The sequence below is a fragment of the Phodopus roborovskii genome, unplaced genomic scaffold (genome assembly GCF_943737965.1).
Source record: "Phodopus roborovskii unplaced genomic scaffold, PHOROB, whole genome shotgun sequence".
Lineage (NCBI taxonomy): Eukaryota > Metazoa > Chordata > Mammalia > Rodentia > Cricetidae > Phodopus > Phodopus roborovskii.
Window position 1 is genome coordinate 288,392 of NW_026126691.1, and position 72,089 is coordinate 360,480.

Here is a 72,089-nt window from a genome sequence, read left to right on the forward strand (position 1 = left end):
AAAATCCTGGGGAAATGGCTCAGTCAACAACATGGTTACACACAGGCTGGAGGACTGAGTTTGAAAATCAGCATCTCTAGGTTTGGTGATACATGCTTATAATCTCAATACTGAGAAGGTGAATGCAGGTGTGACTATGGGGTTCATTAACTAACCAGGCAAGCCAGATTGGTTCAGCCCTGGATAATGAATGACAATATCTCAAAAAATAAGGTAGAGAAAAAATAAGGAAGGACTTCCAAGGTTGATCTTTGACCACTATGCATGAAAGGCACACCCACAGGTACACACAAACACATGCACATGCATACATGCAGGCAGGGACCCATATACACAGCAATGCATAATGCAACCATGTAGTATAGTTCTTTTGCTCTCAAGAGGAACTTCAGGCTGAAGTTTCTATGGCTGTTTGCTTCCTCCTAACACAGCAAGTTCATTATGTTTATATGAGCCTTTCCTAACAAGCCTATACAGAAGTAGAGGAATTATGGAACCACAAATGTAGCTAAGATGTATACCAATGCCATGGTAAATGTAACTGAGTACCTGAGTTCATCTCCAAAAAAAAAAAAAAGTACACCAGGTGTGATCATAGCAGGCCTGTAGGACAGGGTGTCTGCAATTATTTCTACTCCTTCTATGATTTTTAAGAATGGTAATGGTATTTCACTGGAACTGAACTGCAATTCAGGTTTTATGTCTATTTGTAGTAGGTATATGTGGGTGCATAATCATGTGGGTCCCCTCCATTAATGTGGAGTCCAGAGGTCAAACTTTGATACTCTTCTTTATGAGCCATTGACTTTGCTTTCTCAAATGCTTTTATTAGTATATGTTAATTATACAAAACAAAAAATGTAAATGCATAACATGGATTTCATTATGAGCCCTCTATATATGCATATACTGATATACTTTGGTCATATTCACCTCCTCTTATTCTCACTTATGCAACTCCCACTTTGCCTCATCCCCTTCCTCTTCCTATCTAGACCTTCTATTTCGAAGTGTTATTTAAATGATACATATGAATGTCATTGGGGCAGCTTAAAAGGGCAGGTGTGATGGGAAAGTTATTTCTTGGACCAGAGCCATGTCACCAGGCTTTACACCACTGAAGAATATGTCTGTCCCTGTAACCCAACAATGACTACCAGGCTATAAATCCTTGGGTGTGGTTTTATGAATCTCACCCACATATGAGATGTTCACAGCGCAGATCCTATGTGGGTCTTTTATACATTTTCCATGTTTCCTTGATTGGAATTACATATACTGTTCCTAATATTGGCTTATTGATTATAGGAAAATAGAAACAACCACCTTTTTAAAATGTAGATTCCTAATTATGTGTGGCACAATGTCTGGGTACAATTGAAAGGCCTCAAACTTTGGGATCATCAATTGCCTCAGTGGCTATGAAGCTGACCTGAAAACCATCAGACCGTAGTGGTGCGTTGAACAGTTGCTTGGCTGTTCTTTTTGTTCTAGTGTTGCGATATTGTCTTCTGCTTTGTTTTTTAACATTATGATGTGGCCCCAGGTTAAGCAACAATGCTATTGTCTTAAGTTCTCACCATAGTGACACCTAGCTATCTGTTGGGAAGATAATATAGCTATCTTGATGTAGGGTCGAAACCCATGGATTATGTGCTGTAACTGTTCACTTAAAGTCACCTAAGACTTAGAAACACTGTTCTAAAACAGGAGAAAACACATTGCAATGTCCGGTGTGCCCAGATATTTGGAATAGACTACTCGTAACATAGAGAGCTTGATGGAGCATCTAGGACTGATGAGTGAACTCATAGGGCCAGGACAACCTCCATCTGAGCATCCAGAAACAGCTGACCCAGCGACAGGATAACAGTACTTAGATCCCTGTACTTAGGAGGCAGAATGTGGCATCCACACGCCTATGCCAGAGCAGGATACAACTTGAATTCACATGATCCTTGAGGTTTGTGTTCATCGGGTTATTTCCTTCTGTTTCTAGACCCTACCACAAGCCAAATCCATTCTATGAGAAACTGAAGTTGGAACATAAACAGGTTATGTGAGAACTTAGGAATTTTGAGAATGAGAACACCAAGGTATCAGAAAAGTTCAATGAGCTGAACAAGGAGACAATCTTCAATCTGTAAGTGCCTGTCTTGGCATGGAACCCATTGGCTACAGAATGGCATTCTCTCTGTGTTGTGATTTCCCTTGACTGGAAAGTCCAAAGCTCTGGTTCTAGGCTTTCTGCTCTTCAGGAAGAAGCCTTAGCAAGGTACTCTTGGACTTATGCAAATTAGTCTCAGATTGCTAAGTGTGACAGATATGTTTAGCCCCGCCACCACTGTGCTAGTATCACAGGAGCCTCGATATAGAAAAGAGACTTGTACTGTTAAAGGAATGTCAGTCAGCTCTGAGTTTCTTGAGCTCAGTCCCAGGCTTTACAGGCTGGGAGGCTGTGGAATACATAGATACTCACCTTGGGTCTCCTGTCTAAACTTGCTGATGTTTCCCATTACCATGGTCCATTAAGGGTAATTGGGGAATCTACTTTCTACTGAAAGGACATGAATCCCTTTTTGGTATAGTGGTGTTCCTTAATTGTTTGTTTCTTTTCAGAAATAGATCTTATCTCATTTTGACCTCCTGAGTCCAGCTGTCATGGCTGTATCAGAATCTGGCTATGTCTTCCTGGAAACATGAGCTCTTTCAGGTAGGTGGTTTCTGGAGGCAGGGTGTCAGCAGGATACTGGTTGGGTATTACAATGCAGAGTGTCTCTCCAGAGTCTGCACAGTCGACTCTAATGGAAGAGACTGAGCTGAACAAGAAGGTGGAGGGGCAGAGGCAGGAGAAAAAGAAACTGCAGGGGGATTGTGTCCTGCTGACACATCACTTGGAGGTCTTGAATTTTATGTGTAGAAACCAAGAAGAGACCAGTGACCTGAAAATCCAGCAAGGACAGGTAGAAGACAGAATGATGGTACAGAAGAACTCAGCACATTTTGGACATAATTCTGAGTGAGTTCTGGATCTTGGGGCTCATTTGCTTGGCAAGGCTATTGTTATATCACAGTGACAACCAGTTTGCAAGGAGGAGCATGTTGGCTGAGGAGGCAGATGGGACAGTTCCTGGATCTTTGCTGCATCCTGGGAAGGAAGCCTGGAAAAGCCCCTGAAGACTGAACAGTCTTCCCTCAGAGGAAAGCCTCAGCAGGAGACACTAAAGCAGGCAGCCTGAGAATGCTGATCCCAGGTGGCTGGGATCAGTGGCTGAGCCACCCACCCGGGGGTCCTGATCCTATGGAGGAGGGTCCCCCATCCTCTTCCAGCCCCAGTGACTTCTCCTCAGAATCCCAAACTGTCCTCAACTCCATCAACTATGTAGCCCTCTCACCATGAGTCTCCCTGGTCAGAGAAGGACACAGGTGGCCTCTCCCTGGGAGGCAGCTGAGGGGAGAAACAAGCATCCTAGTGTCAATGGTAATAAAAAAAAACTCAGCAGCTTCTCCTCGGATTTCCCTCTGGCCAGTACATATCCCTGTACACATGTGCATGTGCTGCCAGCCAACTGGTAGTATGCGGGGCAACAGGCCACGTCTAAGAATTATGACTGGACATCTCGGCTGTCCATCACCCATTGTGAGCCCAGTAGAAAGGCTTGGAATTGTTGGCTCAACTGTGGCCAGAGGCAAAGTGTTCAAGATTGGGTGGTTGGCAACAGCTGCTGGGGAAATGCCTACCCATGTTCCCCTACCCACACCATTTCCTGGAGCTGTCCTTTCTCAGTGCTTCTGGTGCTTAACTAAGTCCTTGCAAGTACTTACAACAAATTGACAAAATTTACCCCTATGTTTCTTGTACAACAGAGAAAAAGGTGGAGCATTGCTAGGCACTCAAATGCCTTGGATGTGTGAACGACCCATTGATAAGCTGAAGAGTATCTCAGTGTTTTTTGTGACTATGCCATTCGATCACTACAAAATCATTGTCTTTAAGTGGCCATGGCCTTCAGAAATCATCTACTGGCTTCAGAGAAACAAAGTATTCACATGTGGCCAATGGTGTCCCAAGAGGTTATATTAATTGGTATTAGAAGAAAGTTCTATCATTATCCACTGTAAAGTGTTATTAAGGGAAAACGTGCCTACCATGCCAAACCGTTTTGACAGAGGTCATTTCATCCATGAATAGAAAGTTGAAAAAAGCCTTGCGGTATACATATCAAGCAAGAAACCTGGGGTTTTCTGTGCTGCTCAAAATTAATTCATATTGATTGAAGAACGGCAGTTTCCTAGTTTAGAAATGGTATTGATTAGGAAAGAACAGTTCAGATTCTCTGGCTCTGTATTTTGATGTAGGTGATAAAAGCTTATGAATCCAAAATGTCATACAGCTATACCCCTAGACAAATGTCCCTTTGGACGCGGGGATTGTGAGGTTTATGAGGGCTTATGAGGAGATATTGACAGTTGATTGCTGTTGAGGAGTAGAGAATATCCTTTAAGGATAGAACCCCATTGATCTACAGGGCCTCAGTGTATTGCCCCTCACCTGTGCTTATATGGGCAGCATAAACTGAGCAAAGTGAATTATAATTTTTTAAAGAAAGAAGGGAATAAGAAGTTGAAGTGGAGAGGGATTAGGTGGATGAATAGGAAGAAAACATATTGTATGAATATGTGAAATTTCTAATTAATTACATGAAAAGATTAATCTCATTACTAAAGTCCGTTTTAATAAAATACTAAGACAATGCAAGGACCTGAAAAACACAGAGGAAAACCAGTGCCAGTTGGGAAGCTTTAATTCAGGTAAGCTCACTACCATACATCACCCATATACCTAACAGGATATTTTCAGTACTCAATGGTTGTACCAGGTATTTCTCTTGTTAAATGGAGCTTTCTCTTTTTAAACTCTTTTTTTAATTAAAAAAAAACTTCATACAATATATTTTAATCATGTTTTCCTCTCCACACTTCCTACTATATCTTCTCCACCTCCAACTCCACCAAACTTTATGATCCTCATTTTCTTTCAAAAAAAAAAAAAACCCAAAAGTAAAAAAAAAAAAAAAAAATTGGAAATCACATAATCAAAACAAAAAAAGGCTCCACCCCCCCAAAAAAAAGCTAAGTAATATGAAATAAAAAGTAAAAACAGATACCAGTGAGATCATTTTTTTGATGGCCTCCTCAGCATGGGGCTTGTCCTTAAGTGTGACTGACATATACATGGAGACTGCTTTAGAGAAAACTTGTGGGTTTTTTTTTTCCATTTTTTTTCTTCTCCTGTAGCCCAGGCTGGTCTCAAAGTGGCTTGTGCATATATCAGGGATGACATTGAACTTCTCAGCCTCCCACCATCATTTCCTGTGTACTGAGACTGCAGGTCTGCTTCACCGTACCCAAATCTTCTCTTTTATTTGTTTGTTTTGTTTTGCTTTGAGGCAGTGTCTCACCACATAGCCTTGCTATGCCTGGAACTCACCATGTAGACCAGGTTGGCCTAGAATTCATAGAGATCCTTCTGCCTTAGCCTCCCACATGCTGGGATTGCTGGCATGAGCCAGTAGCAAAGCTTCAAACTGCCCTTGAAACTCAAAGCCCTGACAGTAAATTTGATCACAAAGTGACTGTGGTGGCCAATGAGATGGTTCATGAGGTAATGATACAAACCTGGGGATTTGAATTGTATTCAGAGAAACCACAAAGTGGAAACAACTCTTGTAAAATGTCCTCCAAATTCCAAACACTCCACATAATCCCAATAATCTGACACCCCTAATAAATAAATGAAATGCCAATGATAAAAACAAATGTTCACAACTGTTATAGGGCATAAAGCAAGCTCACAAACTATTTCAGGCACTTCCGTAGATTTCTTAGATGAGCTAAGTTTATTTGAAAGAGAGAAACTAGCACCTTTAGTTATAGCCAGAAATAGAGGAAAAGGTCCAAACTGCTTCTGCTGATGTATTTCAGGGCCGTGCAATAGCTATTTTCCCTCTGGTGTCAGGGCCTTGTCTGGTAGCTGGGTTCTGCTGGAGGCCTAGGTCTCCCACCTGGCAGTGCCAAGACATTCCAGGGAATTGATGAGGCTAAGCCCCACTCTACACCCTCACTGATTTTCACCCCATTCCCATGGCAACCAGTCTGGCACATATTACATATTCTGTCTTACTTCTACACACCAAGATCTAAGCCAGCATCAACCCTCTGTGCCTTACTTTCTCCATCTGAGTCAGGACTGGAAGATGATGTCACCAAGAAGTGTAAGTGAGTGAGAATAAACAAGGACAATTGTGAAGTGCTGAGTCAAGTCCCTGTGTACACAGTTTGTGCTTAATAACCACTTCCCTGATCTCCTGGCCCTGAAGGGCCATTGGCACAGCAACCAGTGAGAGCAGGTGTTTGTAGCACTGGCCTCCAGAACCCCTGGCTGCACTCTGACAGTACCGACAAACTGTCTTAGAAGGCTGCAGCAAATGCTGTTGTGTTTGGCCCTTAGGAAACCAGGGTTCCTGTTCAGAAGCGGCTCATGACTTCTCCAGGGCTCATATCCACAGTTCTCTCAGAGATATGGAGCCTTGGAAAGAAAACCAGGCCATAGATATGTACCCCATGGAAAAGTAGGCCACATGTGTTGAGGCCCCAGCCATAGAGAAGCCACAAGCCAACACAGGAAAAGTGAGTGTGCCTAGAGCTCATGGGTGGAAAGAGAGCCTCAGCAGATAGCAAATGCCTAGTATCCTCCACATAACATGCTAGTTGTCTCCACCCCCTAAAGAGATCCAGGGGAGTTGTGTATCTGGTGTGCATGAGTTGGAGGCCCAGCCTCATGCTTAGGTAACTGAGGCTAGACTTCAGGAAACACACAGCCATTCCCAGCCTGTTTATCACTGTGAAATGATGTCCACAGGATCTGCAGGGCTGTGGCTTGGGCTCCATACACAGTATCAAGCTTCACCCAGGAAGAGTTGTGAGGCTCTTTAGAGGCAAAGAACACACTGCACATGCTGAACTGAAGGATTGAGGCCCAGAGAGGTGAAGAAACTTGCCTGGAGTCACAGGCCTTATTCCAGCAAGGATATAACCTCAGTCTGGGTTAGGACTCACCCCCACAGTCACATTGCTCCCCTTTGTTACCCCTGTATCTTCCTCAGAGTCTACTGGGACTCCTAGTTGCAGCTTCCCAGGCCAGTGCATTTCTGATGCTAAACACAGGCCATGTAAGAAAACTCCCAGGCCCCTACACCATCCAGACTCTAAAAGACCAGTACAAATCTGGTGCTGGATGTAGGCCAGTGAGAATTCAGATGTCCCTGAAGTCCTGGGAAGAGGAACCTCAGAGAGGCCAGGTACTTGAGAGATCAGCCCTTTCCTTGCATTTTGAGGTCACTGCTTTCTTGGGGGGATTGGTAGAGATGTACCTAAAGGATACCTTCGTCCTGACCCAGGATCCTGGGCTTTACCTGGCTGTGAGTGTAAGGCCCTACCATGTCTGTCTGCAGTTATGAGCTTCAGGAGCACTTCACTCCACACCTTGAGCCTTTCCTTGTTCCACCTGCAGCCCCAAGCTGCAAGGGCATAGCAGTCCATATCTATTAGTCTTGCCAGTGTCTGAATTAGCTAGCACTAGGCTCTTGCCACCCCATCCCAGTGTCACAGGTTAAATCCAGTTTCTTTTAAGCGTGCTAGGCAAATACTTTTCCCAACCCTTGCCCACCAGCATCTGATTGGCTACTTGGGAGTATAGTCAACTGGCAATAGGACCAGAAGTGAAGGAGAAAAAAGTGGTGATTTCAAAAGCAAAGGTCCTCCCGGAACCAGTTGTGCTGTGTGCAAACAGGGCCGGAACTTTGGCAGTCATGTATCATTTTATAGGGGGACACAGGAATAGCACAGATGGTAGACAGTGGACAACAGAGAAGTTATAAGGGGGAATATAAAGAGGAAAACTGACCTGAGGACATGACTCAGTCAATAGCATGCTTGCACACAAGTGACATAGAGTGATGCATGCTTATAATCTCAATACTGGGAAGGTGAACACAGCTGTGACCATGAGGTTCACTAGCCTGTAAGCCTAGCCATATTGGTTGAGTCCTAGCCAATGACTGACAATATCTCAAAAACAAGGTAGAGAGGAACTAAGGAAGGACTTCCAAGGTTGTTCTAGGACCACCATGCATGAAAGGCATACCCAAACCAACAGGCACAAACAAACAAATGCACATACATACATGCAGGCAGGCACCCTATACACAGTCATGCCTACATGCAACCATGTAGTAAACTTCCTTTGTTCTCAAGAGGTGCTTCAGGCTGAATTTCCTTCCTAATCACACAATAAATTTTATATGACCCTTTCCTAATAATCCTATACTGCAATAGATGAGTTATGGAACCAGACTTGTAACTCAGATGTATTGCAAAGTCATGGTAAATATAACTGAGCACCTGAGCTCACCTCCAACACCCAAAAAATAGACTACACCAGGTGTCATCCTGGCAGGCCTGTAGGACAGGGTGTCTGCAAGTATTTCTTCTTTTGTGATTTTTAAGAATGGTAATGGTATTTCACTGGATCTGCGACTCAGGTTTTTTGTCTATTTGTAGTATCTACATGTGGGTGCATAATCATGTGTGTCTTCTCCATTAATGTGGAGGACAGTGGTCAAACTTTGATGCTCTTCTTTTTGAGACATTGACTTTGTTTTCTCAATGCTTTTATTTGTCCATATTAATTATATACACAAACATTAAAATTGTTTAACATAGATGTTATTATGACCTCTTTATGAGTGCATATACTGATATAATTTGATCATATTCACCTCCTCTTTACCTCACTTGTACACTTCCCTCTCTGCCTCATCCCCTTCCTCCTCCTCTTTAGTCCTTCTGATTTTAAGTGTTTTTTAAATGACCCTTATGAATGCCATTAGGGCTGCTTACAAGGTCTTGAAATTGATGTGTAGTAACCAAGAAGATCCACTGACCTGAAAATGCAGCAACAACAGGTAGGGGATAAGGAGATGGTACAGATGATGGTCGGCACTATTTGGACATTTGACTGCCTGTCTGCCCATCCTCCAGTGTATGCTTTCACACACCATGTTACTCATCCAAGCTCCTAGCCAATCACCTACTCATGACATCCAGGTTTTCAATTCAGTGTCTATGTACAATTCATTCAGTAGATGCAGACTCTTAGTTATAAAACTGAATTATTGCAAAACCAATTCAGTTGCTCTATATGAAGCTGGAGTCCAGTGAAGGAGAAAGGTCAGTAACATATGAAACATGTACATGTCAGTATGATAGTTGATAGTTAGGATTCTTTTTGTTGTTGTTGTTCTTTGTTTTTGTTTTTTCTTTTTTTCAAGACTGGATTACTCTAACTGCTTTGAAACTCACTTTGAAAACCTGGCTGGCCTCAAATTCAAGACATCTTTCTGCCCCAGCCTCCAGATGTTAGCATTAAAGGCATGAGCCATCACTGTCTTAGGATAGTTAGGATTCTAAGCACAGAGTTCTGTGTGAGTGAGTTCTCGAACCTTGGGTTCATTTGCTTGGCAAGGCTATTGTGATATCACAGTGAGAACCAGTTTGCAAGGAGGAGAACCTCACATAAGTTCAAAATGTGTTCTTGTCATAGTAAATGATTTGGGTGGCATGTGATATTCTCCTCTCTTCCTACTTCCAAATGTTTTCTCTTCACTTTGCCCAGCTGTGGCTTCTGAGTGATGGAGTCCTCAGGAGCAGGTGTCAGCCCTGTGTTTTATAAGTGGTGCTGGACATTTCTCCCATCCAGGACAGTATAGGATTGATTGGGTGATCACCTGGGAACTTTAGACAAGCTGGTGGTAGAAGTGGGGATTTGGGCCTTTGGTGGAAAATTTCTCTCAGTAGCTACATGTAATCAAGCCAAGAAAATCACAATAGTTTTTCACAGAAGAATTTGGCCCCACTGGCCTATAGCTGAGTTGTGAGAATATTCTAAGATACTTGGTACTGTTTCTCTACACTCAACATGATTTTTCTTTCTGCTAGCTCCTTTTCTCCTATCTCTTTCTTGTTTACTTTCTTCCTTTTGTGTCTGTGCATGTTTCCCTCTCTCTCTCTCTCTCTGTGTGTGTGTATGTGTTAAAGATAAAAAGATAGGCAGACAGACATACAGACACAGTGAGTAAGAGAAACATTGGAGAGGGCAAAATGTGTATCTTTGTGTATTTAAGCATGTGGGCATAATGGTACTTCATGAATGTGTGCATTGTTCTTAGGACACCACTGGATTTCATGTCAGTCTCTCCATTGAATCAGGGTTTCTTACTTCTCTAGATCCTGACTCTTTTACTAGCCTTGCTAATCAGCAAGCTATTGAGCTATTGGGATCCTTTGTATGAATTTAATTTAGTATGATAGTGTGTAACCCTCCATAACAACAAAATCTTCTAATGAACAGGAGAGCAAGAAATTGGAGAAAAGACTTGAGATCCTACTGAAGGAGAAGGAGATGGTCATTCAAAGGATTATCAGAAAAGCTGCAACATCACTTTCATATCTCCTAGATGAGGTAAGAGCCCTGTCAGGGCCAAAAGTTAGAGCCAACAATGTCCCCTGTACCTGGGATCTGTATCATTTATGGGCTTCCTTTCACATGCATGGGTCTCAGCCACAACCAGGGAATGACAACCTCAGAGAAATGTGCTAGGGCATCCAACAGAAACATCCATCCAGAAAACAATATGTTTGATAACAGTGGGTCTGTAGAATTGAGTCTCCCTGCCTTTTGACCTATGATCTGTGCAAGAGTTTCTTAAAATGTCAGAGACTTGTCTTCCTCAGCCTCCGTGTTGTGGAATTTGAGGTTGTGCATCACAGGCCTGATTAAAATAGCAAATTTACTTATGAACTTCCCCTGTAGAGAATAGATTCCAATCTTTAAACACTGCTATCTGCAACATATACCCATTTCCTGTGCAAATTGTTCTCTTGATAGAGTCAGTTAAGGATGTTCCAGCTTGATATTAGCAGGTGAATCACCTGCAGGTGAGATCACAACCTTCTTGGGAGTGTTTATTCAAAGCTTCCCAAGCCAGTCTGGATGTAGATTCTCAGCTCTAGTCCTAAGACTATCACAGGACCATCACACGTTTATGTTTGGTCCCAGGCAGGGCCAGTGTTCCCAGGGACACATCTCAGGAAATGCTTCTCTATCATGACAGGCTCCATCTTGTGTGCTGTTCATGTTCAAGGTGCCTCATTGATATGAGAATTGAGCTGGTTTAATGACCTTGTTTAGATTCCCATGATGCAGAACTATATTATGTCTATGTATGAAATGATGTGGTCAATCTATTCTCATCATGGGTAACTTGAATATTGCTCATATGTATTGGCTATCTTATTAATATGCTGTTGCCATTTACAATATGATATGCCTGAAGTGTAGGAGAAGATCCCCTTCTTTTTAGTAGATAGTACATCTAGTGCTTAGTTTAAGTCAACGTGTGTTTACCCCTGAGAAAGTTTATATGTCCAGCTATTCCGTGATTCTTGTTCTTTGGGGATACCAACATGACATCAGTCAAAAGATCAATGTTGATCATTCTGCACAGCTAAGGTGGAGGGAAGGTGCAGCTTGACAGGTTACACAGCAGGTTCCCACCTGGTCTGTGTCTTAACTGCTTTCTTTTCCCAGGTCCACACCACTACAGCCTGAGCTGGAACAGAGAACAGCCCAGGATGAGTGTCAGCTGCAGGAAGAGCTGCTACAGTAAGGTCCACATGCTGAGTCCCATCCCCACCATGTACTGAACTCCTGAGATTCAAGGAAGGGATTATTGCACTCATCTTGAAAAACCTTTTAACAATGGGGATTTCCTTGCACATCAGCCACAGGCTGTACATCTTTGTCTTTCAAACTATAGTAAGAGAATAATGCTTGGATCCATTTTTCCTTTTTTTGGTTTACATTTTTCTTTTTGTTGTTTTGTTGTACTTTTGTTATTTTGATGGTGTTCTTTGTTCTTGCTTTTTTCATAATTTGATAAGGCTATTCACTGTTTGTATTGTTTACCATATTTATCTCTGTTTGTAAAAATAATGTGTTTTTATGAATAATAAAGCAATTTGCAACTTTTCACACTTAATACTATTTTTTTATTTTTTTGTGGTGTCAAGTCCCCTCAGCTAACATGTATAGGTCGATCTCTCCAAGTTCCATGCAGAATGTCCAGCCCGAATCGCACAGGTGTTTGGTGGCCTTGAGTGTGAATAGCATAACTTTGTGTGTGGATACAGACTTTAAGATGGAATGAGTATATATTATGTATCCACACTGCTAGGTGTTTAGCCAAAGCCTATCCTATGGTACTCTATAGACACACCTTTATGAATTGGTCATGAGGAAAAATTTAATAAGAAATATACCTATATGGTTCTACTGACTCTTGAGTAATATAATCATTCAAAAACTGAAACAATTTCATAAAAGAAATCAGGAAATCCAGGGCTATCTGCTTTCTTTTCCTTCAATACAGCGTCAGTGATAAGCACACAAGTGACTTTGGGAAAGAGCTTTTTATAACCATCTTTGCTCCTCATATTGCAAATGTCCCACATGCTTGCAGTTATCGCAGAAGCAAAAGATGTTGTTTGATTCCTTGTCATAAGTGGTTGTTAGGGGGCATTGAGAGAGCCTCAAATGCTTTTAACCTATGTGGCATTTGTTCAGCTTCTGCTCTTGGCTATTGTCCTTCAAGCCCAATGTACTGTGTTAGTTAGACTGAATCACCCCAAACTGCAGTTAAAATTTAAAAGTTAGTGTCTGCATGCTACTCAGATGTTTAAAGATTGCTCTGTGTGTGTGTGTGTGTTATCAGTAAGCAATTAATGTTTTTTACAAATTACATACTACTCAAAACTAGTTATGTTGGTCAGGTTCTCTAGATGTTCAGAGATGTACAGAACATAGATTTGATCTTCAAGCACTTCTGAGACTTACAGGATATGGCATTTAAATGTTTTAATACTTTAGATCACTGTTGGCATTAGACACAGTTGCTCCTGACAAAATGGATCTATTCCAGATAATAATGTGGGTACAAGAGATCTTCCATTTGGAGTTCATTTTCTTCTTGGCAGAAATGGCCTATTGGGCAACAAACTGCCCTTGCCTCCACTGCTGACAATGACATATTTTCCTAACACAACAAGCTGGATATATGCAAAAAGAGGCGACTAAATCTTGCCAAGAAAATGTAGGGTAGTCTTTCTAATTTTCCTGCTTGTGGTAATGACCTAATTTATATTATAGACCTTAGACAAAATTAATTGCCTAGACGTTACTATGAGATATTGTGTAACTGCACATGTAGCAGTACTTCTGGCATTTTTTTTTTAATTTTTTCCTTCCTTCCTTCCTTCCTTTCTTCCTTCTTCCCTTTCTTTCTTTCTTACTTTCTTTTCTGTTTTATACTTTTTTAAATTTAAGTTTGAAAGAGCCTGTTTTAAATGTCAATCCCAGTTTCCTCAGGCTCCTGCTGTCCCCTTAACCCCAACAACCCCCATTCCATTCCCTTTCTGTTCCACAGGGAGCCCAGGCCTTCCATGGGGAGTTCAATGTCTGTCACATCATTTGTAGGTGCGCATAGGCCCTCCCTCAAATGTCTAGGCTGAGGGAGTATATTTCTACACGGAATGGCCTCCCAAAGTCAATTTCTACACTAAGGATAAATACTGATCCACTACCAGAGGCTCCTAGAGTGCCTAGTCCTCCTAAATAACACCCACATTCAGGGGGTCTGGGTCAGTCCTATTCTGGTTTCCCAGCTATTGGTTTCTCCAGCCTGGTCTGTTTCTGGCATTACTTATACCTTTAGGAAGTCACTGCTTATATTTTGTTTACTCACATAATGTTTTTATTTTTAGGTCTGTGATGAGGTTATAGACTAAACAGACACAACTTATATCCTCTCATCTTATGTAGAACATATTATATACAAGACTTCCACTTTCTGGAATAGGAAAGCTATTGGAGAAATCTCTGAAATATGCCATTTACCCTTGTCCTGGATAACTCAGAATGTGTGTCTTGCTCAATGATGTTCGTGCAGGTTGTATGCCTATATTTGCATATGTTTTTATCTTTCTTTCTCCTAAACTAAATATAATATGTTATTATTGTATATAATGTTTGTTTCAGGGTTAAAGCCCTCTTATTTAGACAAAGGGTAGAATATAGGGGCAATATGTTCCACCAATAGATTTTTGGTAGCTGACTTTGGGTGTGGATCCTGTGTGCAGATATGACCCCATATAAGGAAGGGGGGTCTCACTCTCTCTCTCTTGTGTGGATGTCTGAGCATCCTGCCTCAGTATCCAGCACCTTATAGTCACGAGGTCATTACATCTATTTATTTATTTTAATGCCCCTAAATAACTATTTGTTATTATTTTATTGGGACTTTCTTGTTCTTCCTTAATCTGCCATCACTCCACCAAAATATGAAATCTCTGGTGAAATGCAGGGATATGTCCATGATGTAGGCATGTTAATAGTCTTAGGCTGCCAGGCATGTGTGCAGGGCTCTAATGTCCCAACTGTTATCTGAGGGTTCAGGATCATGCTGCAGCATCACTTATTGTAAGTGTTGGAGCAGATCTGTCACCACTCATGAAGGTGAGAATGTATATTAGGAACATCTGATGAAATGTAGGGTTGATATGACCCTCTATGCAACTGGGTGTGAGGTAAGCTATCCTGATGACAAGATCTCCAGCTACCAGTGTTGAGTGGAAGCTGCAGAGCAGCCACAGTGCATGGAGCCTGCAACAGAGGACACATGCTTCTGGTAGAGAGCCTGGCCATGCAAACCTGGGACATGTGAGCGACAGTTAAACCTGCTATTTCCCATTGCAGATCTCAGAGTAAATTAAGGAAGTGTTTCTTCCTGGTGATTGTTTGTAACAGTAGAGCTCCTGGGATTGGTTCGGAATTCTAAGATGGAGATGAGTCAGAATGATGAAATATCTTGTGGATCCCCAGACAGGTGCCTAGAAAGCAGGTCTGCTACAAGGTCGGCAGTGAGAGAAATGGCAGATAATTCGGTTATTCTCTGACTTAGTCCACATTCCCTTTCTGAGCTGACCCTGACTCAGAAGGGCCATCTATAGACACAAGGAATCTAGGTCAGGCTTGGTTTAGGCTACATTACCAAAGTTACTACTATCTATATTGAGTGAATGGCCTTATCCATCTTCTCAGTATCTGGAAGGAGCCTGGGTGAGCTATGCCTTACTCACATGTGGGTGCTCAGCACAGTGTTTGCCTGTTTGGTAAATGCTGCCAGACAGATAGATGAACCTTGTCTTTCACTTATATTTGAGCAAGTAGATAACATTTTCATATCAGCTTTTCCCAGGCTAAATTGTCCTTTGTGTCCACTGTGTACTAAACATTTCAGGAGGGTGTTTTGATTGTTTGTATTGATTTTCATTTTTTTTTAATATAGGGTTTCACTGAGTAAGAGTCCTGACTTTGATGGACAGAGCGCCCATTGTAGACCAGGATAGCCTTGAATTCAAAGATATCTGCCTGTGTCTGTCTCCTTAATGCTGGGATTAAAGGCCTCTGCCTCCACTGCCAAGATAAATTCCTGGAATTGAAAGCATTTTGTCGGACATTCTTTTATTAGTGTGATTATTATATTTCAATTAAAAACAATCTTATCTTATATATCAATCACAGTTCCCTCTTCCTCACATCCTCCATGACCACCCATCCCATCACCCATCTACTCCTCAGGAAGGGTAAGGCCTTCCATGAGGGATCATCAAAATATGTCAAGTCATTTGGAATAGGGTCGATGCCCTCCCCAGTGTCTCTAGGTTAAAGGAGTATCACTCCACGGGGATTGGGTTGCTAAAGTATGATCATGCACTAGGGTACTTCCTAGTTCCACTGCCAGAGGCCCTATAGACTGCCCAGAACTCCTAGCAGACACCCATGCCACGTGCAGGGGACTGAATTGGTCCTATGTTGGTTCCCCAGCTGTTAGACTGGTGTGCATGAGTTCCTGCTTGATTGGGTCAGTTGTTTCTGTGGGTTTTCCTAGCATGGCCTGGCCTACTGCTGGCTGCATCCTTGAGTCCATGGTCAGCTTCATGATATGCTGTCATGGAAACAGCCTCAACCTCCCACCTCCACAGATTGAGTTTCCACACCTGCCTACTGTGCTGTGATAGAATTAGCCCTAATAACTCTTCTTCCGTTAATTATTTCTGTCATGATGATACCTCTACAAAACAAGGACCTAATGTATTAATTGACCTCATTACCCTGAAAATTCCAGGCTCAGACTGCTTCACAGATAAAGTCTAGATTCTATTAAATTGTAGAGAAGAGATAATTTCCTCTTCAAAGAATTCACAGGCTGCTACATCGCTCTCACTGGCTTAGGAAAAACTATATAGGACTATACTGTCCTAGAATTTAAATTTTTGCCTGCCTCTATTCCTTAAGTGCTGTGATTAAAGGGGTGTGCTAATATGTCTTTCTCTGCATCAACTCTTTTTGAGTTGTTATAGTCCCACTTTAACTTATTTACAGATGTGGATAGTGCTCTCAAGAAAACAATATTAGGAAAAACAAAATTTACCAATGTGTATTATCACTTGTATGGATGGAATAAAAGAGAAGCATCATGATGATGAAAAAGTGTTGGTTCTTCAAGAAAATTAACAAGGTAGACAAACACCCAAACTAATCAAAAAGCAGAGAGAAAACATGCAAATTAGCAAAAGCAGAAATGAAAAGAAAGACATAACAAAGGACACTAAGGAAATCCAGAGAATTTTCAGGTCATACTTTGAAAATTTGTACTCCACAAAATTCAAAAATTCAAATGAAATGGACAAATTTCTGGTAAGCTATCACTTACCAAAGTTAAATCAAAAAGAGTTAAGCAACGTAAATGGAACTATAACCCCTAAAGAAATAGAAGCAGTCATCAAAAACCACACACACACACACACACACACACACACACACACACACACACACACACACACAAAGCCCAGGGCCTGAGCCAGATGGTTTCAGTGTAAAATCCTACCAGAAATTCAAGGAAAACCTAATACCAATTCTCCTCAAAGTGTTCCACACAATAGAAGGAAAAGGTCCATTAGCACTCTTATTTATGAGGCTACAATTACCACCAAGACATACAAAGACACAACTGAGAAAGAGAACTACAGACCAATATCCCCGATGAACATCGATGCAAATATACTCAATAAAATGCTGGCAGATAGAATCTAAGAACACATCAGAAAAATCATCCACCATGGCATAATAGACTTCAACCTAGGGATGAAGGGAGGGTTCAACATATGAAAAAAATCTATCAAACTAATATACCATTTAAACAAACTAAAAAAAGAAAATCCATGCTGAAAAAGCCTTTGACAAAAATCTAAGACCCCTTCATGATAAAGGTCTTGAGGAGATCAGAAATAACAGGAACATACCTAAACATAATAAAAGCAACATACAGTAAACCAACAGCCAACAACTGAATGGAGAGAAACCCAATGCAATTCCTCTAAAATCAGGAACAAGACAAGGTTGTCCACCCTCTCCATATCTCTTCAATATTGTACTTGAAGTTCTCGGTAGAACAATATGACAACAAAAGGAGATCAAGGGGATATAAATTGGAAAGGAACAAGTGAAACTTTCACTATTTACAGATGATATGATAAGTTTACATAAGCGACCCAAAAAAAAATCTCTACCAGGGAACTCCTACAGCTGATAAACACCTTCAGCAAAGTGGCAGAATACAAGATTAACTTAAAAAAAAATCACTAGCTCTACTATATAAAAATGTTAAATGGGCTGAAAAGAAATTAGAGAAATATCACCCTTTACAATAGCCACAAACAACATAAATTACTTGTGGTAATGCTAACCAAACAAGTGAAAGACCTATATAGCAAGAATCTTGAATTTTTAAAGAAAGAAATTTAAAAACATAACAGAAAAGGGAAATATCTCTTGTGCTCTTGGATAGGCAGGATCAACATAGTTGCCAAAGCAATGTACAGATTCAATGCAATCCTCATAAAAATACCAGCACAATTCTTCACAGACCTTGAGAGAACAATGTATGTAAAAGCAAAAGAGCCAGGATAGAAAAAAAAACCTGTAAAACCCTGTACACTAAAGGAACTTTAGGAGGCATCCCCATCCCTGACTTCAAGCTGTATTATAGAGCTATATTCCTGAAAATAGCTTAGTATTAGTGCAAAAATTGACAGGCAGAATGATGAAATAGAATTGAAAATATTGATATTAACCCACACACCTATGAACACCTGATTTTTGACAAAGAAGCTGAAATTATACAATGGAAGGAGGAAAGCATCTTCAACAAATGGTGCTGGCACAACTGGATGCTGTTGGGTAGAAGACAGCAGATAGATCCATATCAATCACCATGCACAAAACAAGTCCAAATGCATCAAAGACCTCAGCATAAATCCAGTAACACTGAACCACTTCGAATAGAAAGTAGGAGGTATCCTTGAATGAATTGGTACAGGAGACCGCTTCTGTAACAAAACACGAGTAAGCATAGTCACTGAGATCAATAATTTATAAATGGGACCTCCTGAAATTGAAAAGCTTCTGTAAGGCAAAGGACATAGTCAACAAGACAAAGCAGCAGCACACAGAATGGGAAAAGTTCTTTACCAACCCCACATCTGACAGAGAGCTGATCTCCAGAATATTCAAAGACCTGAAGAACCTAGTCACCAAAACACAAAATACTTCAATGAAAAAGTGGGGTACAGAACTGAATAGAGAATTCTCAAAAGAAGAATATAAAATGACTGAAAGATACTTACAGAAGTTCTCAACATATGTAGCCATCTGGGAAATGCAAATCAAATCAACCCTGAGATACCTTCATGCTATTTTCAGAATAGCTAAAATCAAGAACACCAATGACAGCTAAGCTGAAGAAAGGGGAACACTTCTCCACTGCTGCTGGGAGTGCAAATTTGTACACTCATTTTGGAGATCTGTATGCTGGTTCCTCAGGAAAGTGGGTATCAGTCTACAACAAGATCCAGCAATTTCACTCTTGTCATTTACCCAAAAGATGCACATTCACAGGACAAGGACATATGTTCAACTATGTTCATAACACCATAACTTATAATATCCATAACCTGGAAGCAACCTAAATGCTCCTCAACAGAAGTATGGTTGGAGAATATGTGGTAGATTTACACAGGGGAGTACTACACAGCAGGAAAAAATGGAATCTTGAAATTTGCAGGCAAATTGGTGGATAGAGGAAACCTTCCTGAGTGAGTTAACCCAGTCACACAATGTCAAACATGGTATGTACATGGATTTTCGACATAGAACAAAGGATTCCCAGCCTACAATCCACACTGCCAGTGAAGCTAGCAAAAAAGGGTGACCCTAAGTGAGACATACATAGTCAGCTGGTGAAGGGGAAAGGGACAAGATCTCCTGAGCAAACTGGGGGCATGGGCATGAGGGGAGAGAGAGTTAGTAGAAAGAGAAGGGAGAAGGGTAGAGGAGAACATGAGGAAGCAGGAATATTGAGTCAGGGGAAGAATAAGGGAGATCAAGAAAAGAGATACCATAATAGAAAGAGCCATTATTGCTTTTAAGTGAAATCTGGCACTAGGGAAATGTCTAGAGATCTACAAGGATGACCACAACTAACAATCTAAGTAATAGTGGAGAGGCTACCATAAAAGCCCTTCCCTGATAATGATATTGGTGACTACCTTAAATGTCATCCAAGAGCCTTCGTCTAGTAGCCAATGGAAGCAGAAACAGACACACAACTAAACACTGAGCCAAACTCCTGATATCCAGTTTCAGAGAGGGGAGGAGTGATGAACAAATGGGTCAAGGCCAGGCTTGGGAGAGCCACAGAGATAACTGATATGAACAACCAGGAGTTCATGGACCTTAATCTGATAGCTGGGAAACCAGTATAGGACTGACCCAGACTTCCTGAACATGGGTGTCAGTTAGGAGGACTGGGCAGGCTATAGGGCCTGTGATAGTGTTTCAGTATTTATCTCTAGTATACGAGTGGACTTTTCAAGCTCATTCCATATAGAGGGATACTGGGGGAGGGCCTAGGCACTGCTCCAAATGATAGGACAAACTTTGAAAATCCACCATGGAAGGCTTCACTTTTCACTGGGGACTTGAAAGAGGATGGGTATTGTGAGGGGGACAGGGGAAGATGGTGAGGTAACTGTGTTGAAATGTAAAACACTTTTGTTTCAAATTTAAATAAAAATATCATTAAAAATTAAAAAAAGTTGAAGAAAACATGGGCTTTTATTTTTTTTAAATCAAACATTCTCCATTTGTATTTTAATATTTATTCCTGGGTGTGTGGGGTGACTTTCATTGTCAACTTGACAAGGTTGGTAGAATAAATTTTATTGAAGAATTGCTCCCACAATATTGGCCTGAAGACATGACTATAGGGAATTATCTTGACTCATGACTGATACAGGAGTTCTCAGCCAACTCTGGGTGTGCTATCCCTATGCAAGTAAGCCTGGTCTGTTGTATAAGAAAGGGAGCTGAATAAGAACGAGGACACCAGTCTGTAAGCAGCACTCCTCCATGGCCCCTGTTTTAGTTCCTGCCATGTGTTCCTGCCCTGAATTCACCCAAGGACTGTGATCTGGGAATTGTAAGATGATATAAATCATTTCTATCCCAATATGCTTTTTACCAGAGTATTTAATCACAGCAACATAGCACATTGTATGTGATGGGGGAATGTGTGTGTGTGTGTGTGTGTGTGTGTGTGTGTGTGTGTGTGTACACATACCACAGTTTACTTCTTGTGCTTGCTAATTTTATGTTGACACAAGTTAGAATCACCAAAGTGAAGAGAGCCTCAACTGAAAAAAAAATAAATCTCCAATCACAACCCATTGAAGGTGGGACCAACCCTGGGATGAGGGTAAGGGTTCTATAAGAGAAGAGCTGAGCAATATGTGAGAAGTGAGCCAGTAAGAAACACCCTCCATGGGCTCTAAATGAGCTCCTGACTCCAGGATCCTGCCCTATTAAAGTTTCTATCCTGCCTTCCTTCACTGATGAACAGATATGGAAGTACAAACCAAATAAACCCTGTCATCCTCAACTTGATTTCAGTCATGGTGTTTCAATGCAGCAATACAACACTAACCAGGATACCTGGGGATGTCACAGGACATCTTTCAGGGGTTGGCTTTCCCTTTCTATCATGCCAAGGCAGGTTTCTGAGATGTATTGTGTATTCTAGTCAAGCTAGCATTTCAGCTTCCAGGCAGTTTCCAGTGTTTGCCACACATTTCTCTGCTGGGATTGAAAGGATCCCAGTTGTATGCCAGTGTTCTGAATTTTTAGGTGATGTTTGGAGTTTGAATTTGATGGGCTTGCATAGTCAGTGTCTTTCTCCAGTAAGGCATATCTCCTCAGCTCTTACTGTTTTTTTTAAGCATATAGCTAAAATACCCCCCAAAATGCAGAATTTTGTGAGTCAGGATAAATAATGTCTCACAGTCAACAGGCAGACTGAATTCTCAGAAGCCCCCCCAGGTACTCCATTCAATGGAAGTGTTCACTCTCCCACCATTGGCAACAGCACCAAGTCATTTAATCTTTTATATGTCTTTATTGTTACCCAGCAATACATCCCAAGTTACTTTCTTATTCTTGAAGATTATTGTTTTTAATGTCACTAATCCTCCAGAACCCACAGATTTCTCATCTCTCTCCTTTGTCCTTGACAGTTTATCTGCGGTGTGGGAGAACTTTTTGGGATGTCGTATTTCATGGTTTGCATTTTGTGACTGCATGCTCATGATGAAGTCCAACACATCCATCATATGTCTTGAGCACTGGCAGCTGATTGTGACACGGATATGACATTATTGTCATAACTCAAGTCCATACCTCCAGCAAGGGTACAACTTAGACTTTTGTAGTTTTATTAGAAGTTATTGCATTAGAAGTTAATGCCTGTTATTGCATTTGTTGAACTTATTCAAAATTCAAAAGACTCAGTGTGAAATAATTTAAATATTTAAACCTTTAACTGACGTGCAATTGTTGCTTGGCAATATTAAGGGCTTATAATGTTTTCACTTTTGGGGATATCAAATGTGATATCAAAAAAATATGCTATGTATTCATATTGATACTTGGAGTTCAAAGTCAGGGCTTTGAATTGTAAAATTCTGGTTCTCAGGGACACAAGTGATAATAGAATCAAAAGTAGTCAAAACATGCTCATATAGTAGCAGAGGCAATTCAAAATATACAAATCTGTGTGATATATTTAATGAAATTAGTATTGTGTTATTAAAATGATATAACACTGTGTATTAGGATAACCACGTTTTATTCATTCTTAATTAAAATCAGAATCAGCATCAGAGAGTAGGCTACACTGTTTCAAACAGAACTTCCAGGGGAAGTTAGGAAGTTGTTGGTCCAAGTGCTTTGTGAACTGAGAGGGTGGGTGAGAAAGATGTTGAGCGTCATTTCACAGACATTGTAAGATAAATCCATTACTTTAAATCTTGTCATAGTCTTGAATCTGAGCCATCCAAGTCTGTTTACTAAGGTGAACAGAGTGCTTCCTCTAATATGTGAAGTTGATAACAGTTTCAGGATTAGTCAACAGTGGATATTTGACGACAGCGTTTGAAATGATTGTTATAGGGAAGTGGGCTTGATCATAGAAAACTGTAAACTATGTTTGACATGTGATGATGTTCTTGCTGTGGATGAATTTTCCCAAAGCAATACAGTATCAAGTGGAGAAAAACTCAAAGTATTTCCAAAAAAAAAAAAATGGATGCCTACTATCTCCATTTGTATTTAATATAGTACTTGAACTCTCAGCTGGAGCAATAAGACAACTGAAGGAGACAAAGGGAATACGAATCAAAAGGGAGAAGTAAAAGTTTCCTTATTATAGGTGATATGATTCTAAACAAGTAAAACTAAAAATGTTAGAAGTTCCATAAAGCTTATTAATACAGTCATAATAGTGGAAGGATAGAAAACTAACACACAAAAGTCAGTAGCCTTCCTGTATATCAATGACAAACATATTGAAAAAGACATCAGGGAAACAATTCCAATCACAATTGATGGGAGATGTCATTCTATAAATGTTTCTTATGCTGGTTAATGAATAAAGCACTGTTGGCCAATAGGAAAGGAAGGTAGGAGGGACTAGGAGACAAGGAGGAAAGAGGAAGTAGGAAGGAGGAGCCAAGATGAAGAGTCTGGAGAAAGCAGTATGCAGGCCGGCTCCCCCGTAAGAGAAATACATAGATCAGCCCGGCTCCCCCGTAAGAGAAATACATAGATCAGCAGAAATGTGTTAATACTTAAGACAGAGCTAGCCAATAAGATAATAGTAACTGGTCAATAGTATAATATCAAATACAGAGTCTCTGTGTGTTAATTGGGGCTGGCGCAGCAGCAGGACAAGACTGGCAGCGGAAGGAAAAACCGTACTTGTACACACAATAGCCTTAAAATATATAATAAGGCATTGTTGAAGTAACATACTTTATTTTTTATTTTTTTTATATATAATTTTTTTATTTGATTTTATATAACAAAGTCCAATTAAATGAAAACAAACATTTATACACAATATTTGGGAATTTGGGCGTCGTTCTTTCCAAAATACTTCCTGCTGATAAGGGGCGCTGTCTTGGGGGATTCGAAGAAGATTCAGATATCCTGGCTGTAGTCTGTAGGGCTGTTTTGTCCAGCTGTTTGGAATGTAGGATCAGCTTGTACTCTGTTTCAGGCGGTCTGGCGTGATCAAACCACATTAGTCTGGAAGGAATCCACATCTTTTCATTTTCTGTGGAAACAAAAATAGAAATCCTTTTCCCCAGTAACTTGTTCTTCAACTTAAATTTTGGAGTCAGAGCATTTTTTTTTTAATTTATTATTTTACATGTCGATCCCAGTTCCCTCTTCCTCCCTCCCTCCCTCCCCTCTAGGCCTCCCTCCCTCCTTCCCTTCCTTTTACCCTCTCTGCCCTCTCACATGCACTCTAAACACCCTCCCCTCCCAACCCCCCACCACAATACCATATGTAGGGGAATGCCATCCAGTTGGGGTCATGTAGATCTGACAGGTCCTGTGAAGTAGGGACTAGGGCTTCTCTCCTATCTCTAGAATAAGGCAGTTATCCCTCCATGGGGGATATGTTTGCAAAGTCCTTTTGTGCACCAGGGATACATCCTGGCTCCACTGTCTGAGGTCTCTTAGCCTGCTCAGACCTTCTGGCTGAGACCCATATTCAGGGGGGTCTGAGTCAGTCCCCTGCTGGCTTCCCAGCTATCAGTCTAGTGGCCCTTAGCTCCACCTTGTTCAGGTAAGCTGTCTCTATGTACTTCTACCGCATGGTCTTGTCCTCTCCATCTGCTTCTGGGTTCTAGTTTGACTCAGTGTTTATGTATGGGTGTTTGCTCCTATTTTCAACAGGCATTAGTTGAGGGCTCCATGGAGAAGTTAGTTGTTGATCTCACTCTCCAGGAAGGGCATTTATGATAGCCTTTCCACGGAAGCTGAGATTGTTAGTTGGGATCAGTCTTGTAGTTCCCTCGACCTTTCTTTGTGTTCAACTTTATCTTCAAACCAATATTGGCTCCCTCTTTTATGTTCTCTCTCTCTGTCTCTCTCTCTCTCTCTCTCTCTCTCTCTCTCTCTCTGTCTCTCTCTCTCTCTCTTTCCTATTTTCCATTCCTAACCAGGCTCAATCCTCCTGGTCACACAGGCCTTCCTCTCCTCCCCCTCATTTTCTCCTACTTCTCTCTCCATTAGCTGTCCTCCCCCACTTTACCTGAGCTCTGGGGGACTTGTCCCTTCCCAGTTCTGTGAGGGACTTTATATGAATCTCTTAGAATACAACTTGTATCCTAGTTCCTCTGGTGATGTGAATTATAGGCTGGTGATCATTTGATCTAGTTCTAAAATACACATATGAGTGAGTACATACTGTATTTCTCTTTTTGTGATTGGGTTACCTCATTCAGGATGGTTTCTTCAAGTGCCATCCACTTGCCTGCGAATTTCAAGATACCATTATTTTTTTCTGCAGAGTAGTATTCCATTGTGTAGATGTGCCACATCTTCATTAACCATTCTTCAATTGAGGGGCATCTAGGTTGCTTCCAGGTTCTTGCTATTACAAATAGTGCTGCTATGAACATAGTTGAACAGATGTCTTTGTTGCATTGATGTGAATCCTTTGGGTATATGCCTAAGAGGGGGATTGCCGGGTCCTGTGGTAAACTAATTCCCATTTTCCTGAGGAACCGCCATACTGATCTCCAAAATCGCTGTATGAGTTTGCACTCCCACCAGCAGTGGAGGAGTGTTCCACTTTCTCCACATCCTCTCCAACATAAGTCATCACTGGTGTTTCTAATTTTAGCCATTCTGGCAGGGGTAAGATGGTATCTCAAAGTTGTTTTGATTTGCATTTCCCTGATAGCTAAGGATGTGGAGCATTTTCTTAAGTGTCTTTCAGCCTTTTTGATTTCCTCCATTGAGAATTCTTTCTTCAGTTCTGTACCCCATTTTTTAATAGGGTTATTTGGTGTTTTGTTGACTAGTTTCTTGAGTTCTTTGTATATTTTGGAGATCAGCCCTTTGTCGGATATAGGATTAGTGAAAATCTTTTCCCAGTCAGTGGGCTGCTGTTTGGTCTTGTCAACTGTGTCCTTTGCCTTACAGAAGCTTCTAAGTTTGAAGAGGTGCCATTTATTAATTGTTTCTTTCAGTGTCTGTGCCCCTGGAGTTACGTTCAAGAAGCAGTCTCCTATACCAATTTGTTCAAGGGTACCTCCTACTTTCTCTTCTAAGAGGTTCAATGTGGCTGGATTGATGTTGAGGTCTTTGATCCATTTGTACTTGAGTTTTGTGCATGGCGACAGACATGGGTCTATCTGCAGTCTTCTACACACCCTCATCCAATTGTGCCAGCACCATTTGTTGAAGATGCTGTCCTCGCTCCATTGTATAATTTTAGTGGTTTTGTCAAAAATCAGGTGGTCATAGGTGAGTGGATTAATATCAGGATTTTCAATTCGATTCCATTGGTCTACCTGTCTATTTTTATGCCAATACCAGGCTGTTTTCAGAACTATAGCTCTGTAGTAGAGCTTAAAGTCAGGAATGGTGATGCCTCCTGAAGTTCTTTTATTGTATAGGGTTGTTTTGGTTATCCTGGGTCTTTTGTTTTTCCAAATAAAGTTGATTATTATCCTTTCAAGGTCGGTGAAGAATTGTGGTGGGATTTTAATGGGGATTGCATTGAATCTGTAGATTGCTTTTGGTAAGATTGCCATTTTTACTATGTTTATCCTACCTAAGCAAGAACATGGGAGATCTTTCCATTTTCTGGTATCTTCTTTAATTTCTTTCTTTAGAGCCACAAAGTTCTTATTATATAGGTCTTTTACTTGTTTGGTAAGCGTTACACCAAGATACTTTATGTTGCTTGTGACTATTGTAAAGGGTGATGTTTCTCTGATTTCTTTCTCTGTCTCTTCGTTGTCTGAAAAAAATAGGGCTACTGATTTTTTTGAGTTTATCTTGTATCCTGCTAGTTTGCTGAAGGTGTTTATCAGTTGTAGGAGTTCCCTGGTAGAGTTTATTGGGTCGCTTATGTAAACTATCATATCATCTGCAAATAGAGACAGTTTGACTTCTTCCTTTCCAATTTGGATGCCCTTGATCTCCTTTTGTTGTCTTATAGCATTAGCTGGAACTTCTAGTACGATATTGAAGAGATATGGAGAGAGAGGACAGCCTTGTCTTGTTCCTGATTTTAGAGGAATTGGCTTAAGTTTCTCTCCATTCAGTTTGATGTTGGCAGTTTGTTTGCTGTATATTGCTCTTATTATGTTTAGGTATGTTCCTGTTATCCCTGACCTCTCCAATACCTTTATCATGAAAGGGTGTTGAATTTTGTCGAAGGCTTTTTCTGCATCTAGGGAGATAATCATATGTTTTTTCTTTTTCAGTTTGTTTATATGGTGGATCACGTTGATAGATTTTCATATGTTAAACCATCCCTGCAATCCAGGTATGAAGCCTACTTGATCATGGTAGATGATTTCTCTGATGTATTCTTGAATTCGGTTTGCCAGTATTTTATTGAGTATTTTTGCATCGATGTTCATCAGGGATATTGGTCTGTAGTTTTTTTTCTTAGTTGTGTCTTTGTGAAGTTTGGGTACCAAAGTTATTGTGGCCTCATAAAAAGAGTTCGGCAATAAACCTTCTGTTTCTATCTTGTGGAACAGTTTGAGGAGTAGTGGTATTAGTTCTTCCTTGAATGTCTGGTAGAATTCTGCAATGAATCCATCTGGCCCTGGACTTTTTTTCGTTGGAAGGCTTTTGATGACTGCTTCTATTTCATTGCGGGTTATAGGTCTACTTAAGTTGTTTGTCTGTTCTTGATTTAATTTTGGTAAGTGATAGTTATCCAGAAACTTGTCCATTTCCTTTGAATTTTCATTTTTTGTGGAATACAGATTTTCAAAGTATGACCTGAAAATTGTCTGGATTTCCTCTGTGTCTGTTGTTATTTTCCCCATTTCGTTTCTGATTTTGTTAATTTGCATGTTGTGTCTCTGCTTTTTTGTTAATTTGGATAAAGGCTTGTCTATCTTGTTGATTTTCTCAAAAAACCAACTCTTTCTTGCATTGATTTTTTGTATTGTTTTCCTGGTTTCTATTTTGTTGATTTCAGCCCTCAAGTTGATTATTTCCTGGCGTCTACTCCTGCGGGGTGAATTCGCTTCTCTCTGTTCTAAGGTTTTCAGTTGGGCTGTTAATTCTCTTATGTGACTATCCTCTGTTTTCTTCATATGGGCACTTAGTGCAATGAACTTCCCTCATAGCATTGCTTTCAAGGTGTCCCATAAGTTCGGGTATGTTGTATCCTCATTCTCGTTGAATAATAGAAAGTCTTTAATTTCTTTCTTTATTTCTTCTTTGACCCAGGAATGGTGCAATTGCACATTGTTAAGTTTCCATGAGTTTGCAGGTTTTCTGTTATTTGTGTTGTTGTTGAATTTGAATTTTAAAGCATGGTGGTCCGATAAGATACAGGGGACTTTTCCTATTCTCTTGTATCTGTTGAGGTTTGTTATGTCACCTAGTATGTGGTCGATTTTAGAGAAGGTTCCATGTGGAGCAGAGAAGAAGGTATATTCTTTTGTCTTTGGATGGAATGTTCTATAGATGTCTGTTAGCCCCAGTTGAGACATAACTTCTGTTAATTCTTTTGTTTCTTTGTTGAGTTTCTGATTCGTGGTCCTGTCTAGTGTTGAGAGTGGTATATTGAAGTCTCCTACTATAAGTGTGTGAGGTTTTATATGAGCTTTGAATTTTAGTAGTGTTTCTTTTACGAATGTGGGTGACTTTGTATTAGGGGCATAAATGTTCAGAATTGAGACTTTGTGTTGATGGATTTCTCCTGAGATGAATATGAAATGACTGTCTTCATTTCTTTTCACCAATTTTGGTTTGAAGATATTAGTATAGCTACGCCTGCTTGCTTCTTATTTCCATTTGATTGGAAAATCTTTTCCCAACCCTTTACCCTGAGGTAATGTCTATCTTTGGAGGTAAGATGTGTTTCTTGTATGCAGCAGAAGGATGGATTCTGTCTTCGTATCCATTCTGTTAGCCTGTGTCTTTTTATAGGTGAGTTAAGACCATTAATGTTGAGGGTGAGTAAGGTCCATTGATTGTTGATGCTTGTTCAGTTTAGGTTTGTTGTTGGCACTGGTATTGTGAATATATTTGTTCTGCTTCACCCTAGGTTTCTGGTGTAGTTGGATTATCTGTTGCCTACATTTTTGAACAAATTGGTATAGGAGACCGCTTCTTGAACATAACTCCAGGGGCACAGACACTGAAAGAAACAATTAATAAATGGCACCTCTTCAAACTTAGAAGCTTCTGTTAGGCAAAGGACACAGTGGACAAGACCAAACGGCAGCCCACAGACTGGGACAAGATTTTCACCAATCCTATATGCGACAAAGGGCTGATCTCCAAAATATACAAAGAACTCAAGAAACTAGTCAACAAAACACCAAATAACCCTATTAAAAAATGTGGTACAGAACTGAAGAAAGAATTCTCAATGGAGGAAATCAAAAAGCCTGAAAGACACTTAAGAAAACGCTCCACATCCTTAGCTATCAGGGAAATGCAAATCAAAACAACTTTGAGATACCATCTTACCCCTGCCAGAATGGCTAAAATTAGAAACACCAATGATGACTTATGTTGGAGAGGATGTGGAGAAAGTGGAACACTCCTCCACTGCTGGTGGGAGTGCAAACTCATACAGCGATTTTGGAGATCTGTATGGCGGTTCCTCAGGAAAATGGGAATTAGTTTACCACAGGACCCGGCAATCCCCCTCTTAGGCATATACCCAAAGGATTCACATCAATGCAACAAAGACATCTGTTCAACTATGTTCATAGCAGCACTATTTGTAATAGCAAGAACCTGGAAGCAACCTAGATGCCCCTCAATTGAAGAATGGTTAATGAAGATGTGGCACATCTACACAATGGAATACTACTCTGCAGAAAAAAATAATGGTATCTTGAAATTCGCAGGCAAGTGGATGGCACTTAAAGAAACCATCCTGAATGAGGTAACCCAGTCACAAAAAGAGAAACACAGTATGTACTTGCTCATATATGGATTTTAGAACTAGATCAAATGATCACCAGCCTATAATTCACATCACCAGAGGAACTAGGATACAAGTTGTATTCTAAGAGATTCATATAAAGTCCCTCACAGAACTGGGAAGGGACAAGTCCCCCAGAGCTCAGGTAAAGTGGGGGAGGACAGCTAATGGAGAGAGAAGTAGGAGAAAATGAGAGGGAGGAGAGGAAGACATGTGCGACCAGGAGGATTGAGCCTGGTTAGGAATGGAAAATAGGTAAGAGAGAGAGAGAGAGAGAGAGAGAGAGAGAGAGAGAGAGAGAGAGAGAGAGAGAGAGAGACAGAGAGAGAGAACATAAAAGAGGGAGCCAATATTGGTTTGAAGATAAAGTTGAACACAAAGAAAGGTCGAGGGAACTACAAGACTGATCCCAACTAACAATCTCAGCTTCCGTGGAAAGGCTATCATAAATGCCCTTCCAGGAGAGTGAGATCAACAACTAACTTCTCCATGGAGCCCTCAACTAATGCCTGTTGAAAACAGGAGCAAACACCCATACATAAACACTGAGTCGTACTAGAACCCAGAAGCAGATGGAGAGGACAAGACCATGCGGTAGAAGTACATAGAGACAGCTTACATGAACAAGGAGGAGCTAAGGGCCACTAGACTGATAGTTGGGAAGCCAACAGGGGACTGACGCGGACCCCCCTGAATATGGGTCTCAGCCAGAAGGTCTGAGCAGTCTAAGAGACCTCAGACAGTGGAGCCAGGATGTATCCCTGGTACAAACATATCCCCCATGGAGGGATAACTGCCTTATTCTAGAGATATGAGAGTAGCCCTAGTCCCTACTTCACAGGACCTGTCAGATCTACATGACCCCAACTGGATGGCATTCCCCTACATATGGTATTGTGGTGGGGGGTTGGGAGGGGAGGGTGTTTAGAGTGCATGGGAGAGGGTAGAGAGGGCAAAAGGGAGGGAAGGAGGGAGGGAGGGCTGCAGGTGAGGGAGGGAGGGAGGGAGACGGAACTGGGATCGACATGTAAAATAATAAATTAAAAAAAAAAAAAAAAAAAACGCTTTGACTCCAAAATTTAAGTTGAAGAACAAGTTACTGGGGAAAAGTATTTCTATTTTTGTTTCTACAGAAAATGAATAGATGTGGATTCCTTCCAGACTAATGTGGTTTGATCACACCAGACTGCCTGAAACAGAGTACAAGCTGATCCTACATTCCAAAAAGCTGGACAAAACAGCCCTACAGACTACAGCTAGGATATCTGAATCTTCTTCGAATCCCCCAAGACAGCGCCCCTTACCAGCAGGAAGTATTTTGGAAAGAACGACGCCCAAATTCCCAAATATTGTGTATAAATGTTTGTTTTCATTTATTTGGACTTTGTTATATAAAATTAAATAAAAATAAATAAATAAATAAAGAGTTTCTGATGGTCTGTTTAGGAGAACATGAACTGTGTAGTCTGCAGCTGCATTACTGGCAGCTCTTCCATTTTATTCTGAGTGGCAAACAAGGGTCGGGAGGAACAACATATTGACCAATGAGATGTTTCTCTCTGGATAGGAAATTAATGCACTTCATCCTCAATGGATTCCTACAGTTTCCATGGTAATATGATGCCAATAGAAAGGGAGGGCAAATCCATTGGCCATTCACCAAGGCCTCAGGGATTCAGATGCCTTTGTCTTTGAAAAATGTGATCAGGAATTGGTTCTGCCAAGCTCTAGGGACAATAGGCATTATCTGCATCACATTAAATGTGAGCTGAAACTGTCTTCCAATGCTACATGGTTGGGCTAGCTTATGACTTCCAGGGCCAGGGAGACTGCAATTGAGAGAGAGATGCACATGATTATCCACAGTACCTGAGAACAGATACAGAGCTCAAGGATAGCTGTTCTATTGTTTGGAAACTTTATCATCAGTAGCATTTACTCTTCTTTGGGCTTCTTCTTGGGACTCAGCATGGACTGTCCTTGCCCTTTTTATTCAATAATATAAACAATTCATTTGTCTCTATCTATCTGCAGGGACTGCTGAGGAGGCATCATCCCAACTCTCCACCTTCACTGAACAGGAGCAACAGATGAAAAAGGTGGAGAAACTCACCATTCAGTGTACAGGAAATGAGCTGTGTGGAATCCTGGCCAATTATACAAAGATGGATTTGAACAACATGTAGTCATCATTCCCAGTGCTCTGGCACTATACTATCAATTCTGGGTTTCTTGAGGAACAGGATGCTGAAATTCTGGAGTAACTTGGTGCCTAAATTGATTTTCCTGAGTGCATTTGAGATGCAAACCTTGATGCCTGCATGGGAGTGAGATGGGAACACAAGCTTTTCTGCTTCTTCCAAATGAAATGCATATCCTGTGGCCTGAATCACTTTCTGGGGATAGGAACAGGAGTGTGAGCTCTCAACATGCACTTTAAGAGGTCTTGACAGGTGTTGGCCTATGGGAGAGGATAGGTGCTGTGATGTTGTGGTGAGTCTATGTGATTGACCAGATGATGATTGTGTGCTGAAAGCTCCTGGCAGTACCTGGAGGGTGCTGGTGCCATTTATACACAGTGAATAGATGGAAGGCCCATAGCTATTCACTGATTCCCTTTGGTCTTCTTCCTTATAAGACAATGACACCTCTTTGAATTTCTTGGGCCTCCTGATCGCATGGTGTGTGTGTGTGTGTGTGTGTGTGTGTGTGTGTGTGTGTGTGTGTATGTGTGTGTGTGTGTGTCTGTGTGTCTGTGTGTGTCTGTGTTCCTGTGTGTCTGGGGTCTGTGTCAGGGCCTGAGGATTTTTCATTCTCATAGGTTTCAAGTGATAACACTGCTGATGCCAAGAAAGTGAATTTCAGCAGCACACCTCCTTGACACTATGCTCACTTGGGGCAACATTGGAATCCCCTTTGTCATTTATAAAGCCATCCTGATATTGGGATTTCTCCCTAGAAATGCTGACTGTGTTCTGGGGTCCTCTGTGTAGCTAAATAGGCATATAAAAATTTGAATCATTGTTCGGAAGATAGGAGAAATGTTATCATAGCGTTCTAGTTGGCCTATATATGTGATGGGCCTCATGCAGTCCTGGCTTCCCCTCTTTATATCCCCTGACTCTTCTGGCCTGGGTACAGGACAGGAAGTTAAATAAGCATCAGGAGTTCCAAACATATAAGTGCCAGGCTGTGGCATCTATTGGGCTGGGATAATCCATGACATAGCCTCATTCATGTGACCAATGCTGCTTGTGTTCATGAGGATCTTTTCTCCTGGGGCCACACCCTACCACAGGCTGAATTTTGAGCTTGAGATGCCAAGTATGGAACACAATCAGGTGATGTTTGGCCTTCAGAAATTGCCTTGGAGATGAGTGATGCCTTGGATAAAAGCAAACTGCTGATTGAGGAGACAAAATACTTCAGGTAAGTGCATAATTTATCTTGGGAGGAACTGTTTCTGCAATTCTTTGACCTGAACCAAAGTGAAGGCTCTGTTCTAGCCAGATTGCCTCTTATAAGCACCCTGCCTTGTGTCCCTCGAAGTTGCGTCTCCTATATTCAGTTTTCCTAATTGTGAAAAAACACAGAAGTTCTCCCATTATTGTCCAGCCAGCCTCAGGAGTATTTGGATAGAAAAAAATGGTTTGAATCATGAAGGGGATGTCTGGCAGTCCAGGGATTCTAAGGCCTGACAAGGGGTACATAGAGCTGGTTTCCATAAGACCCTTAGATATGATTAATTCTGGTTGGGACTTCTGCTGTCCTTCAGATATTGTTTGCCCTCTAGCTGCAGATGCTTTCCCTATAGCATGAAGAGATAAGCACCGTGTTCCCAGAGGCAAATGATCCCTTTTAGTAAGAGGGCTTTCAAAATCTTTCTGAAAGGTGATGAGTGTCTGAATTATGCAATTTGATTATTCCCTGGATTTGGCATGCCTCTAAGTGATGCTGGCTTGTAATCTGAGAGTTCCAGTCTTGGGCTGTTTAAAGATGTACAACTTTGCAGCACTGGTGATATTGGAGGTAGGGAAATCAAACAGAAATTGGGTGGAACTCACCATTTTTTGTTGGTGGTTCAGTTACTACCATGGCCAGGTCCTACACGAATGGATTCAGCTGAAGAAAAATGTGCACATGTCAAGACTGAAGAACAGATGGCTGAGGAAGGAGCAGGTTGAACTGCAAGAGTCCTGTGAGGAGGTGAAGAGACTCTTTAAGGGCCATGAGAAGATCTGTGACCCCTGTGCTGAGCAACATCAGGTAGGCTGAGACAGCAGGGGCAGGCTGCCCACCTGTCAAGTATAAACATAGAGACCATGTGACCATCAACCCTCACATTCAGACTCCCACCCCATTCCATCCAGTTGTTCACTTCTGTGATCACTCACAAGTTTCTCGAGAGAGTTATCCTCTTGTAAGATACTGGATGATCTGCAAGCCAACTCTCCTGCTCTGCTAGAAGCTGCAGTCCATTGAGATATATGGATCCATCATATGTCACACACCTACATGTCATTATGTCAGGAGGCCTGATATGAAGGGAGCTATTAGGGAATGGCACAGAGATTTCAATGATTAGGTTATCTGCCTGTGGCTCATGTGATTTGCAGGGGTCATGTGAGGTCACAGGGAGGAAGCAGCTTTTAAGGAAGAGAGCCCAGTGCTAATGCCAAGTGAGCTGTTACCAATGTCTTCTATTTCCTTCTTCCTCTTCGTCTTCTTCTTCTTCTCCCCCTTCTCCTCATTTCCTTCTTCTCCTGCTTCTCCTTCTTCTTGGTAGCTGTGGAGCATCCTGTCCTGGAACTCATTCTGTAGATCAGGCTGGCCTGAAACTCACAGAGATCCATACTGAGAATAGTTGGTCTATATATGTGACACCGCCCCCCCCCCCCCAGCATGTTCTCTTATTTTTGACAAGCTCTTCTTTCATACTGACAGAAGCCTGAGTTGATAGTTAGCCCTTTTTGTGTGATTTTGGATGACATTTCTTACATTCTGGAGCTAACTGGAGGACCATAGACGTGGGGAGATTTTAACGTACAGAGGGTTGGGGTGACAAATTGAAGCTACAAGAGAACTCAATCACCTTACAGGAAGGAAGTATTTTTCTGAATCCTCTTTGTGGAGATTTTCTCATTTCCTGAGCTCATTGCTTTGGGTTCAAAGTGAGGCATCTTGTGGTAAAGAGAGTTCTTTTTGGAGGAAGTTGCTCAGCTTGGGGACAACTGGGAAGCTGTGAACAATACCAGTGAGCTCACCTGTTGTCCTGTGCTGAGGAATATTCCTACCATGCACTTCCTGGGGAACTTCCTAAGCAGGGTTGGCTAAAGTTCAAGACCCCAGAGGTCCACCTGCCTGTGCATTAAATTTACAATATAGGCACCTCAATGACTGAGCTTTCTGTCTCATGCCCACTGTGTTCTCCTACATTCTAAACAAATTTAATCTTCTCAATAGTATCCCTGGTGATTGCTCCCTATATTAGCATTAACTGGAAAACATGTTACTGCATTACAAAATGCTTTCATGTGTGCATACATGTGCTTGTGGATGTTCATGAGTTTATGGGTATGCAACCCTCCACTGAGAACACACTCTTCTCATGAACAGGAGGAAGACAACATGAAAGAAAACTGAAGAATCTGCTGAAGAAGAAAGAGCTGGTCTCCCAACAAAGGGATTTGGTAGAAAAGCTGCAGCATTACTTTAATAACTGTGAAATGAGGTAGGAGCACAAGCTGGGAGGACCAGAGTAGCTTAACTGCACCTGGATTTAGTCCTTCTGGGGATTCTTGCAATCTGGAAGGTTCTCAGCAACAGCTAGGGAAAGAACACCTCAGGGTATTGGGCTGGCTCCATCAACATGAACTTCATCAGGAAACACTATGTTTAATTTTAGTATTTCTGGGGATTGTGTACACCATATCCCATTCTGAGCTCTATCTTATCTTGTTAGTACCATGCCGGCTGTGTCTCCCCACAAATCTCCCTATGTGGTCTTAAACCAGGAAACAGGAGGGTTAGTTGTCGAGGACAGTGTGCACCTGATTCTTTATTTCCCTCCCAGAAGGTCACATTAGAGAGAAAGAAGTCCCTACCTGTGGGCAGACCTTCCTGCAGCTCACTCCTACTGACTACAGGCTCTCTGCAGTGTGCATCCCTATCCTATGAAAGGATTTTTCTGGCTATAACATTTAGTGGTTGAGGAGTTGAGCCAGGCAGGTTTCTATGTTGTGGGAATAATCAGAGTCTAAACTGCCATGCTGTGTAGGCTCCCCTAGAGGGTGTAAATTCAGTTTCCCAGGAGTATTGTTGACAACTGTGTCTGGGTCCAAGGCCCTGCTGAAGCCAGGGTCTGCACTGATGGCCCAGGTTCTAGCTGTCATCAAAGACATAGCAGATGTCTGTAATCTTAGCCACCACCTGGGCCTATCTAGGGACTACTGCATCTATGCTGATTGGAGTGACTTACATTGCCAACCAAGGCCATGCTGACATCCATGCCCAGGATTCAGCCTAGGACGATGTTGGCATCTATGTTGCAAACACAGCTGGAATCTGTGTATGTCTATGCCCTGTGTTGCCAACCAAGAGATACACAGAAATAGAGATCTTGGCCACCACCTAGGACCATGTTTGTCTTAAAGGGATGTGCTTCTGCGGGGTTGTACAGATCTGAGATCCCCTGGGCCGGATCTGACTACAGAGACAGACAGGGAGTCCAAGAGTTAATGTATGGGTAGGAAGTAATTCCATGGGTCCCCAATTGGTGCTGTCAAAGCAGGGGAAAAGAATCTACCCTTTATGAATAAAGTATATATATATATATATATATATATATATATATATATACACACACACACACACACACACACACACACACACACACACACACACAGGACATCAATACAGATAAAAGCTTATTCAATTCCATGGATGATGTGATCAGAAGGAGTGATGGCTCAGAGAGTAAAAATACTTGCTGCCATGCTTAAACATCTGAGTTCCTTCCCTGGTACTCACATGATTGATGGAGAGGACTGTCCTCTGATTTCATGTGGGTAGGGGTGCCCAGTCATGGACCAGAAAGCCTAAGACATCTTTCTTTTCCTCACTCAACCTCGAATATCTCCATCTGATGCACTCATTGAATTATATTAGAGTGCGTTCCATTTGAGAGATTTGGGACTTTTGCTATTTTACTTTTGTTCCTGAGACTTTATAGGGACCAAGAAGGCCAATACCAAAGCATCACCTGAAGAGCAGGTTAAGAGAAGGGGGCCAATGGGATTTGTCACATATCTTAGACCAAACTGTTCAAGAAGGGCTTCTCAACATTCCTGGTGCATTATTCCAACACTCAAGAGTAACATAAGTTATAAAATGAATGTCAACATGTATACAAAGGGAATTTATTAGAATGGCCTATAGGCTGTGGTCCAGCTAATAATGCCTGGCTATGAAGGGAAAGTTCAAGAATCAAGTAACTGCTCAGTCCAGAGGGATGGATGTCTTAGCTGAGCCTTAGTATACGTTAGAAGTATACTAAAGAAGTTCAAATGCCAGTGAAGGGATTCACCCTCAAAAGTCCTGATTAGAAGTGGATCATCTTCAGATTAAACAGGAATCGCCCACTGGTGTGTCCTCTATTTTGAGTCTTAGTTAGATTAGATGTAGTCACCTTAACAACAAAGAATATCCATTAGAGTAGCTTACCCCTCTTTACTAATTGTCTCAAGCAAATGGCTCCCTTAGAGAGCTAAAGGAGATAGTGATAACAAACAAAAGGTACACGTGACTCAGCTACAGATCTTATGGTCATTATGACATTTAGTAGCCTCTTTATGTCCATGGATGGCTCTAATAGAATGAATACCATTCTCTAGTTACTTGGGTAGGAGAGAATCAACTAGAGACCCAGGTACAATCAAAACAAAACAAAAAACAAACAAACAAAAAACCTGGCCGTTCTATATTATTTGAGATTTGAACTTCCAGTAAGTATGATGTGTCTGGTAGCAATGGTGCTGGAAAGTGGCCCAAGAGGGAGAAATAGGTACTCTTAATAGAACTAGGAAGAAAGTCTTAGCACAGCAAACACACTGGACCTGTCAGAAAGGGTAGGGTTTATCTGGCCACATGAATTTGGACTTGAACTCCTCCTGACTACTTACTCCTCATTACATTCATCCTAAAAATGAAAAACAAACACAAAAACCCAAAAAGCCAAAACTCCCTTGTAAAACAGGAGTGGCCAGGGAAGACTGCTACAGGGTCTCCATTGTGAACAACAGCTAGGAGTATCCCATTGATTTTAAAGCTACAACAGTTATTAGGCTATGGAGTTTCTTTGAGTGTCAGAGAAGCAGGATTTGCAGTTGGCAACACCTGGAAACAAATGATACTCCAGAGCCAAGTGACTGTCCATAGCTCACCACTGACACTCCCATGATGAGCACAGGCACTGCAGTGTGTGTCCCCAAGAATACTAGTACTGCACAATGTGCCTGGTGATCTTTAGAAACTTGCAGCATCTATGGCTCTAAAAATGGGATACAGCCTTCCACAAATTATGGTAGACTGGACTCCTGCATTTCTTTAGAACATAAGCCCTTGCATGCAGTGGATGATTCAGGCTTGTATTTGGGACCTAGTCTGTAGTAAAGGGTGGGCTTCTCATAGCAACTCCTCCACAAAAACACTGCAGGGTCGGTCAAAGGTGCTGACAGACAGCAGCCACTTCATATCCATCCTACAGACTCCAAAAGGGCCTGAAAAATTCAACTTTACCAACTTTTCCTTTGAGGCTTGGGCTTTTTGTCACTCATTATTATAATAGTTTTATTTTTCAACATACATCCTTTTAAATTCTTATTCCTACAACTGAATGTTTGCTAGGGATATCATGATATCAAGTTCTATTCTTGAAGGGCCAATTTTATATATGGTAAGTTGAGTTTCATATTTCCCTCTTTACACCCTCAATCTAGCATCCTGGTATGGGTTTTTGGCATTTTCTTGACTGCTAATTGATGGATGAGGACTCAGACATTTGTGGGCAGTGCCATCCCTACCCAAGTGAGCCTGGGCCATTGAGTAAAGGTAGCTGAGCAGAACGGTGAGCTATGATTTCATGCCCCTGCCTTGGGTTCTTCGTTAGCTTCTCTTGATCAGGAACTGCAACCTGTGAGGTGAATAAACCCTTCACTTCCCCAATTTTGCTTTTTTGACCTTTATCACAACAGAAACTGAACTAGAACACTTGCCATGTTCATAGGACATGCTCTGATGGTCCATCCTCCTTCTGCCAGCCTGTAGCCTAGCTTTCATCACTGTACAAATTTCTGGACACTGTAATCTCTTACAATATTTACTCTGACAACCACACCCAACTGTTTACTTAGCTCTAGTACAATACATTTAAAAATCTGATATGACTTGTTTCTCTCCAATATAGCATGCTTCCCTACTTTCCTCTCTTTAAAATTTTCTCAGATGTTCCTGCTTTTTTCAACTTTAGATATTATCCTTTGCTTCATAATAATAGGAAATTTTTATTCTGATATTGATCTCCAGAAATTGGGTGATTCATTGTATTGAGATTTTATAATTCAAAATTTAGAAAAATGAATTAGAACATTATATGTGATGGGTAAATGAAAGTGTGTGAGAAAATGAAAAGATGTGGATTCCTTCCAGACTAATGTGGTTTGATCACACCAGACCGCCTGAAACAGAGTACAAGCTGATCCTACATTCCAAACAGCTGGACAAAGCAGCCTTACAGACTACAGCCAGGATTTCTGAATCTTCTTCGAATCCCCCATGACAGCGCCCCTTACCAGCAGGAAGTATTTTGGAAAGAACGACGCCCAAATTCCCAAATATTGTGTATAAATGTTTGTTTTCATTTAATTGGACTTTGTTATATAAAATCAAATAAAAAAATTATATATAAAAAAAATAAAAAATAAAGTATGTTACTTCAACAATGCCTTATTATATATTTTAAGGCTATTGTGTGTACAAGTACGGTTTTTCCTTCCGCTGCCAGTCTTGTCCTGCTGCTGCGCCAGCCCCAATTAACACACAGAGACTCTGTATTTGATATTATACTATTGACCAGTTACTATTATCTTATTGGCTAGCTCTGTCTTAAGTATTAACACATTTCTGCTGATCTATGTATTTCTCTTACGGGGGAGCCGGGCTGATCTATGTATTTCTCTTACGGGGGAGCCGGCCTGCATACTGCTTTCTCCAGACTCTTCATCTTGGCTCCTCCTTCCTACTTCCTCTTTCCTCCTTGTCTCCTAGTCCCTCCTACCTTCCTTTCCTATTGGCCAACAGTGCTTTATTCATTAACCAGCATAAGAAACATTTATAGAATGACATCTCCCATCAATTGTGATTGGAATTGTTTCCCTGATGTCTTTTTCAATATGTTTGTCATTGATATACAGGAAGGCTACTGACTTTTGTGTGTTAGTTTTCTATCCTTCCACTATTATGACTGTATTAATAAGCTTTATGGAACTTCTAACATTTTTAGTTTTACTTGTTTAGAATCATATCACCTATAATAAGGAAACTTTTACTTCTCCCTTTTGATTCGTATTCCCTTTGTCTCCTTCAGTTGTCTTATTGCTCCAGCTGAGAGTTCAAGTACTATATTAAATACAAATGGAGATAGTAGGCATCCATTTTTTTTTTTTTGGAAATACTTTGAGTTTTTCTCCACTTGATACTGTATTGCTTTGGGAAAATTCATCCACAGCAAGAACATCATCACATGTCAAACATAGTTTACAGTTTTCTATGATCAAGCCCACTTCCCTATAACAATCATTTCAAACGCTGTCGTCAAATATCCACTGTTGACTAATCCTGAAACTGTTATCAACTTCACATATTAGAGGAAGCACTCTGTTCACCTTAGTAAACAGACTTGGATGGCTCAGATTCAAGACTATGACAAGATTTAAAGTAATGGATTTATCTTACAATGTCTGTGAAATGACGCTCAACATCTTTCTCACCCACCCTCTCAGTTCACAAAGCACTTGGACCAACAACTTCCTAACTTCCCCTGGAAGTTCTGTTTGAAACAGTGTAGCCTACTCTCTGATGCTGATTCTGATTTTAATTAAGAATGAATAAAACGTGGTTATCCTAATACACAGTGTTATATCATTTTAATAACACAATACTAATTTCATTAAATATATCACACAGATTTGTATATTTTGAATTGCCTCTGCTACTATATGAGCATGTTTTGACTACTTTTGATTCTATTATCACTTGTGTCCCTGAGAACCAGAATTTTACAATTCAAAGCCCTGACTTTGAACTCCAAGTATCAATATGAATACATAGCATATTTTTTTGATATCACATTTGATATCCCCAAAAGTGAAAACATTATAAGCCCTTAATATTGCCAAGCAACAATTGCACGTCAGTTAAAGGTTTAAATATTTAAATTATTTCACACTGAGTCTTTTGAATTTTGAATAAGTTCAACAAATGCAATAACAGGCATTAACTTCTAATGCAATAACTTCTAATAAAACTACAAAAGTCTAAGTTGTACCCTTGCTGGAGGTATGGACTTGAGTTATGACAATAATGTCATATCCGTGTCACAATCAGCTGCCAGTGCTCAAGACATATGATGGATGTGTTGGACTTCATCATGAGCATGCAGTCACAAAATGCAAACCATGAAATACGACATCCCAAAAAGTTCTCCCACACCGCAGATAAACTGTCAAGGACAAAGGAGAGAGATGAGAAATCTGTGGGTTCTGAGGATTAGTGACATTAAAAACAATAATCTTCAAGAATAAGAAAGTAACTTGGGATGTATTGCTGGGTAACAATAAAGACATATAAAAGATTAAATGACTTGGTGCTGTTGCCAATGGTGGGAGAGTGAACACTTCCATTGAATGGAGTACCTGGGGGGGCTTCTGAGAATTCAGTCTGCCTGTTGACTGTGAGACATTATTTATCCTGACTCACAAAATTCTGCATTTTGGGGGGTATTTTAGCTATATGCTTAAAAAAAACAGTAAGAGCTGAGGAGATATGCCTTACTGGAGAAAGACACTGACTATGCAAGCCCATCAAATTCAAACTCCAAACATCACCTAAAAATTCAGAACACTGGCATACAACTGGGATCCTTTCAATCCCAGCAGAGAAATGTGTGGCAAACACTGGAAACTGCCTGGAAGCTGAAATGCTAGCTTGACTAGAATACACAATACATCTCAGAAACCTGCCTTGGCATGATAGAAAGGGAAAGCCAACCCCTGAAAGATGTCCTGTGACATCCCCAGGTATCCTGGTTAGTGTTGTATTGCTGCATTGAAACACCATGACTGAAATCAAGTTGAGGATGACAGGGTTTATTTGGTTTGTACTTCCATATCTGTTCATCAGTGAAGGAAGGCAGGATAGAAACTTTAATAGGGCAGGATCCTGGAGTCAGGAGCTCATTTAGAGCCCATGGAGGGTGTTTCTTACTGGCTCACTTCTCACATATTGCTCAGCTCTTCTCTTATAGAACCCTTACCCTCATCCCAGGGTTGGTCCCACCTTCAATGGGTTGTGATTGGAGATTTATTTTTTTTTTCAGTTGAGGCTCTCTTCACTTTGGTGATTCTAACTTGTGTCAACATAAAATTAGCAAGCACAAGAAGTAAACTGTGGTATGTGTACACACACACACACACACACACACACACACACACACACACACATTCCCCCATCACATACAATGTGCTATGTTGCTGTGATTAAATACTCTGGTAAAAAGCATATTGGGATAGAAATGATTTATATCATCTTACAATTCCCAGATCACAGTCCTTGGGTGAATTCAGGGCAGGAACACATGGCAGGAACTAAAACAGGGGCCATGGAGGAGTGCTGCTTACAGACTGGTGTCCTCGTTCTTATTCAGCTCCCTTTCTTATACAACAGACCAGGCTTACTTGCATAGGGATAGCACACCCAGAGTTGGCTGAGAACTCCTGTATCAGTCATGAGTCAAGATAATTCCCTATAGTCATGTCTTCAGGCCAATATTGTGGGAGCAATTCTTCAATAAAATTTATTCTACCAACCTTGTCAAGTTGACAATGAAAGTCACCCCACACACCCAGGAATAAATATTAAAATACAAATGGAGAATGTTTGATTTAAAAAAAATAAAAGCCCATGTTTTCTTCAACTTTTTTTAATTTTTAATGATATTTTTATTTAAATTTGAAACAAAAGTGTTTTACATTTCAACACAGTTACCTCACCATCTTCCCCTGTCCCCCTCACAATACCCATCCTCTTTCAAGTCCCCAGTGAAAAGTGAAGCCTTCCATGGTGGATTTTCAAAGTTTGTCCTATCATTTGGAGCAGTGCCTAGGCCCTCCCCCCAGTATCCCTCTATATGGAATGAGCTTGAAAAGTCCACTCGTATACTAGAGATAAATACTGAAACACTATCACAGGCCCTATAGCCTGCCCAGTCCTCCTAACTGACACCCATGTTCAGGAAGTCTGGGTCAGTCCTATACTGGTTTCCCAGCTATCAGATTAAGGTCCATGAACTCCTGGTTGTTCATATCAGTTATCTCTGTGGCTCTCCCAAGCCTGGCCTTGACCCATTTGTTCATCACTCCTCCCTCTCTGAAACTGGATATCAGGAGTTTGGCTCAGTGTTTAGTTGTGTGTCTGTTTCTGCTTCCATTGGCTACTAGACGAAGGCTCTTGGATGACATTTAAGGTAGTCACCAATATCATTATCAGGGAAGGGCTTTTATGGTAGCCTCTCCACTATTACTTAGATTGTTAGTTGTGGTCATCCTTGTAGATCTCTAGACATTTCCCTAGTGCCAGATTTCACTTAAAAGCAATAATGGCTCTTTCTATTATGGTATCTCTTTTCTTGATCTCCCTTATTCTTCCCCTGACTCAATATTCCTGCTTCCTCATGTTCTCCTCTACCCTTCTCCCTTCTCTTTCTACTAACTCTCTCTCCCCTCATGCCCATGCCCCCAGTTTGCTCAGGAGATCTTGTCCCTTTCCCCTTCACCAGCTGACTATGTATGTCTCACTTAGGGTCACCCTTTTTTGCTAGCTTCACTGGCAGTGTGGATTGTAGGCTGGGAATCCTTTGTTCTATGTCGAAAATCCATGTACATACCATGTTTGACATTGTGTGACTGGGTTAACTCACTCAGGAAGGTTTCCTCTATCCACCAATTTGCCTGCAAATTTCAAGATTCCATTTTTTCCTGCTGTGTAGTACTCCCCTGTGTAAATCTACCACATATTCTCCAACCATACTTCTGTTGAGGAGCATTTAGGTTGCTTCCAGGTTATGGATATTATAAGTTATGGTGTTATGAACATAGTTGAACATATGTCCTTGTCCTGTGAATGTGCATCTTTTGGGTAAATGACAAGAGTGAAATTGCTGGATCTTGTTGTAGACTGATACCCACTTTCCTGAGGAACCAGCATACAGATCTCCAAAATGAGTGTACAAATTTGCACTCCCAGCAGCAGTGGAGAAGTGTTCCCCTTTCTTCAGCTTAGCTGTCATTGGTGTTCTTGATTTTAGCTATTCTGAAAATAGCATGAAGGTATCTCAGGGTTGATTTGATTTGCATTTCCCAGATGGCTACATATGTTGAGAACTTCTGTAAGTATCTTTCAGTCATTTTATATTCTTCTTTTGAGAATTCTCTATTCAGTTCTGTACCCCACTTTTTCATTGAAGTATTTTGTGTTTTGGTGACTAGGTTCTTCAGGTCTTTGAATATTCTGGAGATCAGCTCTCTGTCAGATGTGGGGTTGGTAAAGAACTTTTCCCATTCTGTGTGCTGCTGCTTTGTCTTGTTGACTATGTCCTTTGCCTTACAGAAGCTTTTCAATTTCAGGAGGTCCCATTTATAAATTATTGATCTCAGTGACTATGCTTACTCGTGTTTTGTTACAGAAGCGGTCTCCTGTACCAATTCATTCAAGGATACCTCCTACTTTCTATTCGAAGTGGTTCAGTGTTACTGGATTTATGCTGAGGTCTTTGATGCATTTGGACTTGTTTTGTGCATGGTGATTGATATGGATCTATCTGCTGTCTTCTACCCAACAGCATCCAGTTGTGCCAGCACCATTTGTTGAAGATGCTTTCCTCCTTCCATTGTATAATTTCAGCTTCTTTGTCAAAAATCAGGTGTTCATAGGTGTGTGGGTTAATATCAATATTTTCAATTCTATTTCATCATTCTGCCTGTCAATTTTTGCACTAATACTAAGCTATTTTCAGGAATATAGCTCTATAATACAGCTTGAAGTCAGGGATGGGGATGCCTCCTAAAGTTCCTTTAGTGTACAGGGTTTTACAGGTTTTTTTTTCTATCCTGGCTCTTTTGCTTTTACATACATTGTTCTCTCAAGGTCTGTGAAGAATTGTGCTGGTATTTTTATGAGGATTGCATTGAATCTGTACATTGCTTTGGCAACTATGTTGATCCTGCCTATCCAAGAGCACAAGAGATATTTCCCTTTTCTGTTATGTTTTTAAATTTCTTTCTTTAAAAATTCAAGATTCTTGCTATATAGGTCTTTCACTTGTTTGGTTAGCATTACCACAAGTAATTTATGTTGTTTGTGGCTATTGTAAAGGGTGATATTTCTCTAATTTCTTTTCAGCCCATTTAACATTTTTATATAGTAGAGCTAGTGATTTTTTTTTAAGTTAATCTTGTATTCTGCCACTTTGCTGAAGGTGTTTATCAGCTGTAGGAGTTCCCTGGTAGAGATTTTTTTTTGGGTCGCTTATGTAAACTTATCATATCATCTGTAAATAGTGAAAGTTTCACTTGTTCCTTTCCAATTTATATCCCCTTGATCTCCTTTTGTTGTCATATTGTTCTACCGAGAACTTCAAGTACAATATTGAAGAGATATGGAGAGGGTGGACAACCTTGTCTTGTTCCTGATTTTAGAGGAATTGCATTGGGTTTCTCTCCATTCAGTTGTTGGCTGTTGGTTTACTGTATGTTGCTTTTATTATGTTTAGGTATGTTCCTGTTATTTCTGATCTCCTCAAGACCTTTATCATGAAGGGGTCTTAGATTTTTGTCAAAGGCTTTTTCAGCATGGATTTTCTTTTTTTAGTTTGTTTAAATGGTATATTAGTTTGATAGATTTTTTTCATATGTTGAACCCTCCCTTCATCCCTAGGTTGAAGTCTATTATGCCATGGTGGATGATTTTTCTGATGTGTTCTTAGATTCTATCTGCCAGCATTTTATTGAGTATATTTGCATCGATGTTCATCGGGGATATTGGTCTGTAGTTCTCTTTCTCAGTTGTGTCTTTGTATGTCTTGGTGGTAATTGTAGCCTCATAAATAAGAGTGCTAATGGACCTTTTCCTTCTATTGTGTGGAACACTTTGAGGAGAATTGGTATTAGGTTTTCCTTGAATTTCTGGTAGGATTTTACACTGAAACCATCTGGCTCAGGCCCTGGGCTTTGTGTGTGTGTGTGTGTGTGTGTGTGTGTGTGTGTGTGTGTGTGTGTGTGGTTTTTGATGACTGCTTCTATTTCTTTAGGGGTTATAGTTCCATTTACGTTGCTTAACTCTTTTTGATTTAACTTTGGTAAGTGATAGCTTACCAGAAATTTGTCCATTTCATTTGAATTTTTGAATTTTGTGGAGTACAAATTTTCAAAGTATGACCTGAAAATTCTCTGGATTTCCTTAGTGTCCTTTGTTATGTCTTTCTTTTCATTTCTGCTTTTGCTAATTTGCATGTTTTCTCTCTGCTTTTTGATTAGTTTGGGTGTTTGTCTACCTTGTTAATTTTCTTGAAGAACCAACACTTTTTCATCATCATGATGCTTCTCTTTTATTCCATCCATACAAGTGATAATACACATTGGTAAATTTTGTTTTTCCTAATATTGTTTTCTTGAGAGCACTATCCACATCTGTAAATAAGTTAAAGTGGGACTATAACAACTCAAAAAGAGTTGATGCAGAGAAAGACATATTAGCACACCCCTTTAATCACAGCACTTAAGGAATAGAGGCAGGCAAAAATTTAAATTCTAGGACAGTATAGTCCTATATAGTTTTTCCTAAGCCAGTGAGAGCGATGTAGCAGCCTGTGAATTCTTTGAAGAGGAAATTATCTCTTCTCTACAATTTAATAGAATCTAGACTTTATCTGTGAAGCAGTCTGAGCCTGGAATTTTCAGGGTAATGAGGTCAATTAATACATTAGGTCCTTGTTTTGTAGAGGTATCATCATGACAGAAATAATTAACGGAAGAAGAGTTATTAGGGCTAATTCTATCACAGCACAGTAGGCAGGTGTGGAAACTCAATCTGTGGAGGTGGGAGGTTGAGGCTGTTTCCATGACAGCATATCATGAAGCTGACCATGGACTCAAGGATGCAGCCAGCAGTAGGCCAGGCCATGCTAGGAAAACCCACAGAAACAACTGACCCAATCAAGCAGGAACTCATGCACACCAGTCTAACAGCTGGGGAACCAACATAGGACCAATTCAGTCCCCTGCACGTGGCATGGGTGTCTGCTAGGAGTTCTGGGCAGTCTATAGGGCCTCTGGCAGTGGAACTAGGAAGTACCCTAGTGCATGATCATACTTTAGCAACCCAATCCCCGTGGAGTGATACTCCTTTAACCTAGAGACACTGGGGAGGGCATCGACCCTATTCCAAATGACTTGACATATTTTGATGATCCCTCATGGAAGGCCTTACCCTTCCTGAGGAGTAGATGGGTGATGGGATGGGTGGTCATGGAGGATGTGAGGAAGAGGGAACTGTGATTGATATATAAGATAAGATTGTTTTTAATTGAAATATAATAATCACACTAATAAAAGAATGTCCGACAAAATGCTTTCAATTCCAGGAATTTATCTTGGCAGTGGAGGCAGAGGCCTTTAATCCCAGCATTAAGGAGACAGACACAGGCAGATATCTTTGAATTCAAGGCTATCCTGGTCTACAATGGGCGCTCTGTCCATCAAAGTCAGGACTCTTACTCAGTGAAACCCTATATTAAAAAAAAATGAAAATCAATACAAACAATCAAAACACCCTCCTGAAATGTTTAGTACACAGTGGACACAAAGGACAATTTAGCCTGGGAAAAGCTGATATGAAAATGTTATCTACTTGCTCAAATATAAGTGAAAGACAAGGTTCATCTATCTGTCTGGCAGCATTTACCAAACAGGCAAACACTGTGCTGAGCACCCACATGTGAGTAAGGCATAGCTCACCCAGGCTCCTTCCAGATACTGAGAAGATGGATAAGGCCATTCACTCAATATAGATAGTAGTAACTTTGGTAATGTAGCCTAAACCAAGCCTGACCTAGATTCCTTGTGTCTATAGATGGCCCTTCTGAGTCAGGGTCAGCTCAGAAAGGGAATGTGGACTAAGTCAGAGAATAACCGAATTATCTGCCATTTCTCTCACTGCCGACCTTGTAGCAGACCTGCTTTCTAGGCACCTGTCTGGGGATCCACAAGATATTTCATCATTCTGACTCATCTCCATCTTAGAATTCCGAACCAATCCCAGGAGCTCTACTGTTACAAACAATCACCAGGAAGAAACACTTCCTTAATTTACTCTGAGATCTGCAATGGGAAATAGCAGGTTTAACTGTCGCTCACATGTCCCAGGTTTGCATGGCCAGGCTCTCTACCAGAAGCATGTGTCCTCTGTTGCAGGCTCCATGCACTGTGGCTGCTCTGCAGCTTCCACTCAACACTGGTAGCTGGAGATCTTGTCATCAGGATAGCTTACCTCACACCCAGTTGCATAGAGGGTCATATCAACCCTACATTTCATCAGATGTTCCTAATATACATTCTCACCTTCATGAGTGGTGACAGATCTGCTCCAACACTTACAATAAGTGATGCTGCAGCATGATCCTGAACCCTCAGATAACAGTTGGGACATTAGAGCCCTGCACACATGCCTGGCAGCCTAAGACTATTAACATGCCTACATCATGGACATATCCCTGCATTTCACCAGAGATTTCATATTTTGGTGGAGTGATGGCAGATTAAGGAAGAACAAGAAAGTCCCAATAAAATAATAACAAATAGTTATTTAGGGGCATTAAAATAAATAAATAGATGTAATGACCTCGTGACTATAAGGTGCTGGATACTGAGGCAGGATGCTCAGACATCCACACAAGAGAGAGAGAGTGAGACCCCCCCTTCCTTATATGGGGTCATATCTGCACACAGGATCCACACCCAAAGTCAGCTACCAAAAATCTATTGGTGGAACATATTGCCCCTATATTCTACCCTTTGTCTAAATAAGAGGGCTTTAACCCTGAAACAAACATTATATACAATAATAACATATTATATTTAGTTTAGGAGAAAGAAAGATAAAAACATATGCAAATATAGGCATACAACCTGCACGAACATCATTGAGCAAGACACACATTCTGAGTTATCCAGGACAAGGGTAAATGGCATATTTCAGAGATTTCTCCAATAGCTTTCCTATTCCAGAAAGTGGAAGTCTTGTATATAATATGTTCTACATAAGATGAGAGGATATAAGTTGTGTCTGTTTAGTCTATAACCTCATCACAGACCTAAAAATAAAAACATTATGTGAGTAAACAAAATATAAGCAGTGACTTCCTAAAGGTATAAGTAATGCCAGAAACAGACCAGGCTGGAGAAACCAATAGCTGGGAAACCAGAATAGGACTGACCCAGACCCCCTGAATGTGGGTGTTATTTAGGAGGACTAGGCACTCTAGGAGCCTCTGGTAGTGGATCAGTATTTATCCTTAGTGTAGAAATTGACTTTGGGAGGCCATTCCGTGTAGAAATATACTCCCTCAGCCTAGACATTTGAGGGAGGGCCTATGCGCACCTACAAATGATGTGACAGACATTGAACTCCCCATGGAAGGCCTGGGCTCCCTGTGGAACAGAAAGGGAATGGAATGGGGGTTGTTGGGGTTAAGGGGACAGCAGGAGCCTGAGGAAACTGGGATTGACATTTAAAACAGGCTCTTTCAAACTTAAATTTAAAAAAGTATAAAACAGAAAAGAAAGTAAGAAAGAAAGAAAGGGAAGAAGGAAGAAAGGAAGGAAGGAAGGAAGGGAAAAATTAAAAAAAAAATGCCAGAAGTACTGCTACATGTGCAGTTACACAATATCTCATAGTAACGTCTAGGCAATTAATTTTGTCTAAGGTCTATAATATAAATTAGGTCATTACCACAAGCAGGAAAATTAGAAAGACTACCCTACATTTTCTTGGCAAGATTTAGTCGCCTCTTTTTGCATATATCCAGCTTGTTGTGTTAGGAAAATATGTCATTGTCAGCAGTGGAGGCAAGGGCAGTTTGTTGCCCAATAGGCCATTTCTGCCAAGAAGAAAATGAACTCCAAATGGAAGATCTCTTGTACCCACATTATTATCTGGAATAGATCCATTTTGTCAGGAGCAACTGTGTCTAATGCCAACAGTGATCTAAAGTATTAAAACATTTAAATGCCATATCCTGTAAGTCTCAGAAGTGCTTGAAGATCAAATCTATGTTCTGTACATCTCTGAACATCTAGAGAACCTGACCAACATAACTAGTTTTGAGTAGTATGTAATTTGTAAAAAACATTAATTGCTTACTGATAACACACACACACACACAGAGCAATCTTTAAACATCTGAGTAGCATGCAGACACTAACTTTTAAATTTTAACTGCAGTTTGGGGTGATTCAGTCTAACTAACACAGTACATTGGGCTTGAAGGACAATAGCCAAGAGCAGAAGCTGAACAAATGCCACATAGGTTAAAAGCATTTGAGGCTCTCTCAATGCCCCCTAACAACCACTTATGACAAGGAATCAAACAACATCTTTTGCTTCTGCGATAACTGCAAGCATGTGGGACATTTGCAATATGAGGAGCAAAGATGGTTATAAAAAGCTCTTTCCCAAAGTCACTTGTGTGCTTATCACTGACGCTGTATTGAAGGAAAAGAAAGCAGATAGCCCTGGATTTCCTGATTTCTTTTATGAAATTGTTTCAGTTTTTGAATGATTATATTACTCAAGAGTCAGTAGAACCATATAGGTATATTTCTTATTAAATTTTTCCTCATGACCAATTCATAAAGGTGTGTCTATAGAGTACCATAGGATAGGCTTTGGCTAAACACCTAGCAGTGTGGATACATAATATATACTCATTCCATCTTAAAGTCTGTATCCACACACAAAGTTATGCTATTCACACTCAAGGCCACCAAACACCTGTGCGATTCGGGCTGGACATTCTGCATGGAACTTGGAGAGATCGACCTATACATGTTAGCTGAGGGGACTTGACACCACAAAAAAATAAAAAAAATAGTATTAAGTGTGAAAAGTTGCAAATTGCTTTATTATTCATAAAAACACATTATTTTTACAAACAGAGATAAATATGGTAAACAATACAAACAGTGAATAGCCTTATCAAATTATGAAAAAAGCAAGAACAAAGAACACCATCAAAATAACAAAAGTACAACAAAACAACAAAAAGAAAAATGTAAACCAAAAAAAAGGAAAAATGGATCCAAGCATTATTCTCTTACTATAGTTTGAAAGACAAAGATGTACAGCCTGTGGCTGATGTGCAAGGAAATCCCCATTGTTAAAAGGTTTTTCAAGATGAGTGCAATAATCCCTTCCTTGAATCTCAGGAGTTCAGTACATGGTGGGGATGGGACTCAGCATGTGGACCTTACTGTAGCAGCTCTTCCTGCAGCTGACACTCATCCTGGGCTGTTCTCTGTTCCAGCTCAGGCTGTAGTGGTGTGGACCTGGGAAAAGAAAGCAGTTAAGACACAGACCAGGTGGGAACCTGCTGTGTAACCTGTCAAGCTGCACCTTCCCTCCACCTTAGCTGTGCAGAATGATCAACATTGATCTTTTGACTGATGTCATGTTGGTATCCCCAAAGAACAAGAATCACGGAATAGCTGGACATATAAACTTTCTCAGGGGTAAACACACGTTGACTTAAACTAAGCACTAGATGTACTATCTACTAAAAAGAAGGGGATCTTCTCCTACACTTCAGGCATATCATATTGTAAATGGCAACAGCATATTAATAAGATAGCCAATACATATGAGCAATATTCAAGTTACCCATGATGAGAATAGATTGACCACATCATTTCATACATAGACATAATATAGTTCTGCATCATGGGAATCTAAACAAGGTCATTAAACCAGCTCAATTCTCATATCAATGAGGCACCTTGAACATGAACAGCACACAAGATGGAGCCTGTCATGATAGAGAAGCATTTCCTGAGATGTGTCCCTGGGAACACTGGCCCTGCCTGGGACCAAACATAAACGTGTGATGGTCCTGTGATAGTCTTAGGACTAGAGCTGAGAATCTACATCCAGACTGGCTTGGGAAGCTTTGAATAAACACTCCCAAGAAGGTTGTGATCTCACCTGCAGGTGATTCACCTGCTAATATCAAGCTGGAACATCCTTAACTGACTCTATCAAGAGAACAATTTGCACAGGAAATGGGTATATGTTGCAGATAGCAGTGTTTAAAGATTGGAATCTATTCTCTACAGGGGAAGTTCATAAGTAAATTTGCTATTTTAATCAGGCCTGTGATGCACAACCTCAAATTCCACAACACGGAGGCTGAGGAAGACAAGTCTCTGACATTTTAAGAAACTCTTGCACAGATCATAGGTCAAAAGGCAGGGAGACTCAATTCTACAGACCCACTGTTATCAAACATATTGTTTTCTGGATGGATGTTTCTGTTGGATGCCCTAGCACATTTCTCTGAGGTTGTCATTCCCTGGTTGTGGCTGAGACCCATGCATGTGAAAGGAAGCCCATAAATGATACAGATCCCAGGTACAGGGGACATTGTTGGCTCTAACTTTTGGCCCTGACAGGGCTCTTACCTCATCTAGGAGATATGAAAGTGATGTTGCAGCTTTTCTGATAATCCTTTGAATGACCATCTCCTTCTCCTTCAGTAGGATCTCAAGTCTTTTCTCCAATTTCTTGCTCTCCTGTTCATTAGAAGATTTTGTTGTTATGGAGGGTTACACACTATCATACTAAATTAAATTCATACAAAGGATCCCAATAGCTCAATAGCTTGCTGATTAGCAAGGCTAGTAAAAGAGTCAGGATCTAGAGAAGTAAGAAACCCTGATTCAATGGAGAGACTGACATGAAATCCAGTGGTGTCCTAAGAACAATGCACACATTCATGAAGTACCATTATGCCCACATGCTTAAATACACAAAGATACACATTTTGCCCTCTCCAATGTTTCTCTTACTCACTGTGTCTGTATGTCTGTCTGCCTATCTTTTTATCTTTAACACATACACACACACAGAGAGAGAGAGAGAGAGGGAAACATGCACAGACACAAAAGGAAGAAAGTAAACAAGAAAGAGATAGGAGAAAAGGAGCTAGCAGAAAGAAAAATCATGTTGAGTGTAGAGAAACAGTACCAAGTATCTTAGAATATTCTCACAACTCAGCTATAGGCCAGTGGGGCCAAATTCTTCTGTGAAAAACTATTGTGATTTTCTTGGCTTGATTACATGTAGCTACTGAGAGAAATTTTCCACCAAAGGCCCAAATCCCCACTTCTACCACCAGCTTGTCTAAAGTTCCCAGGTGATCACCCAATCAATCCTATACTGTCCTGGATGGGAGAAATGTCCAGCACCACTTATAAAACACAGGGCTGACACCTGCTCCTGAGGACTCCATCACTCAGAAGCCACAGCTGGGCAAAGTGAAGAGAAAACATTTGGAAGTAGGAAGAGAGGAGAATATCACATGCCACCCAAATCATTTACTATGACAAGAACACATTTTGAACTTATGTGAGGTTCTCCTCCTTGCAAACTGGTTCTCACTGTGATATCACAATAGCCTTGCCAAGCAAATGAACCCAAGGTTCGAGAACTCACTCACACAGAACTCTGTGCTTAGAATCCTAACTATCCTAAGACAGTGATGGCTCATGCCTTTAATGCTAACATCTGGAGGCTGGGGCAGAAAGATGTCTTGAATTTGAGGCCAGCCAGGTTTTCAAAGTGAGTTTCAAAGCAGTTAGAGTAATCCAGTCTTGAAAAAAAGAAAAAACAAAAACAAAGAACAACAACAACAAAAAGAATCCTAACTATCAACTATCATACTGACATGTACATGTTTCATATGTTACTGACCTTTCTCCTTCACTGGACTCCAGCTTCATATAGAGCAACTGAATTGGTTTTGCAATAATTCAGTTTTATAACTAAGAGTCTGCATCTACTGAATGAATTGTACATAGACACTGAATTGAAAACCTGGATGTCATGAGTAGGTGATTGGCTAGGAGCTTGGATGAGTAACATGGTGTGTGAAAGCATACACTGGAGGATGGGCAGACAGGCAGTCAAATGTCCAAATAGTGCCGACCATCATCTGTACCATCTCCTTATCCCCTACCTGTTGTTGCTGCATTTTCAGGTCAGTGGATCTTCTTGGTTACTACACATCAATTTCAAGACCTTGTAAGCAGCCCTAATGGCATTCATAAGGGTCATTTAAAAAACACTTAAAATCAGAAGGACTAAAGAGGAGGAGGAAGGGGATGAGGCAGAGAGGGAAGTGTACAAGTGAGGTAAAGAGGAGGTGAATATGATCAAATTATATCAGTATATGCACTCATAAAGAGGTCATAATAACATCTATGTTAAACAATTTTAATGTTTGTGTATATAATTAATATGGACAAATAAAAGCATTGAGAAAACAAAGTCAATGTCTCAAAAAGAAGAGCATCAAAGTTTGACCACTGTCCTCCACATTAATGGAGAAGACACACATGATTATGCACCCACATGTAGATACTACAAATAGACAAAAAACCTGAGTCGCAGATCCAGTGAAATACCATTACCATTCTTAAAAATCACAAAAGAAGAAATACTTGCAGACACCCTGTCCTACAGGCCTGCCAGGATGACACCTGGTGTAGTCTATTTTTTGGGTGTTGGAGGTGAGCTCAGGTGCTCAGTTATATTTACCATGACTTTGCAATACATCTGAGTTACAAGTCTGGTTCCATAACTCATCTATTGCAGTATAGGATTATTAGGAAAGGGTCATATAAAATTTATTGTGTGATTAGGAAGGAAATTCAGCCTGAAGCACCTCTTGAGAACAAAGGAAGTTTACTACATGGTTGCATGTAGGCATGACTGTGTATAGGGTGCCTGCCTGCATGTATGTATGTGCATTTGTTTGTTTGTGCCTGTTGGTTTGGGTATGCCTTTCATGCATGGTGGTCCTAGAACAACCTTGGAAGTCCTTCCTTAGTTCCTCTCTACCTTGTTTTTGAGATATTGTCAGTCATTGGCTAGGACTCAACCAATATGGCTAGGCTTACAGGCTAGTGAACTTCATGGTCACAGCTGTGTTCACCTTCCCAGTATTGAGATTATAAGCATGCATCACTCTATGTCACTTGTGTGCAAGCATGCTATTGACTGAGTCATGTCCTCAGGTCAGTTTTCCTCTTTATATTCCCCCTTATAACTTCTCTGTTGTCCACTGTCTACCATCTGTGCTATTCCTGTGTCCCCCTATAAAATGATACATGACTGCCAAAGTTCCGGCCCTGTTTGCACACAGCACAACTGGTTCCGGGGAGGACCTTTGCTTTTGAAATCACCACTTTTTTCTCCTTCACTTCTGGTCCTATTGCCAGTTGACTATACTCCCAAGTAGCCAATCAGATGCTGGTGGGCAAGGGTTGGGAAAAGTATTTGCCTAGCACGCTTAAAAGAAACTGGATTTAACCTGTGACACTGGGATGGGGTGGCAAGAGCCTAGTGCTAGCTAATTCAGACACTGGCAAGACTAATAGATATGGACTGCTATGCCCTTGCAGCTTGGGGCTGCAGGTGGAACAAGGAAAGGCTCAAGGTGTGGAGTGAAGTGCTCCTGAAGCTCATAACTGCAGACAGACATGGTAGGGCCTTACACTCACAGCCAGGTAAAGCCCAGGATCCTGGGTCAGGACGAAGGTATCCTTTAGGTACATCTCTACCAATCCCCCCCAAGAAAGCAGTGACCTCAAAATGCAAGGAAAGGGCTGATCTCTCAAGTACCTGGCCTCTCTGAGGTTCCTCTTCCCAGGACTTCAGGGACATCTGAATTCTCACTGGCCTACATCCAGCACCAGATTTGTACTGGTCTTTTAGAGTCTGGATGGTGTAGGGGCCTGGGAGTTTTCTTACATGGCCTGTGTTTAGCATCAGAAATGCACTGGCCTGGGAAGCTGCAACTAGGAGTCCCAGTAGACTCTGAGGAAGATACAGGGGTAACAAAGGGGAGCAATGTGACTGTGGGGTGAGTCCTAACCCAGACTGAGGTTATATCCTTGCTGGAATAAGGCCTGTGACTCCAGGCAAGTTTCTTCACCTCTCTGGGCCTCAATCCTTCAGTTCAGCATGTGCAGTGTGTTCTTTGCCTCTAAAGAGCCTCACAACTCTTCCTGGGTGAAGCTTGATACTGTGTATGGAGCCCAAGCCACAGCCCTGCAGATCCTGTGGACATCATTTCACAGTGATAAACAGGCTGGGAATGGCTGTGTGTTTCCTGAAGTCTAGCCTCAGTTACCTAAGCATGAGGCTGGGCCTCCAACTCATGCACACCAGATACACAACTCCCCTGGATCTCTTTAGGGGGTGGAGACAACTAGCATGTTATGTGGAGGATACTAGGCATTTGCTATCTGCTGAGGCTCTCTTTCCACCCATGAGCTCTAGGCACACTCACTTTTCCTGTGTTGGCTTGTGGCTTCTCTATGGCTGGGGCCTCAACACATGTGGCCTACTTTTCCATGGGGTACATATCTATGGCCTGGTTTTCTTTCCAAGGCTCCATATCTCTGAGAGAACTGTGGATATGAGCCCTGGAGAAGTCATGAGCCGCTTCTGAACAGGAACCCTGGTTTCCTAAGGGCCAAACACAACAGCATTTGCTGCAGCCTTCTAAGACAGTTTGTCGGTACTGTCAGAGTGCAGCCAGGGGTTCTGGAGGCCAGTGCTACAAACACCTGCTCTCACTGGTTGCTGTGCCAATGGCCCTTCAGGGCCAGGAGATCAGGGAAGTGGTTATTAAGCACAAACTGTGTACACAGGGACTTGACTCAGCACTTCACAATTGTCCTTGTTTATTCTCACTCACTTACACTTCTTGGTGACATCATCTTCCAGTCCTGACTCAGATGGAGAAAGTAAGGCACAGAGGGTTGATGCTGGCTTAGATCTTGGTGTGTAGAAGTAAGACAGAATATGTAATATGTGCCAGACTGGTTGCCATGGGAATGGGGTGAAAATCAGTGAGGGTGTAGAGTGGGGCTTAGCCTCATCAATTCCCTGGAATGTCTTGGCACTGCCAGGTGGGAGACCTAGGCCTCCAGCAGAACCCAGCTACCAGACAAGGCCCTGACACCAGAGGGAAAATAGCTATTGCACGGCCCTGAAATACATCAGCAGAAGCAGTTTGGACCTTTTCCTCTATTTCTGGCTATAACTAAAGGTGCTAGTTTCTCTCTTTCAAATAAACTTAGCTCATCTAAGAAATCTACGGAAGTGCCTGAAATAGTTTGTGAGCTTGCTTTATGCCCTATAACAGTTGTGAACATTTGTTTTTATCATTGGCATTTCATTTATTTATTAGGGGTGTCAGATTATTGGGATTATGTGGAGTGTTTGGAATTTGGAGGACATTTTACAAGAGTTGTTTCCACTTTGTGGTTTCTCTGAATACAATTCAAATCCCCAGGTTTGTATCATTACCTCATGAACCATCTCATTGGCCACCACAGTCACTTTGTGATCAAATTTACTGTCAGGGCTTTGAGTTTCAAGGGCAGTTTGAAGCTTTGCTACTGGCTCATGCCAGCAATCCCAGCAGGTGGGAGGCTAAGGCAGAAGGATCTCTATGAATTCTAGGCCAACCTGGTCTACATGGTGAGTTCCAGGCATAGCAAGGCTATGTGGTGAGACACTGCCTCAAAGCAAAACAAAACAAACAAATAAAAGAGAAGATTTGGGTACGGTGAAGCAGACCTGCAGTCTCAGTACACAGGAAATGATGGTGGGAGGCTGAGAAGTTCAATGTCATCCCTGATATATGCACAAGCCACTTTGAGACCAGCCTGGGCTACAGGAGAAGAAAAAAATGGAAAAAAAAACCCACAAGTTTTCTCTAAAGCAGTCTCCATGTATATGTCAGTCACACTTAAGGACAAGCCCCATGCTGAGGAGGCCATCAAAAAAATGATCTCACTGGTATCTGTTTTTACTTTTTATTTCATATTACTTAGCTTTTTTTTGGGGGGGTGGAGCCTTTTTTTTGTTTTGATTATGTGATTTCCAATTTTGTTTTTTTTTTTTTTTTTACTTTTGGGTTTTTTTTTTTTTTTTTAAAGAAAATGAGGATCATAAAGTTTGGTGGAGTTGGAGGTGGAGAAGATATAGTAGGAAGTGTGGAGAGGAAAACATGATTAAAATATATTGTATGAAGTTTTTTTTTAATTAAAAAAAGAGTTTAAAAAAGAAAGCTCCATTTAACAAGAGAAATACCTGGTACAACCATTGAGTACTGAAAATATCCTGTTAGGTATATGGGTGATGTATGGTAGTGAGCTTACCTGAATTAAAGCTTCCCAACTGGCACTGGTTTTCCTCTGTGTTTTTCAGGTCCTTGCATTGTCTTAGTATTTTATTAAAACGGACTTTAGTAATGAGATTAATCTTTTCATGTAATTAATTAGAAATTTCACATATTCATACAATATGTTTTCTTCCTATTCATCCACCTAATCCCTCTCCACTTCAACTTCTTATTCCCTTCTTTCTTTAAAAAATTATAATTCACTTTGCTCAGTTTATGCTGCCCATATAAGCACAGGTGAGGGGCAATACACTGAGGCCCTGTAGATCAATGGGGTTCTATCCTTAAAGGATACTCTCTACTCCTCAACAGCAATCAACTGTCAATATCTCCTCATAAGCCCTCATAAACCTCACAATCCCCGCCGTCCAAAGGGACATTTGTCTAGGGGTATAGCTGTATGACATTTTGGATTCATAAGCTTTTATCACCTACATCAAAATACAGAGCCAGAGAATCTGAACTGTTCTTTCCTAATCAATACCATTTCTAAACTAGGAAACTGCCGTTCTTCAATCAATATGAATTAATTTTGAGCAGCACAGAAAACCCCAGGTTTCTTGCTTGATATGTATACCGCAAGGCTTTTTTCAACTTTCTATTCATGGATGAAATGACCTCTGTCAAAACGGTTTGGCATGGTAGGCACGTTTTCCCTTAATAACACTTTACAGTGGATAATGATAGAACTTTCTTCTAATACCAATTAATATAACCTCTTGGGACACCATTGGCCACATGTGAATACTTTGTTTCTCTGAAGCCACTAGAAGATTTCTGAAGGCCATGGCCACTTAAAGACAATGATTTTGTAGTGATCGAATGGCATAGTGACAAGATACACTTCAGCCTATCAATGGGTCGTTCACAAATCCAAGGCATTTGTTGAGTGCCTACAATGCTCCACCTTTTTCTCGGTTGTACAAGAAAAACGGGTAAATTTTGTCAATGTGTTGTAAGTACTTGCAAGGACTTAGTTAAGCACCAGAAGCACTGAGAAAGGACAGCTCCAGGAAATGGTGGGGGTAAAGGAACATGAGTAGGTATTTCCCCAGCAGCTGTTGCCAACCACCCAATCTTGAACACTTTGCCTCTGGCCACAGTTGAGCCAACAATTTCAAGCCTTTCTACTGGGCTCACAATGGGTGATGGACAGCCGAGATGTCCAGTCATAATTCTTAGACGTGGCCTGTTGCCCCGCATACTACCAGTTGGCTGGCAGCACATGCACATGTGTACAGGGATATGTACTGGCCAGAGGGAAATCCGAGGAGAAGCTGCTGAGTTTTTTATTACCATTGACACTAGGATGCTTGTTTCTCCCCTCAGCTGCCTCCCAGGGAGAGGCCGCCTGTGTCCTTCTCTGACCAGGGAGACTCATGGTGAGAGGGCCACATAGTTGATGGAGTTGAGGGCAGTTTGGGATTCTGAGGAGAGGTCACTGGGGCTGGAAGAGGATGGGGGACCCTCCTCCATAGGATCAGGACCCCCGGGTGGGTGGCTCAGCCACTGATCCCAGCCACCTGGGATCAGCATTCTCAGGCTGCCTGCTTTAGTGTCTCCTGCTGAGGCTTTCCTGTGAGGGAAGACTGTTCAGTCTTCAGGGGCTTTTCCAGGCTTCCTTCCCAGGATGCAACAAAGATCCAGAAACTGTCCCATCTGGCTCCTCAGCCACCAAACCCTAGGATAGCTGCTAGTACTTGCAGACCTAAAGCGTAAATAGTACTTGCAAGACACATAAAAGTATTGATGTCATTAACCTCAATTTTCTTTTCGTTGAGAAAGTGTGTTCCCCTGTTTGGTCCCATCTCATCTTGCAGCACAAAGGGCCCTCACATTAAGTTGCTGGACCCTACTGGGAATTCAGGATTTCACAATGAAAAGTAGACTGAGCAACATTTTGTGTCGGTCGTTTCATCTCACTCCACAGTGAAATAATTTTGAGAGTTCAATGCAATGAGCTGTGCCTTTTTTCGTTACTACCCTCACCCCTTCATGTCCTTTTATTTCCAGAAATCGATTATTAATTGTTTTAAACCGCTGGATTGCCGAGGTCAGGAGAGGCGTTCCAGTTCTTGAAAGGTCGTAGTCTGTAAAGAGTTCAGCTGAGTTGAGAGGATTGAGATAAATCTTTGTCACTTATGTACGCCTTCATATCTTGGGAAACTGCATTAAGCACTTGCCTTCTTAAAGTTTGGGTGGGTTAATTGCACTGCATTTCTTGACTGGACTTATGATAAATCTGTTTTAGTCCCTAAATGAAACTAGTTTTGCATCCTATCATTCATATTGAAACAGAATGACAATGTCAATCATGTCATTTCAAGTTAATTTCAGTTGATTTTCTTTCACATTTGAAAAAGATAAAAGTTTTCTTTTTAAATACTCTAAATGATATTTTGCTTTGTTTTCTATGTGAATAACCTGCAGAAGTATTGCCTGGGGTTTCTGGTTCTGTCACTCTGAAGTCACTCTGAAGCAACAACTGGGCAAAGTGAAGAGAAAACATTTGGAAGCAGGAAGAGAGGAGAAAGTCACCCAAATCATTGACTCTGAAAAGCACACATTTTGAACTTATGTGAGGTTCTCCTCCTTGCAATCTGGTTCTCACTGTGATATCACAATAGCCTTGCCAAGCAAATGAGCCCCAGGATCTAGAACTCACTCACTCAGAACTCTGTCCAAATGGTGCTGAGTTCTTCTCTATCATAATTCTGTCTTCTACCTGTCCTTGCTGGATTTTCAGGTCACTGGTCTCTTCTTGGTTTCTACACATCAAGTTCAAGGCCTCCAAGTGATGTGTCAGCAGGACACAATCCTCCTGCAGTTTCTTTTTCTCCTACCTCAGCAAGTCCACCTTCTTGTTCAGGTCAGTCTCTTCAATCAGTAGTCCACTCTACAGACTTCTGGAGATACACTCTGCACTGTAATGCCCAACCAGCATCCTGCTGACACCCCTGCCTCCAGAAACCACCTACCTGAAAGAGCTCATGCTAACAGGAAGACATAGCCAGATTCTGACAGCTGGACTCAGGAGGTCAAAATGAGATAAGATCTATTTCTGAAAAGAAGCAAACTATTAAGGAATGCCACTATACCCAAAAGGTATCCATGTCCTTTCAATAGAAAGTGGATTCCCCGACTAACCTTAATGGACCATGGTAATGGGAAACATCAGCAAGTCTTGGGTAAATACCCTTTGAGTTTAGACAGGAGACCCAAGGCGAGTATCTGTGGGTTCCACAGCCTCCCAGACTGTAAAGCCTGGGATTGATCTCAAGAAACCCAGAGCGTCAGTACAAGTCTCTTTTCTATATTGAGGCTCCTGTGATACTAGCCCAGTGGTGGCAGGAGATAACTGTATCTGTCACACTTAGAAAACTGAGTCCAAGATGCATAAGTACATGAGTACCTTGCTAAGGCCTCTTCCTGAGGAGCATAAAGCCTAGAACATGAGCTTTGGACTTTCCAGGCAGGGGAAATCACAACACAGAGAGAATGCCATTCTGCAGCTAATGGGTTCCATGCCAAGACAGGCACTTACAGATGGAAGACTGTCTCCTTGGTCAGCTCATTGAACTTTTCTGATGCCTTGGTGTTCTTATTCTCAAAATTCCTAAGTTCTCACATGACCTGTTTATGTTCCAACTTCAGTTTCTCATGGAATGGATTTGGCTTGTGGTAGGGTCAAGAAACAGGAGGACAGAACCCCATGAACACAGGCATCAAGGATCATGTGAATTCAATTTGTATCATGGTCTAGCATAGGCCTGTGGATGCCACATTATGGCTCCTAAGTACTGGGATCTCCTGGTGCTTTGAAGTCTGTTATCCTGTCCCTGGGTCAGCTGTTTCTGGATGTTCAGATGGAGGTTGTACTGGCCCCATGAGTACACTCAGCAGTCCTAGAAGCTCCATCAAGCTCTCTATGTTACCAGTAGTCTATTCCAAATGTCTAGGCACACCAGATATTGCAATGTGTTTTCTCCTGTTGTAGAACAGGGATTCTATGTCTCAGGTGACTAAGTGAACAGTTACAGCACATAATCCATGGGTTTCGACTCTACATCAAGACAGCTATATTATCTTCCCAAGGGATAGTAAGGTTCCACCATGGTGAGAACTGAAGACAATAGCATTGTTGCTTAAAATGTGGCCACATCATAATGTTAAAAAACAAAGCAGAATCCAATATCCCAACACAGTAACCCAGACAAAATATCCCAACACAATATCCCAGAACAAAAAGAACAGCCAAGCAACTGTTCAAGGCACCACTACGGTCTGATGGTTTTCAGGTCAGCTTCATAGCCACTGAGGCAATTGATGATCCCAAAGTTTGAGGCCTTTCAATTGTACCCAGACATTGTGCCACACATAATTAGGAATCTAAGTTTTAAAAAGGTGGTTGTTTTTCTTTTCCTATAAACAATAAACCAATACTAGGAATAGTATATGTAATTCCAATCAAGCAAACATGGCAAATATATAAAAGACCCACTTAGGATCAGTGCTGTGAATATCTCATGTGTGGGTGAGCTTCATAAAACCACACCCAAGGATTTATAGCCTGGTAGTCATTGTTGGGTTACAGGGACAGACATATTCTTCAGTGGTGTAAAGCCTGGTGACATGGCCCTGGTACAAGAATTAACCTTCCCATCACACCTGGACTTTAAGCTGCCCCAATGACATATGTGTCATTTAAATAACATCAAAATAGAAGGACTAGACAGGAAGAAGGGGATGAGGCAGAGTGAGAAATGCACAAGTGAGAATAACAGGAAGTGATTATGACCAAAGTATATCAGTACATGCATACATAAAGGGCTCATAATGAAACCCATGTAATGCATTTAAATTTTTTTGTTATGTATAATTAATATATACTAATAAAAGCATTTGAGAAAACAAAGTCAATGTCTCATGAAGAAGAGTATCAAAGTTTGACCTCTGGCCTCTACATTACTGGAGTGGACCCACATGATTATGCACCCACATATACATACTACAAATAGACATAAAACCTGAATTGCAGTTCCAGTGAAATACCATTACCATTCTTAAAAATCATAGAAGGAGAAGAAATACTTGCAGACACCCTGTCCTACAGGCCTGCTGTGATCACACCTGGTGTACTCTATTATTATTATTATTATTATTATTATTATTATTATTATTATTATTTTATTTATTGGTTGGAGATGAGCTAGGTACTCAGTTATAGTTGCCATGACATTGGTATACATCTTAGCTACAGTTCCATAATTCCTCTACTGCAGTATAGGCTTGTTAGGAAAGGGTCATATAAACATAATGAACTTACTGTGTGAGGAGGAAGCGAACAGCCATAGAAACTTCAGCTTGAAGTTCCTCTTGAGAGCAAAGGAACTATACTACTTGGTTGCATTATGCATTCCTGTGTATATGGGACCCTGCCTGCATGTATACATGTGCATGTGTTTGTGTGTACCTGTGGGTGGGGTGTGCCTTTCATGCATGGTGCTCAAAGAACAACCTTGGAAGTCCTTCCTTACTTTTTCTCTTCCTTATTTTTTGAGATATTTCACTCATTATCTAGGGCTGAAACAATCTGCCTAGCCTGGCTAGCTAATGAACCCCATGGTCACACCTGCATTCACCTTCCCAGTGTTGAGATTATAAGCATGCATCACCAAACCTAAAGATGCTGATTCTCAAACATCATTCTAGCATGCAGGAGCCTCAGGATTTTGCCTGTAGTTCCTGGGTGCAGGAAAATGCAAAACTGAAGAACCATAGTGGTTCCCAAGCAAGGCGTGAGGGCAAGTGCAGAGGGTGAGGCCCGGAGTCATGATGTGTGGAGAAGGTAGTCGCACCAGAACAGTGTGTGGTGGGTGGGATGAAAAGCTAACAGTCAAATAGAGTACTGCTACATTGGTCTCTGAGGTCTGGAAAGGTGGGACTCCACCTTCAGCCTGGGCTATAGGAGTGAAATCACAGGGCCCAGGAAGGGGATATGAGCTAGGATTCCTAGGGTTGTTCTGTGGTGCTAGCTCTAGATTCAACCTCCAGAAACAGGGATAGGATCATAGTAGAAGGCAATGCTATGACTTATATGACCTTGAATTAGGGTGGGAAACAGTGCTGTGGTGGAGGTCCACCCTGAGCAGAGCCACCCTTCAGGACAGTGGAGACATCTCTACCTAGGCTCAGTACTCATCCAAATGTAGGAACTCCATGCTGGAGGCACTTATTCCCAGATGCCTGATACAGCAATGGGATAAACCCTGCTCTTAGGAACTCTGGAGACTAGCACTGAGCTGACCCAATGCAGGGACACGAGCAGAAACAATCTTTCCTAGTATGTCATGGAGCATAACCTGGTGTCCATCCAGGAGGAATTCTCACACCTAGGTGCCTGAAGCTGGAAATTTCCTCATTTTACAAGATCAAAAGAACATATTTCTCACAAAGTCTTTGGTTGTGCATGGAGAATGAAACCAGGTAAAAGGCAGCTCATTCTGAGGTCATTAATTTAGTTTCAGATCAATTAGAATGGCTACAAGAATGGAGTGTGCATTCACCACTGGCAAACATGAGCCCACAGATGGGATGTAGCACTTCTACCTCTGGAAATAATTCATAAACAGTTTCCACAGTCCATAATCTATCATTACATGGATGATATATTGTTAGCTGATTCTAAAGTAGAAATATTAGAAAAAAATGTCCACAGATTGAACTCACTGGAAGTATTCAGCAGGAAAAACCCTTTTCTCCATTGGTTCTCACCCTTCCTAAGACCACTCAGTACAGTTTCAGGTCATGATGACACCACAACCATAAAAATTGTTTTGTTGGTACTTCATTAGTGTAATTTTGATGCTGTTATGAATCCTACTATAAATATTTGGTTGGCCGGATGTCTGGTACACAACACCTTTAAAAGTGTCCTTCCATTCCAGCCCAGGGAGTCAGGACTGACAAATGCAAAACACTGCCTAAATAACCCTTTATTAATTTGGATATCAGTATTAAAATAGGATAAAATATTTTAGACGGAAGGCAATACAAGCAATTTACTGTTGTAAGCCACGGTATCATTTTATATCTTAAGGCTTTATATACCAACATAAATTGCTAAATTAAAGTTTACACACAGCGGTAACATTTACTATAGAAAGCTAATGTACATTTTGCTACATGGAATAGTTCATAGGAAAAACAAGGTATTTGTTATGAGTATATATTAAATTCATCTTTTCATTTTATTTGAAAATGGCAGGTGAGTGAGATAAGTGAGTCAGTTACCTAGGGAAAATTTATCCATGCCAAGAACACCTCGTGTCTCAGACAATAGTTTACAGTTTTCTGTGAACTAACCCATTTCCCTATAGCACTCATTCCAAAAGCTATCAAGTGTCCACTTTTGAGGAATCTAGAAACTGTTAATAACAATTTCACATATTAGATGAAGCACTCTGCTCACCTTAGTGAACAGACTTGGATGGCTTAGATGCAAGAGTATAACAAGATGCAGAGTAATGGATATAACTCCCATTATGTGGCAAATGTCACTATAAATATTTACTCAAGATCCTCCTTACCCTCCTAGATAATGGCTGAATGGCAGTACCACCCTCTCAGTTCTCAAAACACTTGGACCAACTATTTCCTAAGCTTCCTCTGTAAGTCCTATTTGAAACATTGTGTCCCTGTCTGGGATGCTGACTCTGATTTTAACAAAGGATGAATCAAAGTCATTAGTGTGTATACTAACTTATTTCCACATACATCATTTTATAGCACAATACTTATTTCATTAGATATATAATACAGATGGATCATATTTTGCCTTTTCTGCATTAATATATGCACAGGTTATGTTCACAAACTGAAAATATTAATATTGTAATTCAATTATCACTTTTGTCACAAATTCATTCAAAGCCCTGGCTTTGAACCCCAATTAACAATATGAACACATAACATATATTATCCTGTTTATGTATAAATATCTCCAATGTAAAACATTGTAAGACTTTAAAATTCCCAAAGTAAAAATATCAGATTCAAAGATTAAGTATTTAAATGACTTTATTTTTAGGCTTGTGAATTTTGAATACGGTCATGATCTGCAATAACAGAGTATGTGTTAAGAGCAGTTTTCCTGCCAGCCTTGTCCCAGAGCCGCAACAGTCCCAAATAACACAGAGAGATGCTGTATTAGATATAAAGCTGTTGACCAGTTTACTAGAATTTCTTATTGGCTAGCACTGTCTTAAATATTAACCCATTTCTATTAATCTAAGTGTTTCGACCTCTTAGTCCTTTTGATCCTACATTTTGAACACTACTTTAATACGTCTCCCATAATCCTCCTTGTCTTCTAGTAGCGCCTCTCTTGCCTTCCTAGTTTGCAAATATTGCTCTACTCATTAACCAGTAAGAGAAACATATTTACAGAATGGCATCTTCCATCAGGTATGGACTTGAGTTAAATCAGCAATGTGCTTGTTATCGCATATTCAACTCCAGTACTCAAGAAATACACTGATTGTTAGACTTCATCATGAATATGAATCCAAAATCCTGAAAGCATAAACTACACACCCCAGATAAAACAGTCAAGGGAGGAAAACAGAGACAAAAGGGTTTTGAGGATTCTGACATAAACAATAACCTTCAAGATAAGAACATGACTAGGCATGCATAACTGAGTGACAGTAAGACAGATAAGAGGTTTCTATTAGATTCAGTGTAGCTGTTGCTGCTGGTAGAGAAAGTTCATTGCCTTTGGATGGGGTACCTGGTGGGCTTCTGTGGGACCAGGAAATTCTCTGTTCAATGTGCCTGTGGCTTGTGAGACATCGTGCATGTTGTGTGTGCGTGTGTGTGTGTGTGTGTGTGTGTGTGTGTGTGTGTGTGTATTTTAGCTATTTGCCTTTATAATACTGTAAGGTCTGGGGAGATAAGTTTCAGTAGAAAACAAATATGGCTGTACAAGTCTGATGAGTTTAAGCCCAGAAATCAGCTACAAGTCCAGAATGGTGACACTCTTCTGTGATTCCTTCACTTCTGGAAGAAAAAATATGTGAGGCAGAGACTGGAAATTAATTGCCTGGAATCTGGAAGACAAGCTGGACTGGACTGCACAGTGTATCTCAGAAACAAGAGAGACCACCTCAGCATGGTAAAAGGGAAGAGCCAACTCGTGAAAGATATCCTCTGATATCCATAGGTGTCTAGATAGGGTTCTGTGGCTGCATTGAAACACCATGACTATAACCACATTAAGGAGGAAAGGGTTTATTCAGCTTGCAATTCTATATCACTGTAATTCATCACTGAAGGAAATCACGACTGGAATTCAAACAGTGCAGGAACCTGAAGGCAAGAACTGATGCAGAGCATATGGAGGGTGCCACTTACTGGCTCACTCTCCCACAGCTTGTTCAACCTTATTTGCTATATAACCTATGATACCAAGCCAAGGCATGGCCCCACCCACATGACCTGGGCACTGCTCTATCAACCAATACTTAGGAAAATGTCTGACAGCCTGGCCTACAGCATGACAATGTGACATTTTTTTTCCAAATGTGGTTCTTTCATATCTGGTAGGTCCAGCTTGTGTCATATTGACATAAAATTGACCAGCACAACAACAAGTGAACTACAACACTTACCATATCTTCACGACATGCTCTGATGGTCCATCCTTCTCCTGCCAGCCTGTAGCATAGATTTACCCCACAGTACAAACTTTTTAGACATTGCAATCTGTTATAAGCGGTGTTACTTATGTGCCCACATCTCTCTCTCTCTCTTTATCTTTGTCCCTCTCTCTCACACACACACACATTCAACCAACACATACAATGTTATACTTTCCTTTTCTAAACCTTGAATTTGAAAATCTCAATTAACAAAAATCTATTATGAAGTAAAGGATAATATCTAAAGTTGAAAAAGCAGGAACATCCAGAGAAAATTTTAAAGAGAGGAAAGTAGGGAAGCATGCTATATTTGAGAAAACACGTCACATCAAATTTTTTAAAATATTATAGTAGAGCTAAGTAAACAGTGGGATCTGGTTGGCAGAGCAGATATTGTAACAGATTGCAGTGTCACTTCTTCCTTTAACTTTCTAAGGGAGACATTTGCTTGTGACTATTAGTGAAGAGGCATATGCTACTCTGCTGGCTGTTCTTGGTTGTCAATGTGACTACATCTAATCTAACTAAACTCGAAAGTAGAGGACACACCTGTGGGCAATTTCTGTTTAATTTGAAGATGATCCACTTCTAATCTGGATCTTTGAAGGTTGAATCACACCTTTAATATAGATTTTTAACCCAAATATCTGGACAATGCCTTCTGCTAGAAGCTGATATTAGGACATGGAAGAAGGAAATTTTTCATCTTTGCCTGCATGGTCTTCTCTTGTTAGCACATCCCATAATTCACTTGCCTTTAAGCCTACTTCTTTAGGATTCTAGCATATATGATCAGCTGAGACATCCACCCCTCTGGACTGAGGAATTACTTGACTCTTGAACTTTTCATTCATATCCAGGCATAATTAGCTGGACCACAGCCTGAAGGTCATTCTAATAAATCCCTTTTGTATACATGTTGATACTCATTTTATAACTTCTGTTACTCTAGAGTTCTCTGACTAATACACCAGGAATGTTGAGAATCCCTTCTGGCACACTTTGGTCTCAGCTATGTTTCAAATACCAATGGCCCTTTACTCTTAAATTCTTCCTCAGATGATGCTTTGGTGTTGGTCATCTTAGTTCCTATAACATCTCAGTGACAAAAGTAAGAGGACAAAAGTCAAAACTCTCTCAAATGGAACACACAATAATATAATTAAATGATTGCATCATAAGGCGATATTCAAAGTTTAGTGAGGAATGGAAAGTCAGATGTCTTAGGCTTTGTGGTCCATGACTGAGCATCCCCATCTACATGAAGTCAGAGGAAAGTTTGTTGAACATTTGTTATTTCCATCAATCATGTGAGTATCAGGGAAGGAACCCAGGCCTTTAGGCATGGCAGCAGGTATCATTTTCTCTCTGAGCCATTGCTCCTGCTGATCATATCATCTATGGAATTGAATAAGCTTTGCATCTGTATTGACGTCCTGTGTGCATATATATGTCCTTTATTTATAAAGGGTATATTTGTTTGCCCCTGCTTTGACAGCACCAGTTGGGGACCCGTGGAATTACCTCCTCCACACATTAACTCTCTGACTCACTGTCAGTCTCAGAAGTCAGATCCAGTCCATTGGAGCTGCACAAGATTAAAGCTTGGAAGAAACCATTCCTCAGTATATTTTGAGATCTATAGTGGTAAAATAGCAGCACCAATAATCCCTCTCCTTGGACTTGCACAGACAAGCTCTCCCTCAGAGGCATGTGGCTTTTGCTCAGGCTCCATCCACTCTGGCTACTCAATCTGAAGCTTCCTCACAACAGTGCTTAGATGGAGCATCAAAAAGTATTCCTGAGCACAGCTCTACCACCAGGAGGGTCTTCTCACTTCCACATTTCATCAGATGGCCCTGATCTGCATTGCCATCCAGGATGACATGTGGGAGATTTGGTCCAACCCTGACAATAAATGATACTAGAGCAGGATTTTGAATCCACGAAAACCTTCCATCGTAAGACAATTAGTCAAACTACATCATCTATTTTTCCCTTGATCTCATAAAATTCTCTCTTAGGTTGATCATGATTTACTCCAAGTGATACAGCACACATGACTAGCTATATAAAAGTTATGTGCACGTCCTAGAGATATGGCTCCTCCATTTTGAGTATTTGTTTCCCTGTCAAAGAACAAACAGAGCAGATAAAATTCATCATTAACTCCAGTTTCAGGGGGAATCTGATGCTCTCTTTTGGCCTCTCATAAAATTGCATGCATGAAGAGTACAGGCCTTCAGCAGGTTAGACGCCCATACCTATAAATATAAGAAATGAATCATTAAAAAAAAAACACACCAATATGTATTTAAGACCAACCATACCAAAAAAGACAACAATGCCTAGTCAATCTTGGAATTCCTTCTGTCTGCTATGTGGTTATCACTGATGGTATATTCAAAGGAAACCAAAGCAGATAGTTCTGGTTTTCCTAATTTCCTAATTTGTTGATCCTCTGTTAGTTTCCTGTCATGCATCCCACTCCTACTCTTTCCCCTACTCATTCCCTTGCATATAATCTCTGCTCTTCCTACCTCTCCAGTAAACAAAGCAAAATTTAAAAGAAAAACCAAGTCAAAATTTAAAAAAAAAAATCTTGGCAAGGAGTCTGTACTGTGTTCCAGTGAGTCACACAGCATACCCTTTCATCCATACATCTTGTCTGGTGAATGTTTCAAGCCTCTGGCTTCTACTACATAAAATTGACCCTCCTGAGGATTCATCTTGGATATCCCATTGATGCCTTCAGTCATGGAGAACCTGTAGCTTTGGAACTGCAAGTCCCAGCCCTTCCCATGCTCCAGTAGTTCAGAGATGAAGAGGATGTTAGGGTGGAATATCTCCTAGTCCTGGTTCTGGGCCTCGGAGGTAGCTTGGTACGTTAGTCTGCCATCTTTCCCTCATCTTCACCACTGGGGTGAGCTTTCCTCACTGCTCCAGTTAGCTCACCCAGTGCAGCAAGTAGAAAGGAGAGGCCAATTCTCCTGCTTTCATGATCTCACATCTGGCTCACACTCACTCAGCCCACATAGGGACAGTTCTACTGTTTTGCCCAGGTGTGGTGCCAGGAACACTCTCCTAATCGCTGCAGTTGTTAAGGAGCTGACCCAGATCTTCTCTTTTTATATCCCAGATGGCAACTTCCCCACCACCTACAAGTGACTTTTGTGCAAGTGGGGTGGGTACATTTCCATTAACAATTCTAACACGAGATAGAAGCAGTGGTTTAGACTCACTTCTGCTCTCATAGCTCTCAGGGCCAGCTCTGCTGCACTGTTGGCCACAGTGTTAGCTCTACTGTGCTGCTCATTCCAGATGCAGGACTCACTCTCCTGAGTCGGGAAGGGTGCTACCAGTTCTTCCTAGTTCTGCAGCCAGTGAAGAGAGTGCTTAACTCTGTGCATTCCTAAACTGTCTTCACTGATAACAGAAGCCACTGACATCAACACAGACAGATGCCCTGGCTGGGCAGTGGGTCCAGACATTGCACTTAGCAGCAGCCTGGTGGCAGCATAGGCCACTCAGATCTGTGTGACCCCAGCTTAAACACATCCCTTGAAGACTTACATGGTCCTTGGTGATGGCCCACATCTCCATTTCTGTATATCTCTGTTGCCAACATAGGCCAGGGACTACACAGATGCCAGCTGTGTTTGCAGCGTGGATGCAGACATGGTCCTAGGC